The 71,884-nt window shown below is 41.5% G+C and overlaps 2 protein-coding genes and 1 long non-coding RNA gene across 5 annotated transcripts; 1 reads left to right on the top strand and 2 right to left on the bottom strand.

The window, feature by feature from the left end:
- Positions 1-13,077: 13,077 nt before the first annotated feature.
- PSAT1 (phosphoserine aminotransferase 1) lies at positions 13,078-40,390 on the bottom strand. The gene is made up of 9 exons (XM_083403511.1): positions 40,234-40,390; positions 37,470-37,530; positions 36,739-36,808; positions 35,509-35,714; positions 26,271-26,443; positions 25,306-25,475; positions 19,773-19,901; positions 17,913-18,050; positions 13,078-15,289 (listed from the first exon to the last, which is right to left on the bottom strand). The coding sequence occupies exons 1-9, from the start codon at positions 40,291-40,293 to the stop codon at positions 15,184-15,186; spliced, it is 1,113 nt and encodes a 370-aa protein (XP_083259637.1). The 5' UTR covers positions 40,294-40,390; the 3' UTR covers positions 13,078-15,183.
- A 2,848-nt stretch (positions 40,391-43,238) lies between these two features.
- On the bottom strand, positions 43,239-63,933 carry CEP78 (centrosomal protein 78). 2 transcript variants are annotated; one of them, XM_083403429.1, is made up of 16 exons: positions 63,717-63,933; positions 62,543-62,825; positions 61,837-62,015; positions 61,680-61,752; positions 60,448-60,551; positions 59,425-59,599; positions 58,312-58,425; positions 56,712-56,776; positions 55,184-55,289; positions 52,806-52,941; positions 51,943-51,988; positions 51,515-51,655; positions 48,717-48,794; positions 48,121-48,287; positions 46,003-46,156; positions 43,239-44,217 (listed from the first exon to the last, which is right to left on the bottom strand). In XM_083403429.1, the coding sequence occupies exons 2-16, from the start codon at positions 62,793-62,795 to the stop codon at positions 43,720-43,722; spliced, it is 2,289 nt and encodes a 762-aa protein (XP_083259555.1). In that variant the 5' UTR covers positions 62,796-62,825; positions 63,717-63,933; the 3' UTR covers positions 43,239-43,719. The 2 variants fall into 2 exon arrangements, with proteins under 2 accessions (XP_083259555.1, XP_083259556.1); XM_083403430.1 differs by having other exon boundaries at positions 63,609-63,932.
- A 1,864-nt stretch (positions 63,934-65,797) lies between these two features.
- Positions 65,798-69,262, top strand: LOC310659770. 2 transcript variants are annotated; one of them, XR_014502985.1, is made up of 2 exons: positions 65,798-66,327; positions 68,819-69,262. It is a non-coding gene; the product is annotated as an uncharacterized lncRNA (long non-coding RNA). The 2 variants fall into 2 exon arrangements; XR_014502986.1 differs by having other exon boundaries at positions 65,798-66,698.
- The last annotated feature ends 2,622 nt before the right edge of the window (positions 69,263-71,884 follow it).

The following is a 71,884-nucleotide window of genomic DNA, read 5'->3' as shown; positions in this document are numbered from 1 at the left end:
ATATTTGATCAGTAGTAAAAGAAAGGCATGTTCAGGTGAACATGCATACTATTTTTTAAAAAAGGATTAATTTCATCATACCTACATTAGGAAAGCATATGCAAAATTTCCCCAAGATTTCTAATACTTTTCTGGCTAAAATTACAGCAATTACATTGCAGGCTTCAGAGCACAGCAATTACTTCCCTCATTACCTAAGGCTTTGTCTCCCTCATGCGTTTGTAGTTTGAATAGCGGATGGAAAAATCAAGTCTTTGGAAAAGAGCATCAAATGGTTACAGAAAGCACTAGGAACTTAAAAAAAACCAAAAAACCCCCACCATGCACAAAGTGTTTAAAATCCCATAAAAATTAGAGCTAAAATCTGATGGTATCAGAACAACTCTGAGCCCAGGCTCCACAAAATCTATGCAAAAGATCTATGGCTGCCTGCCTAAGAGATTCAAAATTGATTTTTCCTGTTCCCCTCCTCAGTAAACAATTACATTAAATATTACTATCTTAACTTGAAATATTATATTTTGCAATAGTTTATTTAGCCAAGATCTCTTAAATGTTGCATTTTACAGTCATCCATATAGCTGAATTTGCATGATCTCATCAAGCAATGACATAACGGCACCCATGATTAATCCTATCAATATTACTAAAAGTAACTTAAAATATTCGCCTATAAAACTCTAATATTATTAGTTATTAAAATGTGTCATATCTGGTACACTGTAATGAAATGATTCACAAGTTTTATGTGCCTGTGCATCGCAATTATACTAATCAAAGCAAATGAGCTTCCAATCTGCCAGAATACTATTTATTTATAAACTCTGTAATTGTATACTAATTACATTCAGAATTAATTAATGATCAACAGTCATTTGGCATACTAAATAGTGGTGGTTGTGACTGCAGTGCATTCTGTATGGAAAGCTGTTCAAAGGTGGCAGGTGGCCCAACCACAAGAATAGGGATGGAATTCAGGTGGGACCCAGGTACCTAGTTGTTACTATCTGGGAGCCTCACTATTTAATTCTTTTACTTATATTAGGTAAATAGAAAGCCATAGAAATATTTAGAATATCAACTTCAATTTTTTATTTTAATAAAAAGATTTTGATTTTATCTATATACATACACACAATTAAACAGACTACAGCAGGCCATGGAACATCTTGTAACTTTTTAGGTGCATGTCTTAGCCTGAATGTATTCCATGACATAATGTTCCTGTTCACATGTAACAAGTGGCTTAGTGCAAATGAGCAATCAAATATGCAGTCTCCCAGAGAGGAGGTTGCGCCTGCTTCTTTTTTACTGCTATGCTGCACTGAGCTAAATTGTAGTTTGGCTTAGTGTGTCATCCAAGCCTGGGTTTATGATTTAGCTCTCCCAAAAAAAGCACAATCTTGAGTTTGGATGACCCACTACCTCAAACATGGGTTATCCTAGCACAGCAGCAAAACAAACAGGAGCAAAGGGGCCACGACTTCTTCTCCGGGAACCTGCATGTTTGCTCATTCGCCACTGTTTGGCTTAATGTAACATGTAAACAAGAAAATGTGTTGGTTGCCTTATATCATTTGTGGGGGGGGGGTACCCACTTCTAGGCTTAGAGTCCCACAATCCCTATGGTAAGGCCATTTGCTGAGCAACTTGCAAGCTCATCCAGACTGCAGATAAGCTGGTTTGGAAGATGCTTGTGCCCTTTCCTGAAGACCATCCCCTACAGAATGCTGGGCTGCCCCAACTATCTTTCTCAAAAGTGGTAAACAGCAGCAACATGTTGCAGACACCTGACTCCCACCACCCTCACCATGCCACAAATGCACACAGAAACGTCCTAATCATTTTTAATATACATTTTATTTCTCAGGTTTTTTTTTTATTTTAAAGTATTTTGTAACCGTTCACCCCCCCCCCATACAAGTTCCATGTGCAGCAGGGATAGTGCACCTGTGGCAGTGCAGATATGGTTGGACTCCAGTTCTCAGCATCCCTGATCAATGGCAATGTGAATGGGGCTCAGGGGAGTTGGAGTCTTAACAGCATTTGGAGAGCCACAGATTCCCCCCTCCCCCTCCCAGTCTCGTACATGCATATTCATATTCTTGCCACCATTAGTCATTTGTATTGTGCAAAGGCTCAAATGCTACTCTACGGGGGGGGGGGGAGAAAAGAAAAGTGAAATATACTCAGAGTCGAGTAGTAATTTCATGCTTTTTTATTTCAGCTCATAGGAACAGTGATTGAATTTCGCCCCGCCCCCGAACCTCTGGCTTCATATACGGTACATTATTTACACAATGAGTACCATCTGATTGGTTGATTATGTTTCCCTCCTGGAGCCTGATTGGGTTGCTGCGGCAGGCCAATCAGTTGTTGCATCCTAGTATCCTACCGGCCTAATAGGCTGATTAACTTCCTCCTGGGGTCTGATCGGGCTGCTCCTACAGGCCAATCAGGTTGTTGCGTTCTAGGATCCGACCTGCCTATTGTTCTAGGATCCAAGCTTAGTATATAACAAAAAGAAAAAGGCCCAAGGATCTACAATTACATGGAACAATCCTTGCAATATATATAGATAACACATAATAATACATAAAGGAGCATGCAGTTTTTTCAGGCAGACATCCTGGGACTGTTTTTCAAGCCCAATATGAGCCATTACTTCAACCAGTCTGTGACTGTAGCAGGAAGCTCCAAAGAGGCTGCTGCTAATAACTGTTTTCGTAATTGTTTGGCCTGGCAAGCTGAGAATTGAACCACACTGTTGCTAAACTCAGTTGATGAACAATCTAATCTATTTTTTAAAAAATATTTTTTATTAAAATATTTTCTTTGGTTACAAAAGTATGTGCAACATCTCTTTTTCCTGGTCATAGTATCATTAATGTATAAGGTTGGGGGAGAAGAGAAGGGGGAGAGGGGGTGGTGGAACAATCTAATATTGATGGCAACCTGGAAAGAGAGAGACGCAGTACAGAAAATCCTTTTCCTAAACACGGATCTTATGTCTTGTTGACATATGTGACCTAGGAGAAATCAGTCTATTATCAAACACCTGGGAGTACATTCCCAAACTATTCTAAAGATGTCTGTCTTTGTATGGCTTGCCCTAAAATCAATAGACTGGTGTCTGAACTCATTTATAACAGAGCGCTGTGTGGCAGCTGGGTGACACTAAAAACATACCCAGCTCTTCCTGTTACATTGTCACTATTTCCCCCCAATCATAAACTAAGGATGGAGAAGGCTAAGCAGAGCCTATGCCCTTTGTGAAACCCTAAACTATGGGATTGGTGAAGCCTTTTAAGTGTTATGATAACAAATAATCCTGAGTGACCCTGACCCAAATCTTAAATATTAGACCCTATTCTTCACGTAGAGAGGACATTGTTAGGACATTTATCTTTTGCTGCCACACAGTGAAACACAGCAGGAAAGTAGACACCCGTAATAGAGTTCTCTTGAAAATTGGAGCTTCGGTATCCACTATTGATCCAGAAGTTGGATGAGAAGATTCATATCAGTTTCTCAGATGTATCAGCAGGAGGGCTTCCCCAGATTCCTAAAGGAGCAAAGGATGTTAGAACCCAGCCTTGCTTTGATCATTATCTCTTGCAAAACTTCAAGAATGATTGGCCTACAAATCTAGCAAAGCAAACAAGCTCTGCAAGGAGGGTGGTTCTTGACAGGCCTTCCTGCAGACAGAATTCGACAATGTTTCAAAGAGCTTTTGCAAGGCTCAGGCTTTGACAGATTGTTATAGCTGAGTAGCAGCCATGAAGAATCATTTTTTTTAAAAAAAATAAACTACAGTCAGCGCAGAATTTTGCATAGCTGCAGTAACACATGCCATGGTTACATGGTAACCAAGACTAGAGTGCTGCAATGCACTCTATATGGGACTACGTATGAGCTGCTTTTGAAATCTTCAGTTGGTCAAGAATTCAGCAGCCAGGATGCCTTCTGGACCATAGCGATCTGAGCATATTATGCCCATTTTGGAGCATCAGCCCTAGTTACCAATACTCTTCCAGGCACAATTCAAAGTGTTGGCTATTATTTATAATACGCTGAATGGGTTTGGTCCAGAGTACCTAAAATACTGCCCCGGTTCTAAAATTTGATGGAGTGACCTTTCAGTGTGCCACAACATGGATAATTGCTAGGATAGATGGGGTGTTGGACACGACGTTTTCTGTCACTGCACCCTAATTGTGAAGCTCATTCTACCACAGGAGGTTCATGTGATTTTGGCTGCATCCATGCTATAGAGCAGGCATGTCCAAAGTCCGTTTTGGGGGCTGTTGTACTTTATTTCCTGGGGTAAAAACCTAAGAAACCCAACTCAACAACTCCAACCCTAAAAGAAGCTCAACAAATTTGGGGTAAAATAATAAAAAAGCTCAACAACTTCAATCCTAAAAAAGGTTAACAACTTTGGCCGGCCCTTTGGTCGGCCCTCACAGCCCTTCACTTCATCAAATCTGGCCCTCTTTCAAAAAAGTTTGGACACCACTGCTATAGAGATAAAGCACCTCCCCCACACAAGAATCATGGGAGCTGTCGTTTGTTAAGGGTGCTAGAAAATGGAGCTCTGTGGTGGGTATACTACAGTTTCTGGAATTATTTTGGGGAACTTTAAATGTATGGTATGTATACCTGCAAACACAGAGCTGGACTATGAGATGCAGATCTGAGGGCCCTTCCTTCAGCAGCAGTTGCTGCTATGTCTTTTCCTTCATTTCCTTTTAACTTTTTACTGAGTGGGCACACAGAGTGACGCTCCAGACAGTGAGGCCTTTCATCTTCATTCTCCAGTTTGCTGTGCCTCTCATCTGTACATTTGGACCCAACAACATGGGCTCAGAAGCATTCTGGGAAGTGAAGATGGCAGGCATGGCTACCTGCAGCAGCAGATCCACTTTGTACTAAATTTCTAAAATGAAGGCATCAAGGCAGCTGCCGTCACTGCCACATGGAAAGCAGGGCTGGGTGGTGGGAAGGAGACTGGCCAGGCTGCAGGATAGAAAGAAGTGAGTCCCTTTTTCTTTTCTCAAAACTTTTTAAAGGTTTGTCTCCTCTAAAGCAAAAGAAAGAAAAATAGTGTCAGCCCCACCAAGGCCTTCCATGCACTGAAGATGCACCTCTTTGCTGTCTACGAGATACAGTTTGGGGCCAACTCTGTTCCCTTGACTGTAATTTGTTTTCACTGCTTTTAATATTGTATTTTTAAATGGTTGTAACCTTCCCTGAACATTATGGTGAAGGGCGGATAAAAAAATATAAAATATAGTAATAACAATAATTGCTAACTAGTACAGGAAGATGCAGCTAGTCTGCTAATACCTGGCAGTAGGTTCTGTTCTGTGCGTTGTTGATAAATAAACCTCCATATTGCACAGCTGTCTGATTAGAAACTGCATCCTGATGACTTCCCCTCATGAGGGCACCTTTATGGTTTATCATACAGAGTAATTGCAGCTTTCTGGGGAAGGGATTTTCTTTGGGAAATGGTGTTGTTGTATATAGTGTAAAAGAAAAAGTGTGTGTCTCCCTGCATCACTCCATGTCTTTGACATAATGTTCAGCACATCTTAGGGTTGTAAAAGTGCAATGCATATCCCGAAAGCTGCTGAGAAATAGCAGAAGTAATAGCACTTAAAGTGGATAGTTAGCATTCTGTCAAAATCTGAGCACAATCCCAGTGGTTTCAGGAAATTGCTGCTGTCATTCATTATTTGTGACTGCTTAACAAAGCAGTTTACACTACCTGAGTTAAATAGAAGATTTTCTAGCATTTTTTCCCTGGGATACAGTAAGGTTACCAGACATCCCTGTTTCCCGGGGACAGTCCCCCGATTTACAAATCAGTCCCCTGACAAAATCCATCTATTTAGTAGGAAGTTGAAAAGTGTCTCTGGATTCATTGGAAAAAAATCTGGTAACCTTAGTATACAGTCAACATTTTCCAGTCTCAGTGCCTATGTCTTAACAGCATTAAGTAAGTGGAGTGTTTCCTGGTATAGAAATGAAGTGATGGGGAAGCTTCGTCACACAAACTGTCTTCCAGGTTGCAGCAAAGGTCAGTCCCCTAAAATTTCCTCAGTATGAGTAAAATATACTCAGAGTCACGTAATGATTTCATGCTCTTTATTGCAGCTCGTAAAACAGTGAATGAATTTCCCCCAAAACTTCTGCCTTTATATACATTATTTACACAATGGGTCCCGTCTGATTGGCTGATTTTGCTTCCCTCCTGGAGCCTGATTGGGTTGCTCCCGCAGGCCAATCAGATGCTGCATTCTAGGATCCTACCTGCCCAACAGGCCGATTGACTTCTTCCTGGGGCCTGACTGGGCTGCTCCCGCAGGCCAATCAGGTTGTTGCATTCTAGGATCCTAACTGCCTTTTGTTCTAGGATCCAAGCTTAGTACATAACAATGAGCCAATGTTTAGGACATAAATACAGTGGTGCCTCGCAAGATGAAATTAATTCGTTCCGCGAGTCTCTTCATCTAGCGGTTTTTTCGTCTTTTTTTTTTTTTTTTGAAATAATTTTTATTAACAGGCCAATCACATCACATTGTTGAAATCACATTAGTTCCAGATTATACAGCCAAATTTTAAATTTTGGGGGGGGTACCCATACATCAAGCTCCGCACGAGTCCAAAATTCCAGATGACTCCAGACATCACTTATTTGCTGCTTTTATTAGACAGTTCCATCCAGTTCGATTCGGATAGACCTTTATTACTTTCCTTCTCTTCTTGTTGTTATCATTTATTCCTTTCTTTGCAATCTCTGATGATTTTCACAAACAGATTGAAAATTTGGCGTCTCTGTGTGGGTTTTATGCTCTTCCAAACTCATATTATTCAGGAACAACCTCTGTTAAATACTTCCATACACAAAGTTAATCTTCGGTCTGTCCATTATTTTTCCTCAGGCTAGCCCAATAAATCAAATAAATTAGGGGGCTCTGTCAGGTCAAACTTGCATTCCAACATTCCTTCTCTTTCGCACAATCCTGATTCTCCTCCCCCTGTTTTCTTCTCCGGCCAGCCTGTCTTGGCGAGACGCCATTTTTTTTTAACTGCGTCATAGAAATTTTCCTCCTTCTCACCATTCGATCTTCTCTTATTATATTATATTTTCCCCCACACAGTTCTTAAAGTTCTGTTTATGATTATTAAAACGCGACGATCTTATTTCTTTCTGGGGTGGAGGGTTATTATTATCACATCATGCAAGGAAAAAAAGAGTTTTTTCCTCCACCCCCCCTTCGTTCCAGCCATACATTCTCCTAGTGGTGGTTCATCAAAAGATTTACTTATCCATCCGTCGCTCCCGGTCACAGAGATCCATTAATCAGCAGTCTTATCGTCGAGCTTCACTTGATATATGTGCTTCAGCCTTCCTTCCAATCCTATTATTTCCAATTATAATTCCAAGCTGAAGCAACCAGCACGCGCTGATTGGAATCGGCGTCGGGAAGATCTGACTCCACCGAGGGCTTGTGCCAAGTGTTCGGCACCCCCATCTCTTGGATCAGGGGGTGCATTATGAACACCGCTGGCAAGGCAGTCCTCCTCACTATCTTGAGGGGGTCGGGAAAGCTGCCTACTTCCCATAGCAGCCCCTTAATACCTCGTATGGGTCAGAGAGATGTTATTGTCAGCCATCTTCCAACGCACCACCTAGTGCCCCCCCCACCTAGTGGCCCCCCCTAGCGGTTTTTTCGTCTTGCGAAGCAACCCTATTAGCGGATTAGCGGATTAGCGCTATTAGCGGTTTAGCAGCTATTAGCGGCTATTAAAGGCTTAGCGGATTAGCGGATTAGCTGCTAAAAGGCTATTAGCGGTTAAGCGGCTTAGAAAAAGGGGGTGGGGAGCGGAAAAAAATCTCAAGACTCGCAAGACATTTTCGAAGCAAGGGAAATTCGTCCCGCGAAGCAGGTTTTCCGTCTTGCGAGGCATTCGTCTTGCGGGGCACCACTGTAGCTGGAAATCTCTGTAGCCCTCTTCTCCTGCTCCAGACCAGGCATTCGGTCAACGCGCGAATGGAGTGGGACTGTAACCAGAGTTCCTACTACCACCCTCCTCATTTTGGTAGGAACTGCATGTATGTAGGTCTGCCCTTCTTAACCTGGTGCCTTTCAGAATATCCAAGCAAGCAATGGGCTCTGTGGTTCAGAGTAGGCCAAGGTCTAGTTAGAGAACAAACCAGTTCCTTCTTGTTAACACATGTAATATGATTAGTGAATGGATTCAGACTTGGAGCTCTGTAGTTGTAGTCTTACAGGTGCATGATCAACTTTGGCCAAAGTAAGGTTTACAGAAGTTAGATCAATAACAGCCAGTGCTTTTTTTCTTGGGGGACGCATACCCCTAAACACTTTGTGAATCTAAGTTTGGCCCCATTGAGGGGCAGTATTTCAATAGGAGTAGGAGAAGGAGAGTACCCCTAAACATTTTTTAGAGGGAAAAAGCACAGGTAACAGCAGAGAACTGGTTTATCACACTTTCTATGAGACTACCACCTTCCAGAAGCCCAGCAAAATTCAGGCTTGTTTTTGTTTTTTTTTAAATCATTTCTCTGTTATTTAGATACACACAGCAGGCATATTGTTTTATAACTTCCCATCTTAATTATTATTATTTTTTATGTGACTTTGCAGTTTGCTGCCATGACTGGAATGGCTGTATGTTTTGCATGCAAAGAAATCTATTAAGAAAGCACAGTGTTTATTTTCTGCATCTGGTTTAAGGTGGACCTCCTGTATTCTCTCTGCAGTGAGAGCTCCAGAAACTTGAGTTGAGATACATTAGTTTATGCATGTGTCCACTTATCTCCCTAGCAAACATCAATGAAGCAGTAGCTGTTGTCCCACCTTTCTCTTCAGCCAGATTCATGGTGTTACCAGCAAACTAAGTTGCAGCAACATCTTGCATTTCGTACAGCTACCTTTTCCTATCCCAATTCTTTGGCTTAGAGATACATAGGAAGGACCTCTTTGCCATAGTGTTGGATTGGAATTGCAGAGTGCTGCAAAGACCTGACTGCCATAAATACTTGCAGAGCTTCTCTTGAGTTCAAATAGAAGTATTAAATGTGTGTGGAACAGGAAGAGTGTGTGGCTTTGAGGTTTTGGGGTTGTTGTTGTTTTTTAAAAAAATTAAAATCCCTGACTTGGAGGATCGGCCTCTAGAAGAGTGCTTGGGGTAAAAGTGAGGAGGTAACCTGAAGATTACTTGGAGGTAAAGGGGAGGTAGGAACCTCGAAGGTTTTGAATCTCTCTTCTGTGTGTTTGTTCTACTATTAAAGGCCCACAGATATTGCAGGCATACAGTATGTTTGAGACTGAGCTGAGAGTGAAATTTTTCTTACTTTATTTTGTAAGCAATGTCACTTTCCAGTTTTAAAAAATGACAACATAACATTGCTGGGAGTTTCTGTACACACCATATGTTTAAAGCACAACTTCACTCCCACCCCCAAAAACAGCTCATGAGAATTGTAGTTTCTTAAGGTTATTGGGAATTACAGCTCTGAAGTGAACTACAGGTTCCAGGATTCTGGGTGGGGTGTGTGTGTGTACATATATGAGATGCACAGAGTCAAAGTTTTGTCAAAGTGGAGCATCCAAGGCCCCAGAGACTTGGTGCTGTGTGAAATGTGGTAGTTTATGGGATGTTTCAGCTTCCCAGAGTCTCTTTGCACTTATACGACAGGCCACCATAAAGATATGGCCGGCAGGACCAATGACCAGATCCTTACTGGGTGAGTTTGTATCACATGTGTCTGCCACCACCATCATGCCCAGTTTGGTGATTTAACTAATCTAGAACTTGCCTTGCTTGTGCCTTAAGCAAACCATTATTTCCATGAAATAGACCGTGATCTTCTGCTTCATGAGTGTATTGCATCATTTACGGATTGTTAACGTCCATTATGAAGCAGGTTACTGTTTAACTATAGTTTATTTAATGCATAATGAATTCTCTATCAAACTGCTCTAGTATCTAAAGTCTATACCTGGCAATTTTGCCTTCAGGCAGTAAGGACTCCCAAGAGGAAACACTATGTTTTAGTTGCCTGTTGCTCCAGAACGTATTTACACCAACATACAGTATAAGTAGGGATAACTGGTGTGAGTGGGGGGTTGTTGAGTTGCAGCTGCCTGTGGCTGACTGCCAACTAGAGCTGTCAGGTATGTGGTGGACTTTGCCCTCTACCACCCCCTTCCATTATGCCTAATCTCTACCCACTCAAACAAATATTTGCATATTGTTTTTAAGCATATACAGCTATGGATATCCTAAGCTTTGAAAAGAAAGGGAGACAACTCAACCCAAGAGCTCTGATTTAGCTAAATTATGGCTCTAATCATTTTACTGGCAATTCCTGCTACAATAGTTCCACACACTTAAATCCCCTACACATAATTTCCTCAGCCCAAATGTTTGCAGATTAATGCATGGCCTAAAATACCCCTTACCTCTCTCTATCTTTCTGGTCCTTCAAGACCCATTTTCCCCTGGGATTTCAGTTGCTGCATAAGCTTTTGTTTTTGCTACCAATACACACTTAATTCTTTAGCTGCTTAAAAACCTAATAAATCTTCATGTACTAAACAGCTTTTCTCTCTGTCTCCTTCCATCTCTTTGATCTAGCCATCCAGGAGTAATCCATGGGTAATTATAACTTCTGAGCTTCTTTTAGCCTAAAAAGAGCCAATTTATCACAAACTGTCATGAATCCTGATTTAAAATTATCAAGAGCCCAATTACCAATAGAAATAAGGGATACTTCTTTCCAATTAAAGTGATTGATTTCACATAAAAACCAAGTAACATTTCACTTTTTAATTATGCATTCTTATCAAATGTGAAGAGGTTCTCCCACATTTTATTTTACATTCCAAGAGTGTACTATAACGAACATTAATCATATGCTGATATAATGCCAAGCCTAATAATTTGACACCTTAATTTGACAGAAACTAATCTATCAAAATATCCTATCACTTTTAATGGTTAATCCTAGTTACTTCTAGCATCTAGTAATTTGGAGAAGCAAAATAAGAAAACTGATTTCCTATATTCACAGCACAATGCAATGCATAGCTGCTCAGAAGCAAGATCCACTGTGTTCAGTGGAACTGACTCCATAATAACTGGTTAGAATCACAACCTGATTCACCTATCATATTAAATCCATCCTACAGAGTCATGCTGTTTTGTCTCTCTAGACAGCTTTATTTTTAAGACACTTCAATTTCATATACTTTTATGGAAAAAAATATGAAAACCCAGTTTCAGATAAACTGATACCATCTTTAATACTACCCATGATGAAATGAAAATATCAAATTACGTATCTTCAATCCCAGCAGACCAGAGAACTTCAACTCCATGCCAAAGCCGTTGCCATGCATTCCTGCACTGTTTTACAAGGGCATTGTGGGAAACAAATCACTTTTCAAATCACTGACTTGATGGTAATTCTTTGGTGGGCAGAAGGCCTGCCTGGGTATTATGTTCTTTCACCCATACTTCTTTTCACATGGAGAAAAGTTTTATTTGGACTGTCTTCTTATTGTCATTGTTGAATCCTGGGATGAGCATTGAGGGAAAGGGGGGTCATGTTTAGTTATATCTTATGTAGGCTTCCAACATACTACCCCTGGGATGGTGCAGGTGAGAAGTTGCTGTGGTCTAAACCACTGAGCCTCTTGGGCTTGCCAATCAGAAGGTCGGCAGTTCAAACCCCCATGACGGAGTGAGCTCCTGTTGCTCAGTCCCAGCTCCTGCCAACACAGCCATTCGAAAGCACGTCAAAGGGCAAGTAAATAGGTACTGCTCCGGCGGGAAGGTAAACAGCATTTCCATGGCGCTGCTCTGGTTTTGGTGTTCTGTTGCGCCAGAAGCGGTTTAGTCGTGCTGGCCACATGGCCTGGAAAAACTGTCTGCGGACAAACGCTGGCTCCCTCGACCTGTAAAGCGAGATGAATGCCTCAACCCCCGAGTCGTCTGCGACTGAACTTAACTGTCAGGGGTCCTTTACCTTTGCACTGACCAACACAGCATTCTCTTAAACTTCCATATAATGACCTAGTTTTCATGTCATAACCATTGACTCCCAGAGAGGTGTTCACATCTGCTTTGCTCTTCCATTAGCCTTTTAGATCAATGTTGAATGGCAACTAAGCCAAGGTTTGGCTTCCTGTCCAAACTTAGGATGATGATTAAGGCTTCTCCTCCTCAACCACAACATGTAACCATAGGACAAATCTTGGCAACAGCGTAAGGAGGAGATACCTTAAATACATTCCTTAGTTCAGACACACCAAGCCAAAGCTTGGTTTTGCTGCAATGCTGCATCTACTTAAAAGCCCAAGGAGAAGCAAGGAGGCTCATTGGGGTCAGCATGTCCATGCACTTGTGCAAAGCCATGGCTTGTTTAGCATGACATGCCAATGCAGCCACTGGCGAAAGCAAGAGAACTGGGATCTTGTAATAAAAGTGAATATATACATACAAAATTCTCACAACCTGTCTATTCAGCTCACTTTAATCACAGGCCATCCATCCAGTGGTGGTCATCAATACTAGTATTTAAAAGGGCAGCTGGATATTGCAGGAGAAAAAGTAGTATGGACCTTCAGACTAGATGCAATAACTACGTATAGGACTGTTTAATTGTTTGTATATGAAAGCAGATTACATGTTGGGACTTTGGAGCTTAATTGAGAATATAATGCTAATGGAGTAACCAACATGGTGCCCTCTAGCTTCCATTGTTCCTAACCAATGGTCATGTTGGGTGATGGGAGCTGGAGTCCAGCAACATCTGATGGGAACCACTTTGGCGAAGCCTGAACCAAGCAATATGCAGACTATGTGCAAATATGAGAGTTTACTAGTCCACCGCTGAACTGAGGTAGCAGATTTACATAAAATGCTTTTGAACAGATTGAAAACTTCACTTTAAAAAAAAGTGTCTCAAAAATAGCTTCGCATCCCATTTTGAGTTTTCAAAGTTAAAACAAACAACATCAAATTCACCAGTGATACTTTAAAAGACTTTTATTATTTTTCAATTTAGTATACACAAAGAAAAACTTGGTTATTTTAAACAAAGCAGGAGGACACTTTCTTCTATTTTGACCCACATACTTTTAAGTAAAAACCCCAGGAAAAGGGTTGTTCTTAATATTATGATGATGATTTTATTAAAGTGTACATGAAATTGTACAAGAAATTGATAACTGTCTCCGTGGCTCTAAGAAATCCAATCTTGAGTAACGAACTGATCAGGTGGCCAAATTCTATCAACAATGTTATTTCATTAAAACAAACAAACAGCTAAAGGAACTTTAAAAAAAATAAATGCCATGATCTAATGAATGTAGTCTTTGAGAAATAAACAGTTTGGGTTAAAATTTATTTTTAAGGGAAACATTATTGGGCAGATGGGTAAGTTATACCAGAGAGTGAACATGAAATAGAATGCAAGGGGACAATAAACTGAACCTTCCCTTTCACAAGTTAAGAGTGTTGGCCATTTCATACACGACAGTTGTGTCCTACATGGACACAATCTCTGTACAGGTCATTAAAAAAAAACACAACAGAATTATGTATGATGAGCAACAGGGGGGGGGTCATGGCTCAGTGGAAGAGCACCTGCTTGGCGTGCAGAAGGTCCCAGGTTCCAACCCCAGCGTGTCCCTGTAGGGCTGAGACTGCCTGAGACTCCAGAGAGCGGTTGCCAGAAAGTGCAGACAATGCTGAGCTGGAGGGAGCAATGGTCTGACTCGGGAAAGGAAGCTTCCTCGGTTCCTGAACAGGCAAGGCCTCCCTTCTGCTGCGAGTGCATCTTCCAAGAAGGCACAAAAGGTGTGACATGGCCCCTGAACAAAAACGTTCATTGGGAGGAATTGTGTGGGATCTTGTGAACATGAAGGCAATGTTGGTTTCAAAACAGGCAGGAGGGCACAGGGAAAGAAAGTGATTTTGGTTTCTGTGCTGTAAAATGGAAGGGTGCCAATGTGAAAAATGTCTTTTAAGTCAGAAGTAGTTCAGTATTTTAAAGGCAGAGGATGGAACTGCACGATAGTATAGTTAAGTGTGCATTTAACAATTCCATGGTCAAAGTCAGCAGAACTTAACAGGCTTCCTGCTTCAAAAACTAAGGCCTGATGTTAACAAAGGATGACTGCGAGTAATTCCCTTAGGCACTAGTGAGGTGTACTTGGAATTATTAAACATATAAAATCTGTTCCCATTGAATATTATCTAAATACAGTGGTACCTCATGTTGCGTAACCTCCAGGTTACGGAATCTTTGGGTTATGGCCACGGCAAACGCAGAAGCGCTCTGTGGCACCGCACGTGTGCGCAGAAGCGGTCCTCTGGTTATGAAATTTTCAGGATGCGGCCAGGCCTCCGGAACTGATCCCGTTCGTAACCAGAGGTACCACTGTAGTTAACTTTGCTTACCATACTAAGCACATGGCACTCTTAAGGAGGAGACTAACCTCAGGAAAATGTAACAAACAGGCACCAGGGGAAATATTTTACGTAAGATGGGATTGTTTGTCAGATCCCTTACACTGAGAACAACAATGTCAGGGAGTTGCCATGTATGCAGTACTAATCTCCACAACCCCTCTAACCCACCACCCCTCTATTGTTGTCCCTGCCAAGGTTGCTCAACCACTGCTACTGTGTCATTTAGCAGATCAAGATGATAAGGTGACAGCAAGACCTGCAAGGCTTTTAGCAGGGGCAATTAGAATAAGATCTATTATTTGATTGCAACCCCCCAAAATGTATTTTCTATGTTTTTACCTCTATCCTCAGTACATTTTATTTTATTTCAGGCTGCTGAATTATCTCCCTACCTACCCACTTAAAAAAACCACAAATGAACTGCATACCTCTAGGGACTGTGATAAAACACTGGGGTCAATTGTCCTGCAGGGACAAGCAGGCCTGGATCTTCTACAGTCAAAACCGCTTTGAATATTGGGCAGATGCAAGAGACACTGGGGTTTTTATTGGTTTCCAAAATTTGACTGTGGTATTGGATGTTTTAGTATATAAAATATTTCCACCAGCTTCCAATTCATTACACTTTTATTTCCAAGAGGGGCAACACTAATTAATTCGAGTTCATGACCGATGCCTCTCCATGAAGCTCTTCATGAATGTTGCTAACTTCTGAACGTCTTCTCTTGTCACAGCATTATACAAGGAAGCACGGATTCCTCCCACAGATCTGAAAGAATAAGGGGAAATGCAGGGAAACAGTACATTTGGAGCGTCCTCCAGTTTCACCAGTGCACTATATTCTTTTTGTAGTCCAGAACATTCATTTATATCAAGGGGAAAGTAGCCTCTTTCAGCCCAAAGGCTGCACTCCTTTCTGGGCAAGCCTTTTTGGGGAAAAAATGCCAGAGGTGAGCAAGGCCAGAGGCAAAAGTGGGGGGAGCCTCCAGGGTACATTCTACCTCTGAACAGCAGGCTGGTTTCTACACACACCCCACTCTGTCCTCCACTACGCAAGCAAGAGGTCTTATCAGAGTACAAGGGAACATTCTGGCAAGGCAAAAGCACTCAATGAAGTTGTGAATCAGGGACAGTGGCGAGCATGACCTGGTGTGGCAGCTAAAGACCGAATGTGGAGTGGTAAGTCCTGAGCGGCAGATAGAGAGACCTGGATGTTGGGGTGAATGATTGAGAGCCATTCATTTCCAGAAACAGAAAGAAGACTCAAGAAGCAGTTTTCTCAGATTGTTTAGTCTACCAAAGCAGATACTGACTGTGGGAACTTATTTCTGGACATGTGCAGTTCCTACAGGAGACCCAGAGAGCTGGTTTTAACCTGTCTTGCTTTTTCTTCTCTTACCGGCAACATGCAGAGCACAGAGACTCTTGTTTGGACTTTAAGTGTACCTTTGTTCTATTGAGATGAAGTAAATGCTGCATATTGCAACCTGCTCAAGTAAATGTCTTACTTCACTGATTTTTTTTATTGCATCCATGAGTATTTTATTGCCTCTTATGTGCAACCAACCCTCAATGTGCTTCCAGGGAAGGAGCTGTGTGGTTTTCTCTGCTGCTTTAAAGACTGGCACATGCGGAAGTGAGGGGACGCAGGTGGCACTGTGGTCTAAACCACTGAGCCTCTTGGGCTCTGTCCCACCTTCTGCCAACATAGCAGTTCGAAAGCATACCAGTGCAAGTAGATAAATAGGTACTGCTGCGGCGGGAAAGTAAATGGCATTTCTGTGCGCTCTGGCACATATCGCGGTCCTCTGTGCGCCAGTAGCAGTTTAGTCCTGTTGGCCACATGACCTGGAAAGCTGTCTGCGGACAAACGCCAGCTCCCTCAGCCTTAAAAGTGAGATGAGCACCGCACCCCATAGTCACCTTTGACTGGACTTAACCATCCAGGGCTCCTTTACCTTTTACAAGAGGAAGTGTTGCTAGACCACTGGATTTATGAGCCAGAGATCATAAAACCTTTAATACTTGAAGGTCACATTTGGTCTCCAGGTCTAGAGGTTGCCCACCCTCAATTTATACCAACCTGGTGCTTCCAGATGCTGCTGGACCATAATTCCCACCATTTTTGTCCACTAGCCACATTGGCAGCTGGCTGATGGGAGCTGGAGTCCAATAACATTTGGACGGGGAAGGCTGGTGTGTGCTAACAAGAGGCATGCACATCTTGTTGAGAATAATGGATCGTTTCTAAAGACAGCAATGCTTTAGCTAGCAATGCTTTAGATGCATACAAACTGAAGTCTCCTCCTACTGTTCTTCCAAGAGTGCATGAACAGAAGAACTGTGAGTTTGAGATTGCATGAGGGGAGCAATAATTAGGCCAGAGTGACAGATTTATTTTGAAGCATCACCACACCAGATGCCAAGAGGAAAGTGGGAGGAAGACCAGCACCAGTACAAGACAGGGGTGGGGAGATACAACTCCAACAGTGAACTAAAAGGAATGATCAAGATACTGTATTTTCTCAGGACTGTGAAAGAATAGAACTTCATTTATGTAATAATTAGGGCTGAGCTGGAAGGAAGCTAAATTTTCAGAAACATTTATATCAGCATTTGAGCTTTTCTGCAAAACAAAATCGAAGGGTCTAAGGAATGTAATAGCTTGCTGGATCAGGCCCATGGCCCATCAAGTCCAGCGTACACAATGGTCAACCAGATGCTTGAGGGAAATCAGGAAGCAGAATGTGATAGCCAAATCCAGGTGACCACATAGCACAGTATTACGTGATTCCTGGCTGGTAGGCATCACTCAAAGGCCAAGAAGCCAAGGGCCCTAACTCAGAGGTAAAGCACATGTTTTGCATGCAGCAGGTTGCAGGTTCAATTCCCTGTGTCTCCAGATGGGACTTGGGAAGTCTTCCATCTGAAACCCTGGACTAGATTGGTAGATGACCAATGGCCAAAATATGGTGCTTAAGTAGTAGCAGATTGGGGAAATGGTGACTGTACTTATCACCTTAGTCAAATATTTACTATAAATATCATACACAAATAAGGCATTTCTGCCCATGGACTCTTAATTCATTGACAATTTGGGCATCCAGACTCTAAACTGAAACTTAAATAAAAATTGGTTTGGTTATCACACAGCTTTTCAGTTTTAAAAAACTGAAACATATCTATAAAACTGTGCAGTCACACATATAAGGGATTTTTCAGACAACACTGAAGCACAGCTAAGCTTCAGCACTAATACAACCTGTATTATTTTTTTCACAGTTCTGAGAAATGACAATGCCTCTCATTTTTGTGTGTTCAATTCCTACTGCTCCTTCCGTCACATTGTAACTCAACCTCAATCAAAGCTTCTCCACAGACTTCTCTCTTACCTATGCCCTTTCAGGGACAGCATGTTGTTTTCTATAGCTTGATCAAGGAATTTCTTTTCCAGGGCCTCATCGCCCTTAATGCTGCCAATCCGGAAAGGAACATTCATTCTGCTCCTGCTCTTCTTCTCCACAGGACACCTGAAAATTTCACAGACATATGATTACAGCCATATTTTGGCTTGTTATCAAATGAGCACATATTAACGAACTAAATTGTAGGTGGTATTCCACTAAGTTTTACTCAGAACAGACCTAATGGAATTAATGGGCCTAACATAGCTGTGTTCATTCATTTTTGGACGTCTACTCTGAGTAAAACTTAATTGACTACCATCCTATGTTTCGAAGTGACATAATCTTTGGTCAGCCACAGGAATCAGTTCTACTTGCAAACTCTAAAGGGCTACCTGAAAGATAATTACACGGAAATTACATGGGGAAGTGTCAGATGACCTCATCCCTTTATGTTGAAAGAATGCATGGAGGCGTTTGCAAAGGCTAGCCATGCCCCATCGTGGGCAAGAGCCATGCCCCTGCTCCTTCACACTTGGCAGGTGTTCATTTGGCATGTGAGAAGACTATGTGTCCCCACGTGTGAAGATCTTCAACACACCTGCCAACGATGCTTGAATCATGTGTGAGTATGTTTGTGTCTGAACAACTTTTAAATAAGCACCAAGGGGAAATAATACACGAAGCTGGCAGGTTGCCTTTCAAAATTAAACTGCTTTGCTGTTTTCTACAAACAAGTCGTATATAAAATTTTATGAAATAAACATTTTTTTAGCACAAGAAATGTACTTTTCCACTACAGGCTCCTCTAGCTGGGGAAAGCCAATGAAGCTTTTGTTTTTCCCAGATGTACAAAAAGGCAGCAGCACCGCACAGGGGAGAGAGTGGCAAGAGGCAAGGCTGAAGGACTCTTTTGCTTGACTGGAAGGAGAACGTGCTGCAAATCATTTTATATTACACTTGTCTTCCACCTAATTCTCATCAAATCCAGAAGAAATTCAACAAAAGATTTGCAGCTACAATTACCAAGAAGCCACATGCAACCCTGCAATTGGCTCAACTGATGCAGCACAATCTCAACCACAAGAACTCTGAAGCCCATGTGATATTATTATTATTATTTAGTTTATATATCACTGAATGCCCAAATAGGCTTCTAAGCCATCTACATGCATAAAAACCAATTGCCACAATTTGATAACAAAGCACTGCTATCTATTCACACTTGAAAAGGAGAATGGGTATTAAATAATTTAGGCCACTTCTGGTTGTGGTTGAAAGGAGTCAACAAGCAGACACAGTACATTTAAAAAACAATTTCACTGTTTCACACCAGCATACAGCAGAGACACGCAATGCAAACAAACTGTAGCAAGTTTGCATGATGAAATCAGATTCTTGGCACACTGAAAAGCTGTTCACATTTTGCTCTGTCCAGTAAGGCACTTCGTTGCTTAGGTGGCATTTCACAGATAAACAGCCTCCAGTCAAAAAGCATGGCACAAAATACAGCAGTAGATACATACTGATAAGATGCATACAGCTCAATTGCATCATCATAATGGCCACAATTTTTGTTGTGAATTCCTAAACAGCTGGCCGGCTACAGGCAAAAAAATGTATTAGCTGCCATGGGGGAAAATAAGTTTCTCCTGGCTATAATCTCACTTAAATGGAACAAACAAGCTAGAAGTTATGAAATGGGTAGGATGAAGGTAAACACATTACAGATAAAATAAAAAAAAATCCTTCCAGTAGCACCTTAGAGACCAACTAAGTTTGTTATTGGTATGAGCTTTCGTGTGCATGCACACTTCAGTAACAATGGTAAAAGTCAGGACAACTTACACATAGAATCCACTGGATCCATCAATAATATCATAAATCATCTGTGACTTCATTTGGCTAAGCTTATCCATAGCTGCAGCTCCGCCATTGTTTCTTACCCAATCCAGGACCAAGCCTGTGATATAGATACTGGAATCAAAAGAGAGGAGGCACCAATTATTTGCAATGCTATGTTCATGTCTCAATAACAAAAACAGCAAGTTTTGCTTACATGGTATAGAAGAGAAGTAAAACCAACAAGAGAGCGTGTTGGGGGACAGGGAAGAGGCAGAGTCATCTGTCCCCAATGCATAAACTCACAAATGCACCCAGTACCTAATCTAAATTGGTATGCCCCATGAAGACCAGGCGTGTGTCATGCCAAGGTGTTGGCAGGCATCCGGTTTCAAATGGCGCAAGCAAGCAAGCCAAATCACATGCAAAAAGGCAAAGCATCATTTTACGGCAAGTGAAACCTGTCAGCCAAAGCAAGAGAACTTCCTATATAATACTTTGTATTATAGTTAGAATCTAGCTGCTGGGTAACAGTGCTCTGGGAACACAATACCGTAGAGACAATTGGAGGATGTAGATATAATGCTGGGGCAAAATTGAAAATTCCCATTGTTTCTTCATCTGTATAGGCCCTGCCATGACTGCTGAAATTATGGTCTAACCAACAAGAGATCCAGTTGTGAAATACTGGTCAAATTAAAGGATCTTGGCTCAAGTGGCAGAGAAGCCATTCAAACTTGCGAAAGATATTGCTGGCATTGGCATCCTGTTGATGTGACAGCATTAACATTTTCATCAAACCTATTTCCTATTTAAAATAACTTAAACCTTTACACCTTGAGCTGTTCTTTTTTGCAACAGCCAGTAAGAACAATACTGTCCTGCTGCTTTCATGCAGCCATTGACAAACTTTTCCAAAAACAGCTACTGAATGAAAATCAGAATGCAAAGCATTGTCCGTGATTTTAGCTACAAAGAGAGAATTCTGCTTGATCACAGGTATTTCCCATGGATGTCACTTTGCATACTAAACTGCTTGTAAAAAGCTAATAGCCATAATCCTAGACATACTTACTATAACTACTATTAATATTAAGCATTCAAATAGTGCTCAAGACTGTTAAAAGTACATTACAGTGTTGTTTGTAAGGATTGCCACTTTGAATGCAAGGAAGATGAATAGCATCATCTCCATATTACAGGTGGGGAGCTGAGGGATAATGTTGACCCAAGACTACCTTGTGAATTCAAGGCAGAGATTCCCAACTCAGATTCTCAGCTAACTAGGAAGTTGCTCCTATTGAACCAAGCTGGATTATTGCTAAATCAACAATGTCTATTGTAAGCAAATAGCCTGAGCCAACTGTATCTCACAGTGCTCACCCAAGTCATCTGATCTTCTACTGTCCCCATGTGCAGAAAAGCATCATTCACCCTACTCAGTTGGCATGCAGGAGTGTCCTTCTAAGCAGCCTGCCTTCTCCAGGGACCTTCTGGTTGGTCACTACTTTGGAAGCAGGATCGTGGGCCTTTTATTTGTAAAGCTGCATTATGCCAGTGCCTGGATTTGGTCCCAGAATCACACAAATCTGTATTGTCACTCAGATACATGCCCCATTTCCAGGACATTACACAAAAGCCATGAGCATTAAGGAAGCAGAGAACGCCCAGAAATCAGTGTTCCAATGTGGAGCGTGAATTGTGTTGAAGCTGGTATGGGGGCTCTAATTCACCTTCCAGACAAAAGGACAGACTTTGATGCCACAACACAAGTCTTTGGCAGGCAATAAGCCTAAAATATAAAACATTCCTGCTCCTTAGCTATTTTGTTCCATTTCCACATCACTCTTTCTCTCTATATTTGCACACCTGTTGCAAAAGTGCCCCACACTCAGAGAAATCCTGTATGAAATATGGATTTCACATAAGCCTTTATGATCCACAAAAAAGACACTCACTAAATAAGTGGGGGCAGGGGGCGTAATAGACTGACCCACTTTAAAAGCCACATAGCAAGCTTCCATGCCACCCCCAAAGCAGGTTTAGTCATAGATTTGAATATCAGGGAAATCCTTGTAGCTAGGAAATGCGATTTCTCCCCAGGGGGGGGGAAAGCACTGTTAATCTTCATGCAGCAGATTAACGTCAGGAAGCCAGGACTCCTTTTGGCAAGAGGTTAAAACGATCCGTATTGGAATAATTTAATTCAGTGCTTCACTACAGCAGCTCATGGACATTCAGGTCAGGTCCCCAGCCAACTAACGGCTGCACAGAGAAGAAAGGGAAACAGTCAGAATTACCGAAAAAAGGAAAGAGAGTTTGGTCAATCTCTTGCAAGTCACATGTTGTTTTCAAGAAGCAAACACGAGGCAGAAACATCCAGCCAACTTGCAGGTTACAAATTTTACAGCACTGTAAATATGGAATGTTATAAAAAATGGGTAACTAGTTTACAAATATATAAGAAAAAATGAAGTTTAAAAGTTTGCAATTGTCTGCCCTGAGTTTTATGTCCCTACTACAGTATACAATTATTATGCAAGCTACTGATAATTTAGCAGTTATGGCTTCAAGGAGAATTCAGTTTTTCTTAATTGAAATTATTTTCCATGCATGTAAACCTTTCACTCCATACTCAGGTTACTAGAATAATGTAATGGGGAGGGACTTAAACTAGGCACCAAAAATGACCAATAGATGCAAAACTCACCACTGGTCAAATAGGGTACTTTATCAATAATGATGCGTTCTTCCCTTCCACCACACCCCATTTTGTCTTCGCAGAGAAGCTTTTCTTGGTTTTTCTATTTAGCCAGACAGAAACAACCCATCGTGTTATATGGCATAGCCATATTTCCAAATTTTAAAATCCTTGCAATGTCTGGGTTGGGCTTGTCAGGGAGAAGGAAATGGTGCTTTTCTGATGGGGTTGTAAACCCCCCTGAAACTGTTTAGTTAAAGGGCAATATAAAATTATTTGAAATAAAGAAAGTTAAAATACTCCATATATTCCAGAACACTGCCAGCACTCACTATCGAATAAGTCACTTTTGGCATGTGTGAATAAAATTTGTATGAAACTTCTAGTGATGGAAAAGGGTTTGAGGAGGGGGTGGTAGACACATGTTGCACAATTAAATACTAAGAGATCTGTTTGAACTCCTGCATCTGATATGGTTTTTCTCCAACTTGCAAGGTAACTTTCATAACATTTTTCCATCGGTACATCCTATGAAGTTGAAACAGACCTTTAGAAATGGGGATTTAAATGCCTGAAAAAAAATGAAATGCATGGAGGTTGAAGGACTGACTTGGAGAGGCAGTGCCCCACTCGGACTGAGTAAAGCAGGATGGATGATTAGTATGTTGGAGGGTGGCACTGCGGGAAAGTTTGGTAAGATGGATTTCCGCAACCCCAAAGAGACTGTGGAGTACGCTTTGGAATATCTCTTGGTCTATAAATTGAAATATGGAGTTTGGGCAAGCGTGCTGAAGAGGATTAAAGGAGACGTCGGGAAAGAAGTTCTTTGGGACTCAATTTCAGGCTGGGAAAGAAACTTGCAGGCAGATGATTTAAGAGCCTCGGACATAAGGGAACCGGGTTGAGTGAATCAATCACTGACAGGAAAGACTGATAAAATTCGTAAAAAGGACTGGCAGAATCCGAAACCAGGGGGAAGAGATGGTGGGAAAAATTGGGAACTTTTAAAAATAGTATTTAGTATAATATTGTATGATTAAGAACTTTTGGGGGATGGTGGAATGATTCTATCTGGCTTTAGTGGAAATAAGATAAAGACTTGAGATATTAGGATTTAAGGGTATATAATATTAGGATTTAAGGGTATAAGATCTAAGGTTTTTTCTTTTCTTTTTTCTTCATTTAGTGAATTGGAGTTTGGCCAAATTATTTTTTTTTTTAGAAGCTTACTTACCTTGTGATATTAATGGAAGAATAAGGTTTAAATGGATTAAGGTAAATAAGTGAATAAGCAGTGAAAGATGGAAAGAATTTGCTGATCTGATTAATAACTGGAATACAAAAAGGGGGGTGGGAGGAGGCCAAGGAAATAAGTTATTGAAAGAGGAAATTTGAAAAATGGAAATCTTTTCTTTTTGAATGTTCTTGTTTTTTGTTCTTTTTTTGTGTTGGTGTGGTGGAGGGAATGTGTTTTTTATGTATTTTTGCTTTTTCCCCTTTTTCCTCTTTCTATTTTGTTGTATTTGGTTTTTTTGTTCTTGCAACTTTGTCTTTGTATTTGTGGAAAACCTAATAAATATTATTTTTTTTAAAAAAGAAAAAAAATGAAATGCCTGTTTTACACTCCTAACCCATTACAGAAAGATGCTGTAGGAATTGCTTGCATAACTAAAATTTTCCATTCACATAATTCATGTGCTCACACAGTAGATCTGAAGAGTATTTGGTTCAGTAGTCACACTTACATTCACTCACCTCTTGAGTAACTATTAACTCCTAATTACCCTACTAACAAAAGCACAGCTTCACTGCTGTCAGCAATTCAGAAACACACAGAGTAACCCTTTATTCAGTTTTGCCTTGTTTGCATCCAGAACTGCTAATTAAATTCCATTTAGTAACCATGATGCCTAGATGACAATTAAAATGGAAAAGGCATGGTTGTTGGTTGGGATTTTGGTCTGGGGAAATTATCACCTGAGCCAGTTCAGCTTGAAACAGTCAAGTCAAGAGATGCAGGTAGGCAGTGGAAGGGACTGAAACTATGGGCAGAGAATTTCTCGGCTCAATTCAGACCATGATCAGAAGCAGACCTGGCACTGCCATGACCATCTCTGCAGTTTTCGCACAGTGCCACAATGTGACACTACATCAAGGGCACAACAAAGAATTAGCCAGTACTGGTATGTAAGCCTATCTGCCAGCAGAATAGGAAGTCCAAAGAAAGCATTATGTCAAGGGTATCTTCAAGTCTGTAGTCAGTCCTGCTGAGGACCAATTCAGGAAAAGCAGGAACTCTGCTAAAATTTATACCACCCTGACATTTTATTTCACTGGGAAAATTTGGTTATGTCACTGAGACATAACCAACTAATATTTATTTTCTGGAGTAGCTTTTTTCCGGAATAGCTTGGGGCGGAACCTTATCCCCCTTATCCAGTGGGTTCAGACAACCACCTGTCCAATAGTCTGACATCACAATGACATTAGATGACCTGTTTTTGCATAGCACTGTACACCAAATCAGCAGCAATCAGCTGATCACTGGGGTTTGCAAAATGCCATGCATGGCGCTATGCAATCATCGGCTGACTGTCAGAGTTTGTAAAGCACTGTGCACCATTTGCAGATGTCTGCAAACTTCCACTTGGCCCAGTCATGTCTTTATCTAGTATAGGGCAGGTGGGCACGGCTTTGCCAAAATGGCCTTGGGGGCCAAATGGAGAGGCCTGGTGAGCCTAATTTAGCCCGCAGACTGGACGTTCCTAACCTCTCCTCTGCATAGTAAACTTCCGAGTAATTAGCAAAATGAAGGATATTGTACTGTGGCAAAATTACCTGAAGCACGGAGGAGTGTTGTATAGTGAGCTGTTCTCCACTTGCACTTTGTAGTCCAAGACTGTCGGGCACTCTTTGAGTGCAAAGCCAATCAAATCCTCACGTACTATAACCACCGTAACTCCAGCACAGCCTGCATTCTTCTGGGCACCAGCAAAGATTACACCAAACTTGACATTGGAAGTGGGGAGGAGAAAAGAAAGGGGAAATGGATATTAAATCCATGTACTCATTTGTACATTGCAGTCGTACCTTGGCTCCCAAAGAATTGAAACCTGGGAGTGACTGTTCCGGTTTTTTAACATTCTTTTGGAAGCCAAACGTCTGACGGGGCTTCCGCAGTTTCCGATTAACTGCAGGAAGCTAATTCTGTTTGACTTCCGAGGTATGGCTGTATAAGCAGAACACATACAAATTAAGGAAAAGATCACTTCTGTGAAACATTAGCAAGCTAAATCACTTAACAGTGCATATACAGTGGTGTCTCGCAAGACGAAATTAATTCGTTCTGCGAGTTTTTTCGTCTTGTGAATTTTTTCGTCTTGCGAAGCACCACTGTGTATTGACGGTTTCCCATAGGAATGCATTGACAGCTTTAAAAAAAAGGCGCAAGACGTTTTCGTCTTGCAAAGCAAGCCCATAGGGAAATTCGTCTTGCGAAGCAACTCAGAAAACGAAAAACTCTTTTGTTCTGCGAATTTTTCGTCTTGTGAGGCATTCATCTTGTGAGGTACCACTGTACTGAAAGTGAAATACATTCAGGAGGTCCTTCTCAGGTGATAACTTGCAATGTGATCCTAAATATGTTTTACTCAGAGCAGACCTATTGAAATTAATGGATCTAATTTAGTCATGCTCATTGAACAAGTGAGTAAAAGCATTACACGAATCAGCTTGAGCAAACCAAGGTTTGAGATATTAGGTTACTCTGTGCAAACGAACAAACTGCCCTTTTGGAACTTTACCTTAGACACATCCACCGGCCTGGAGAGGAAATTGGATGACATATCACACACTAAAACTGCCTTTCCAACATCAGGGACAAAGTCAAACTCCACTCCATGAACCGTCTCATTTGCACAATAGTAGACATAAGAGGCATCGGGGTTAAGGTTCCAAGTGCTTGGATCAGGAATTTCTGAAGCAGGTAAGACAACAGAGAGAGAAACAATGGAAATATTTCCCAGTCAGCAGATTCAGAAGTCTGATGAGATACAACTTTCCCTTAAATATTGAACTTTGAAAGCAACTCTGGTTCAACAAATTTCTATTGCTTTGCTAGCAAAGTTAATTCATTATTGGAATGGCTACAAAAGAGAAATGGGCAATTTCAAAAAAACACCCACCACACTTTCTCATCATGGAAGTAGTAGAGTGTGTTAAATAAACAGGATACCAGGTCCTTTCAAGATGCTAAAAACAGACCACCATTCAAAATCATTTCAACATTCAAGCCAGAATGTAATCTTTTGTAGCATAATAAGGTTGTTAGGTGAGGCACCTGTGGCCCTTCGGACGCTGCCAGACTATGATTTCCATCATCCCTGACCATTGCTATGCTGGCTGAGGCTAATAGGAGTTGGGATCCAGCAAATCTAGTAAGCCATAAGTTGTCCACCCTGATCTACATGATGCATGCTAATCCTCATTGATGCCAATGTATTTTGTGAACTTAACAGGCTACTCACACACCCAAATGCCAACACAGCATTTGCAAATGGCTGTGTAGAAGTTGCTGCTACAGACATTTTCCCCATGGTGACATGCATAAGCTACACATGCATCAAGAACTACATTTCCCATCAGCCCCAGACAGCACAACAAATGGTTCTGAATGGTAAGAATTGTAGTTCAACAACAGCTGGAAGGCCACAGGTTAACCAGTCGTGCTTTAGATTCAGGCTTCCCCAACCAGGCACTAGGGCTGGGCGATATCTGGTTTTCAACCTCCCTGCAGTGGTGGAGGGTGTGCCACACTTCCCCACAGCAGCAGAGGGCCTTGCCAGGCCTCCCCATGGTGGGAGAGGGTTCGCCGTACCTCTCCACAGTGGCAGAGGGTGCGATACACTCCCCCGCAGCAGAAGGTCCCATACTACCTCCCCATGGTGGCAGAGGGTGTGCCGCACTTCGCTGCAGCAGCAGAGGACCTTGACAAGGCTCCCTGTGGCAGTGGAGGGCCTTAATATTTAAGGAAGTAGTAAATTTAATAAAAATATTAAATAAACTTCCATATAATATATTTAACATATTTTCAACTAATTTAAGAGTTTTGTGTTTGTTTTTTTAAAAAAAGGTAAAGGATCCCTGACAGTTAAGTCCAGTTGCGAACGACTCTGGGGTTGCGGCGCTCATCTCGCTTTACTGGCCAAGGGAGCCGACGTTTGTCTGCAGGCAGTTTTTCTGGGTCATGTGGCCAGCATGACTAAGCAGCTTCTGGCAAAACCGGAGCAGCGCACACCGTTTACCTTCCCGCAGGAGTGGTACCTATTTATCTACAGTGGACAGATAAAGAGATGCAATGTGAGAGGAAAAAAGATGGCGCCGAGGTAAGACGCTCTTATCGGAGCTCAAAGAAATCTTTTAACTAAATGCCTTTGTTGCTGGCTCCTCTCCTTCTTTTGGATTTTATTTCCTTTCACTACTTTGTTGTGCTTTTGAACATCTTATCTTATCCTCCTCGGTGCCGGGACTTAATGAAGTTTTAACGAAGGCTCTCAGACATTCCCTCCCGGGCTTTAAGGCACTCCCACCCAGTTTCTCATTGACTCCGCGTGATAAACTTATTCCAAGGTTTTTTTAAGGACTTTTAAGGATTTTCCAAGGATTTTAAAGGACTTTTAATGGGCTTTTAACCCTAAAAACTACAAACTCATAAAACCACAAATTTCTCCCACCACCTTTAATTTCGTGGACCCCCAAACATCTCAGTTGTTTTAACAAACTGAGAAGAAGGGGGGGGGGGTACTGCAAAGGAGTGCTCTAATTGGACCCAGTTTTAAACTCCTCGCAGCAGCCCACCTAGGACTGAATGAAAATTGAATGAGATTGCGACCTGAGAACTTTAACACTTCATCACTCTATTTAGAAGTCTGATCTCATTGATTTAAGAAGAATCTGCAATGAGAAGAGCCAAAAGACTCAGGTGTCTTGATACAGAAACTGACGCAGAGCCCTCTGGTTTCAAACAGAGTAATCTAGATAATTATCTGCTACCTCAAAAACAGCACATATCTCCTCCCAAAACCTTCCTCAACTCTTTACATGGAAAGACAGTTGAAGAGATATCCCTAGGAATAAACGAGGATAAGGCTACTACTCCCATAACCGAGGCACAAGTACTAATTGATAGAAAGGTGGAGCTGCTGGAGGAATGCTGCCTACTGACTGCTCAAACAATTCAAAAAATCTTTGAACAATTACAAAACATCTTCAAGAAGCTGGATAACCCAGATGAAAGGAGGCAACTCATTCCCCTTTTGCCATCCTTAACAAGCCCTGGAGATAAACAGAATAAACACAAATTTATACCTCTAAACCAGCCAAAAATCAGAGGAAGCCCCCCTCACTCAGTCAACCTGATACTGAGGCCATGTGAGATTGTTCTCCACATCTTTCCATACAGAGGGCCCCTACCTTACTGGGAGTCATCCTTTTGGGCCAGACATCATCTAAATCTGCTCCTAGGCCTTGAGGGGGGAAGGACTGACTTAAAAGCAGTCAAGAGGCTCACTAACGATGGATATTCCAAAAAAGTACTACTAAGATTTGGTAGTCATAGAATTCCAACCAAAATCTTAAGGGAAAAGGCTCATCTAGCCCAGAAAGGAATTATTCCACGTCGACACTTTGAAGATATATCACTCAGACCATTGATAGCATCCAAAAGACAGAACAAGATGAACAAGGCCATTCCACCAGAAGCCGATATCTGCCCTACTCCCGTGGAAGAACCCAGTAGATGGGAGAAACCGCAGCCAGCTATCCGGGAAATCACGCAAGAAAAATCCAAGCTCCCAAACCATGCGATTGTAGCATCAAATAACAGCCTCGCCCTTGACACAACAGACTGGACAGTCCCAGAAGAAGAAGATCTGCTGAGTAACTTTACCAACCTACCAGATAAAGAACAAATAAACATACTCAGTAAACTGACGAAACTACAGGCCAGATTGACCGAAATTCACCAACAAGGTCAACAAAATGCAGTAGAAACAATACACAATCAAACTCCACACTTACCAGCCCTCTCCCCAAAATGCATAGTTAAAAAGAGAGCTACTAATGGAACTTTCAGATGCATAGATGCAGAGCTTCAAATCCAGCCTCCTTTAAAATACGAAATGACAAGGAAAAACTCCAGCAATGAGACTACAAATTCCTGGCTGAGATATCAAATACTAGCTCCAAACGAAATAGGTACCCCTTATTTAAGTACTACAAAGGATTCTAATATTGCCGAACAAAAGATGACCTCCAACAGACCTGACACACTGAGCTCAACATCAAATGAGACTAAAGAAATGGAAGTAGAGACTGAAAACAGTCCTACTGTCCATAATAGTCCACCAACCACAGAAATTTCTCAGGAACAAGGAACAGCTAAGGAAGAAAATCAAGAAAGGGAGGAAATTTTAATTTCCCGCACTCCAAAAAAGAATCTAAAAGATCCACCATTATGTCCCCCACCGAAAGCAACGACAAATGGCTGTATTGGCACAAGACAAAATCCCTCGCTAGACTCAATAACAGAACTAGAATGACTAAATGCCATCAACCAGCCACCAACTCAAAAACGGATCCTACGTTTGCTGTCCTGGAATATTGCAGGGTGGGGAAACAAAGATGGAGACCCAGACCTAATGAACTTCTTTAAAGATTTTGAATTAATACTTCTACAAGAAACATGGTCAACTAGAGATATTAAAATCAATGGATTCTCCTCCTATACGAAACCCGCATTGAAAACAAACATGAAGGGCCGGCCGAAAGCAGGGTTCTGTTGTATGATCAAAGATAACTTAGGGTTTGAAATCAAGCAGCTAGAAAAATGCTTACCACTTGCACAAGCTCTACTTTTAACCCAAAAAGACGATACTCTGCTACTTGTAAATGTCTATATCCCCCCATCCAAAAACAACAGCAACAGTGATAATTGGTCACAACTAACCTTTTATATAGAAAATTTGACCGACAAATACCCAAATGCCTCATTGATAATAGCAGGTGATTTTAATGCCAGAGTGGGAACCAACAATGAACAACTATGTAGCAAACTAAACTGGAACACTGATAATGATATCGCACATGCCCTGAAAATAGGACGATTCTCCAGAGATAGGGTTGTAAACAACGAAGGCTTATGCCTACTTGAATTATGTAACAACTTTAATTTGCAGATTGTGAACGGTACAACAAAAGGCGATAGAAGCGGGGAGTTTACATACTTCTCCCCCCGAGGATGCAGTGTCATCGACTATATTCTTGTCCCTTATAATATTATAAATTCGATCATAGACCTCAAAATTGGAACGCGTACTGAAAGCGACCATCAGCCATTATTGTTGTCTATTAACTTAAAGGATGAAACCAAAATAACCAAGCACAATATCATAGAACCCTCTCAATACAAACAAATGACCCAATTAAAATGGTCCCAGGAAATGAGCGCAGCAGTGGGGCAAAAACTTACAGCCAACCTGAGAAAGCAAGTATTATCCAACTTAAAGACCGCTAATTCCTACAGCGATATTCCGAAAATTTATAATGAAATCTTCCAAATGTTCGTAGAACTCGGTACTCCACCTAAAGCTTGGGTACTTAAACATAGCGCTAGCCCTTGGTTTGATGATGAATGTTTCCAGCTAAAAAGAAAACTGCGCCAAACATTTAAAAATAATCGCACTAAACTAGAGCCCTCTTATCTTGATGAAAAAAGAAAATATCATTACATTCTGGCCGAAAAGAAACAGAAATATGCAACCCAAAAATGGCTACAATTACTCGACTCAATTCAGAGTAAAAACAACAAAGCGCTCTGGAACCTAGTGTACGGAGGATTGAAAGCCGAAAATCAACTAACTCTACCACCAATTGCAGAATCCAAATGGTCCCAATATTTTACATCTGTATTTAACAATCTACACAGTGAACTTAAAGGAAATGAAACCACTAAAAATAAAATCAATAAACTCCAGGAGTGGCCAAGGGTAGAAGAAGAGGAAATTAGAGAGATAGTTAAAAATTTCAAATCGGGGAAATCTCCTGGGCCAGACGGTCTACCAATAGAATTATTTAAGACCTATATAGATTGGTGGGCAGAACCCTTAGCTCACTTGTTTACTCTCATAGATAAATATGGGATCATACCTGAGATATGGTTAAGATCAATAATTATCCCAATCTTTAAAAATGGCGACCCAAAAGAACCAGGGAATTATAGACCGATAAGCCTATTATCAGTGATAGGGAAAATCTACGCTAAGCACCTTTTATCTAAACTCCTCACCTGGATGAAAAATCTAAATTTACCAGGGAAAGAACAAATAGGTTTCTCCAAAGGTTGCTCTACATTAGACCACTGCCTTATACTTATGCATTTGGTTGAAAAATACAGATCTCAAAGGCAATCTAAGATATATGCTGCTTTTGTAGATTTTCGTGGTGCATTCGACTCAATTGACCGCCCAAAGCTGTGGAGGAAACTTGCAGAATTAAAAATTGACCAGCGCTTATTGATTCTAATACAAAATTTATACTCTTCCAATATCTGTCAAGTCAAACTTAACACCAAAGGTCACCTTTCATCAGACATCCCAAACTCGAAAGGGGTAAAACAAGGGTGTATTCTTGCCCCCTTTCTATTTAATTTATTTTTATCAGACTTGCCAGATCACCTTCAAAAAATAGAATCACATGCCCCTAAACTTAATCAGAAACCAGTTCCTCTGTTATTATACGCAGACGATGCTGTTCTACTATCATTAACGAGCTTGGGTCTGAAACGTCTTATATCTTCTCTGATTCTTTACTGCGAATGTAACAAACTCTCTATAAATTACGAGAAGACAAAAATTTTGGTCTTCTCGAATGGTTGGAAATTAGAGAAATGGAAAATAAGAGGGCAAGAAATCCAACAAGTGAAAATCTATAGGTATCTGGGAATCTTATTCCAGAGCAATTTAGGGTGGGCAAATCATCGCACAAATGCCATAAAACAGGCAAAGTGCACCTCATCAGCAGTTGCCCGTTTTTATTATCAGAAAGGCAATCAATTTATTCCTGCGGCCAATCAGATATTCCAAGCAAAAGTGCAATCCCAGATATTCTATGGAATCCCGCTATGGGTCCAAGCATATAATAGTGATTTAAAAAAGATTCACTCCAGCTTTTTGAGACGTATTCTTGGACTCCCAGCTGCGATTAAATATGAAACAATGTGTGCAGAAATAGGCATACACACAATGGAATATTGGGCCTGGTCCACCTCAATAAAGTACTGGTTACGCTGCCATTTTCGCTGCCCTCCATCAAGTCTGCTCGCAGATTTGCTCAAAGACTCCTACAAATCAAGATGGTATCAGTACCTCGAAAAAAAGATTGAATCTTTAGGCATCGAGCTGGAGCCCCTGTACAATTCTAATGAGCAATACATTTTCCATAATATCCTAACTAGACTAAAGGATGTCGAGAGGCAAAATATTATGGCAGCTGTAAACAAAATTTGCTCTCCCATATTCTATGGTTTAAATATCTTAGCTGGCAGAGCCAATTACGTCACTAAATTAATAATCCCAGCCCAACGTAGGGCTTTTATGCTGGCCCGTTTGAATGTTTTTCCCTCAGCATTTGTCAGGGGAAGATATCAAAACATTCCCAGAAACAAGAGATTCTGCAGATGTTCTATGAATGTCCCGGACACCGTAGAGCATATTCTCTTTCATTGCCCATTGTACCGTACGCTCCGTCAACGCGTGCTGTCCCCTCTTTTGGGTGGTCTGGAACCCCAGCAAGGTGAATGTGTGGGATTCTGCCTATCCGACGTTGACCAAAGGGTAACGGCGGGGGTAGCCGAGTTTTTGGTAGCAGTTCTCCAAGGAGCAGGCTAACAAGGAAAACCACTGACTCTATATGCATATATATATATATGTATGTAGCCAACTGCTGCCTTTTTATATATATTTCAAGGCTTTTATATCTTATTTTCTCTTTTATGGTTTTATTTGTATAATGCCTAATAAAGGTTTGATAAGTAAGCTTTAGATTCAGGCTTCCCCAACCAGGCACTAGGGCTGGGCGATATCTGGTTTTCAACCTCCCTGCAGTGGTGGAGGGTATGCCACACTTCCCCACAGCAGCAGAGGGCCTTGCCAGGCCTCCCCATGGTGGGAGAGGGTTCGCCGTACCTCTCCACAGTGGCAGAGGGTGCGATACACTCCCCCGCAGCAGAAGGTCCCATACTACCTCCCCATGGTGGCAGAGGGTGTGCCGCACTTCGCTGCAGCAGCAGAGGACCTTGACAAGGCTCCCTGTGGCAGTGGAGGGCCTTAATATTTAAGGAAGTAGTAAATTTAATAAAAATATTAAATAAACTTCCATATAATATATTTAACATATTTTCAACTAATTTAAGAGTTTTGTGTTTGTTTTTTTAAAAAAAGGTAAAGGATCCCTGACAGTTAAGTCCAGTTGCGAACGACTCTGGGGTTGCGGCGCTCATCTCGCTTTACTGGCCAAGGGAGCCGACGTTTGTCTGCAGGCAGTTTTTCTGGGTCATGTGGCCAGCATGACTAAGCAGCTTCTGGCAAAACCGGAGCAGCGCACACCGTTTACCTTCCCGCAGGAGTGGTACCTATTTATCTACAGTGGACACGCGGGTTGCAAACGTGATCCGTGCAGGAGGCACGTTTGTAACCCGCAGCGCCATGTCTGCGCATGCGTGGGTTGTGATTCGGCACTTCTGCACATACACGACTGCCGAAACCCAGAAGTAACCTGCTCTGGTACGTCCAGGTTTCGGCGGGCCTGTAACCCAAAAAAACACAACCTGAAGCGTCTGTACAGTCTGTATGACTGTACTTGCACTTTGACATGCTTTGGAACTGCTAGGTTGGCAGGAGCTGGGACCAAGCAACAGGCGCTCACCCCGTTGTGGGGATTCGAACCACCAACCTTCTGATCAGCAAGCCCTAGGCTCACCTGCATCCCTAATTTAAGAGTATTTTAAGTGATTTACTAGTCAAGTTGCATCTGCTTCCCCACTCAGAGGTCTAAGTGGAATCTGTGCATGCAGAAGCGCCACTGAGTTCAACTAAACTTACTTTTGCTTTCCTGGGAGTAAGCCTCACTGAATTCAGTAGGGATTGCTTGCAAGTAGACACGCATTTACTTACATTGCTTACCAAAAAAAACCCTCCCCATCATTCTCACAAGCAAAATGAGCGCCACACCCCATAGTCACCTATGACTGGACGTAACAGTCTCTTTCCTTTACCTAACGTTTGCACAGTCTCATAAGCTGTTCTGAAAGCGGGGACAGAACGCTAATTTATGCACTGCACAGCAGACACACAATATCATCATGCATTTGGTTGAGCGGGTAGAACAAGATGTGTTTCATAGATACAGAAAGTTGCCCTATTCTTTTTTACCATGGGTACTTCCAGGCCAGCACTCTTGTCAAATTGCATTTCTGCTTTGATCCTCACTCTACTGATTTTCCCATGCTCCTAAACTTTTGTTTTCTTTTTTCTCCCACGCACAATTTTACCCATACATGGTCCAATAACTTTGATGTAATGTGCCCACAGAAAGGGGGGGGGGGAAGGCCAAGATGGGAGTGTAACAGCCAGATTTAGCCTCTCCTAAAAGCAATGTGCAGAAGCGGTTAGTTTTGCATGAAGGGGTTCACAGGTACCAACAGTGCAAATTTGGCAGTTTTTGAAAAGACCATTAAGAAAGATGGTCAAGGTCAAGGGCTAGGAAGCAGCAGCAAAAGCTTCTTATCCAGGCCAAATCATAAGAATAGCTGCATTTCGGTAATGAGATAACCAGTTTTCATACTTTGGGACCCATTTCTCTTTAGGATTGTAGTAAATATTACACTCGCAGTTTGTTTTTATAAATAACAGAGACAGTAAGCAGGCAAGAAAATGCACATACAACAGTTTAGCTTCCACAAACGTTGAAGTTTGCAAGTTTACTTACTTGTGTAACTAGAGAGTTTAGGATGAACAAGGTTCACTTTGGCATATTTCTCTGCCTCCTTGGCTGCTTTTGCTGACCAAGCTCCTGTAACCACATAATCAGCACACCTGGCTTCTTTTAGCCCAATAAGATTTAGTGGGACACCACTGAATTGTCCAGATCCACCTCCTTGGAGAAAAATCACTTTGTAGTTGTCTGGTATATTTCTGTGCAAAGAAGTATCAGGAAAATGAAACAATACTATCAGTTCAGGAATAAAAAGATTTGACAGTTGTTGTTCTCCAAATTAGATCCCCGGTGAAAATATCAGTTATAGATCAATGAAACTTTTTTGTTAAAATGATGTTTTACATTACTTGTAAACAGTTACTATCCAGTATTTCAACAGATACACACAATATTTCAATTATAACCCTCTGTCAGACTAATAAGCATTAGATATAACAGTCTACATATTTCAGCTTCCAAAGAAAATAAGAAAAATGCTTCTAAGTTGTTAAGTTCCAGAAGCTCTATAAATGCTGCTACTGGACCAGTCAGATTAATATAACACAAAGAAGAAAGCCTTGTGCTGTGGTTGGATGACTGATGACAATGCAAAATTACAGATAATCAACTAGGCGTGTGCTTGGTGCTGCTGAACAAATTTTAGCAGTGAGGAATCTTACAATGCTGTTCCAGAATGAACTGCGGAAGTCAAAATTTATAGCCAGTCCAGATACATGCAAAAAAGTACCTAATCTCTTTGCACATTTCTTGTTTGGAGTCTGTGAAGCATCGCTTGAAGCCTGCTCCCAGATATTCTAGGCAGAATTCTAGGCTGCCCTGTGGATCTCGGACACTTCACATGCTCCAGTCTTCAAGCATAGACAGCTGTTGGCAAAACACCACAAAAGAAGGCCTACTCTTGACTTCTTCAGAGCAAGCTTGAGCAAATATTCCATATCTGCATCTAACCCATGGTACTGGGCTACAGCTGCAAGTATTACATGTATTTTGCACTTGCCAATACAATATTAGAAGCAGTAACCGAACCTGCTGGAAACCTTTTAAGAACAAATCATTCTAAGAACAGGAGCACGAAGTGTTTGGTCTTGTGTCCATATCAATAAAACAGACACTTTGATGAACTTTCTGTAAAGAAATTACACATGGAGTGGGAACTGTACTACAGTTACTATGTCTTCAGATTAAAGGCTTTTTAGAATGTGAATAAAAATGCTCACTTACAAGAGTTCACGCAAGGACTTTTCAGCTGCTTTGACAATTTTTGAAAAATCAGATGATCTGTGGCTCATTTCTGCAACAAAATAAATATATCAGAAATGACAAACCGTAGCACTAAAATAAATTTGGCTTTATAAAATTGCCATCTTTTAATTCACATTTATTCAATGGAGGTAGAAGGTCAGTGGGTACAGGAACTGTGTGCAGATGTCCACTTCCTCCACTGCAATGAATGGAGAACTCTTTTCAGGCAGCACAGCTACATACATCAGAGCTCCTACACCCTTGAGGAAACTGCTAGACCAGGGTGACAGCTTCTGTTTCAGTACCATAGGGGGCAGAAACTGCAAAGGTAGCTGGATTCTCAGTTCACTTCACTGTAAAGTGAAATAGCAAGAGCTGGTGTTGCAGAGCCGTAGCTGGAGTGTTGCAGGTGGCTCAGGAAGACCAAAGTTCAAAGTCCTGCTCAGCTACAAAGTTCATTGGGTGACTATGATCCAACTGCAGTTTCTCAAGAGAAAATGAACACCCCTGGCCCCTTCGGACATCTACTTTCCAGAGCTCATTGGTGCAAGGGTGGGATAAAAGTTGGAGAGATATTTCAGAAAGGATAATTCTCAAACTGGGAATGCCTACATTTAAATGTGTAGCTCTTCCTTGTTGTGTTCATTATAAAATACAATTAAAAGCTCCAAATGCTAAAAAGACATCAAGAATAAGTAAGAGTGCCTTACCAAGAACACTAATGCCAAGGCCATTATAATTCACCAACTCTTTCTGGGCTTCTAACAATACCTACAAAAGAAATCAATTCGATATCATTGTGGACATTTCAATGTCAAATCTCACAAATCCTAGTTACTATATAGAATCATTTGTAAGTGTATGTGTTATCCAAGCATGGGCAGACATAATTATACCAGGTTGTTTTCTATCACCTAATCCTTTTTTGTTTCTTTTTCCTTTTGCTATTGTAGAACTGGAGATACCAAAGACACATCCAGAGACTTTCTGCACACTAGGCATGCACCTTCTACTTTTGAGCTATGCTTTCTGAGCTTGTATATTTCTAATAAAAATGAATTCTTATACTTTAAAAAAGACAGATTCAACAGGATCGGATTATGTGTAGTGTCGTCCATGGTTATTTCAATATGGCTAAAGTTTTAGCAGCCAATCACAGATTTTTTCAGTGTTTCAGGTACACTGTCCTACACTGGGAATGAGTTATTAACAAAAACACCTTGCATCCGGAGTCATTCTCTCTTTGCGAGAGACTGCTGGAATAAATGACCTAATTTATCATTTTCATGCACAGTATTTTGGACAGATCAGATCTGGCATTACTAACACTGGGCACCATTTTCCCCCAGTAAACCACTGAAAAATAAAGGCATTTTTCAATAGCCATTGTTTAAGTACAACTTCTATGGAATATCAAAGTTCCTTTCTAGCTGATTAATCAGATTCAGCACAACAATAAGACACTAATGCACAATCCTTTGATTAGAAAAGGCATCAAACTCATGTTATTAGGGATGGGCAATCTGGTTCTCTAACTGCTGTTGGACTACAGCTTCCATCTTCCATGGCCATGTGGGCTGGGGCTTATGAGGTTTGGAGTCACCCAACATCTGGAGGACCACAAGGTTCACATCCCTATCAGAATATTATGTACGAAGATTAATTCAAATGAAAATGTTTGCTGCAGACTTCTAAAGCAGTCTTTTAGAAAGTAGCAACAACTTCACAGCTTCCCACGGGTGTAGCGAGGATTTATGTTTTTGGGGGGAGGGAGAACCTCAGTTAAATATTTTTATTGATTTACTTGATTAGGACAGGGCAGAGTGCTCGCTTGGGCAGCACATATACTAAAAAAAGATTAGGACAGGGCAGCTGCCTCCCCCCCCCCCCCCCCCGGCTATGTCCATGCAGCTTCCCAGGTCCAAAAGAGAACAATGCACAAGAGTGCTTTAAACTAACTAAAGCGCTTAGGAATGCAATTCTTATGTAAAGCTGGAAAAATAATTTATATCTGAAGGAGCCAAACCTCTCCCAGATGTGATAGGATCAAGACAGATGCTGATGCAACTTTCTGAGCAGATGAGTTTACAGTCAGCTTATTACTATCATATGTTGTATAAAATCTATTTCTCCAGTCGCCTGACATTAAACTAGGATATCTGCAAATGTTTTTCTGTCCTACATGTTCACAAAGCATTTATTCAGCAGTGGTAAACAAAGGGTTCTTTTAATTCCAGCCCCACACACAAACAAAAGGGGTAAGCATTTTTCTTCCATGAGCTCTGATATTAGTAGCTTTTTCAACTGGAAAAAAACCAAGCAAACTACATTCCTTTTCACAGCTGTTGGAGAAAGGAAGGGGGGAATTTAGGTAGTTTTTCCACAGCTGCTGGGACACACCTCCACAGAATGTGTACTGTTCTTAAAACCCCTGAAATGGCGCTTGTGTTACAGCTCAACAAAACGTTATCCTGTAATAAAAGCCATGCAAAGCATTTGTTTAGGAGCGATAGGAAGTTAAAATGGGTAACCAATAATAGATATGGGAGCATAGGTTCGACATTTTAAAACAGACATATGTCCTTTTAAAGAGAGTGGGAGTCAGAGACAAAACGCGCTTTGCAGTCTTCCAATAAAAGGCTTTGGGAGTTAAAAAGAGGAGGAGGAATTGCCAGATGTTTGGGGACAGCCTCGAAAAATACATTTCCCCCCCTTTACTACTGTACCTGAAAAAGCAAGGCGTTAGCTCTTTAGTTCACTGCCAGCATAGAAGATGCCAGCACAGCAAGAAGATAAACGAAGATAGGAAGAGGCGAGCTAGTGCGAACTTGCCAGCTAATTAGCGTACTTGACAAGAATCCAGTACAGCCCTTTTTAAAAGCCCCAGCCCTTCTCACCCTCTGCTCCACTTTAACCACGAATGCAAAATCCCTCCTTTGTTACAACTTGCTAACACGCGTCTCGAGGCAGCTCTCCGACGGGAGAATGCGGTAATGTCCTCTGCACTTAAAGCAAACACTTGCAAATTGCCCCTTGGAGATATCGCTTCCACGGTGTAATAGCTGTTGATCTTTTCACGGAACAGCGTAGAGAGGACGGGGACACAAGCGCGCACCTTTTGCAACATCTCTCAGCACTGCGGAATGCCGATTCAGGGAATCTCTTCCCTGATCAACGATCCGCAGCTCCTGCTGCGAACTAGATCACCCCCGTCCCGAGCGCACCAAAAAGCGCGCACCCGCAACGCGTTATCGGAAGGGCAGCCTTAAGTTGAGCGGGGCTGACTTCCAACTTACAGCGCAAGCCTACTCGGAAGCAAGCCTGGCCAGCTCCCATGGTTACGTGAATACAGGACTGCAGCCACGGCGACACGGGCTTCCGAAGGCACATGCATAGGATCGGGCTGCGCAGTGCAAATTCTCCCCCCCCCCCCCGCATCTTGCCTGCAGGATGGAGCCCCCGCGGAGCACGTACCGGCAGCGGCAGCTTGGCGGGTCCCGCGCCGAAGTTGGCCACGTGCTTCTGGGCGTCCATGGTCCAGGCGATGCTTCCTCCGCGTCCCTCCTCCGGCTTTGTGGGGCTGCAGCCCGGCGGCCTCTCCGGATATGCCGAAGCCCAGCGACCTTGAGCGCGCCTGCTTTCCGATTGGCTCCATTGTGCCGAGGTATGGTAATTGCCACGCTCCGATTGGCCAGCGGCTTGGGTCTGGCCAAGCCATTGGCCGGATGGGCGCAGGAGAGGGGCGATGCAAGGCAGCAGGCAGATTGCAACATTCCAGGGGCTCCGGCAGCTGGAGCGGCTGATCGCGGTTCGTCCGGGCAGCGGCAACCTTGGATCCGCGACGCCGCCGCCGCCGCCGCCACTCCCCCTTGGCAGCGGAGCCGAAGAGCCGCGGGCGCCTGTTCCCTTTCAGAGGACGACGAACTCTGCGCTGGGCACCTTGCCCGCCCCCGCCTGCACCGACGGAGCCATTCTGGTCTCTGCAAAGAGTTTCAAAAAGAGTCAAAAAGGGATGGGGGAAGGCAGGGCGCCCTGCGGCTCTAGGGAAAGAAGAAAGAAAGGGAGCTGAAGTCTAGATTTATTTGAAACCAGACCACCCCGCCCTGAAAAGGATCGGGCTACAAACACATGTTGGAATGCGCTGGCTCCTTCCTAATGGACAGTGGAATAGACTGTTTGAATTTTCGAGTGGTCACTGGGGTGCATTTAAAACAGGAATGTGGCACCTAGGGCCCTCGAGACAGATTTTCCTAAACTACTGTAACTATTTATTTATTTTGTAAAATGTATATACCGCTGATTGTAAAGGAGGGGAGAAACCTCAAAGTGGTGGCTGGACCTGGCAGGAGTCGCATTCCACCAGCATTTGGAAGAACAGAATTTCCTAACCAGCCAGAGAAGTATTGTTAAGGGTTTCCAATACCAGTATGGATTATTCATAGTTAACTAGCCTTTGTCTTGAGGCTATACCAGGACTTGACAAGAGAGTGTTAATAGTAGTGTGTTGCTGTCATGGAACTAAGCAGTTAGTCAATTGCATCTTCATCTTGAGAATGTTCTGATGAAAAGGCACTTATTTGAGGAAAAGATAGCAGACCTTGCTCCACCGCAGAGGAGGTGGTCATGCAGGTGACTTGTGTAAGAGAAGGTGCAGTTTTGAGAAAAGCATAGTTTTGCAGTGCAGTGAGCTAAGGCACTATTTACACTGTGCCTCTACCTGCGCTCAACTTTTATATTTTATTATAAGCCCCCCTTGATAATCATCCAAAGGAAACCAAATCCAAAAAATACTGTCGCCCTGGAACTTCTCAATGCTCAACATACAATACAATTGTCCTTTGAAGTAGCTGCTGCAATGGCAACTCTAGCAGCCAACTGTGTCACAATAGATTCCATTCAGTGATCCAGTCTGGTACAGTGGTTAGAATATTGGACTCAGACTAAGCATATCTGTGTCCAAATTCTTGCTCAACCATGAAGATCAGTGAGTGACCTTAGGCCAGCCTCTGTCTCTGCCTAATGTACTGGAGAGGGAAGTGGGAGGGCCTGTAAGTACTCCAGGTTGAAATGAGTGGGATGCTGTAAGCACTTTCTACTGAAATTGGGCTCAAAACTCTACCAGAATGGAGAGTACTAAAATGGGCTTTGAGAGGTGGTTTGAATGAATTTTTAAAATGTCTTAATATTTATCCTTCCTTGAATTCCAAAGGTCCCATATTCAATTCTACGTTCAAGTAGGGATGTGAAAGAGCTGGAGAGAAAAATGGAGTAATGTCCCAACACAGAATAAGTTGGCTTCCTAGGTTCACCCTATGTTAGCAAACCAATTTATCAAGCATTGATTGCACTAGAAAGAGGGTAGGAATTAGGGATGCAATTTACTTTTTCAGTGTAATATTGGGAAACTGGAAAGAAACTCCTTTATTAATTCAGGTTAAGGTTCAATTTATCAAAAAGACAAATGATGAAATCCTACCCCCCTCCCCCACCCCAAAAGCAATGTGGTGTGGAGGTGAAGCAACTGATGTTGAGTAGATGTGAATTGTGCACACAGCACATTCCACAGATTATGAAATGGACAAACTGACGTCATATGAAAGGGCAAATACTCTCATAAGTTTAAGCAGGAAGCTAACAAGTTCACAATATTATTGCATGAGACCAAGAAACCAATGCCTTCAGTAGCTTGCCGTAGAACTGTAAACAACTGTGAAATTGTCCAACCAGCCAACCTAATACTTATATCATCAAAAGTGAACAGAAGTTGTAAAATGACAAATTGAAATTATGGACACTGATAAGCTATGGAACAAATAGAGGTCAGAGTATTGATGTAAAGCTTTTGCCATGTCAAACACAAAAGCACTCAAAAGTAGAACATTAACCACCATGCATGGGGTTCTTTTAAAAGCCACAAAGCAACTACAGCAAAAAGACATTTTAATTTCTATGCTTCTTAAAACAAGTTGAAACCATTTTTTGTAATAAAATATTAACACTCAAAACTAAGTGTTAATCAAACTGCTTTGTTTGATAAGAGTTAACAGTATCGTAAATCTAGTTTTAAGAATGATGAAAGTCTACTGCTGTTTTGGCTTAGTAAAAGTAGTTGTTCCATGGAAAACAATTAGCTTTGTTTATAGTCAATTCAGGTTTAATAATTAAAATAAAATTAGTTTTAAACTGGTATGAGAGCAAACTGTTCACTGTAGGCTGAAATCTGGTATACCTTTCATGCCTATTGCTATAACTTAGGCCTGGTTCACACATGCATATCATATAGGCTTTTATCCAGCATAGCACTAGGTCTTTCATTCCATCAGTACAAGGATTTCTGCCTGTGCAATGGAATGTTCCTCCCTCTCTTCCCCTTCACACACCCTAAATCAGTTTGGATGCAGTTTGAACAAGATTCAGTCATCAAATATCTTTTTATATTTTATAATATCCACACTTAGTTAAAATGAAAAGCAGAAAGCTTTGAAATACTTTTTTTAATCAATAAAGCTCCTTTAAAGACAAGTTCTACTTGCGTAAAAAAGGGAGAGGGAAATACTAAAAAAAGCCACAGCCACTTAAATTTTTGTATTTGATTCCTAATATTGGTATTCTGTATGTGAATAGTTTATACAAAATCAGGCATTAAAACTTGTTAACAAAATATTTTTAAGACAAACTAAAAAATCATTTTATTCACATAGCATTTTGTTATTTAAAACCTGACTCATGTTAGAATTATGCACAAGAATTATCGGAATCACATGGGATCCTTTATAAAACAATATAAAAAGTAAAACACACAATCCTTTTGGATACTGCCAGCAAGTATTCTTGCTAAGATTTACACTGCAAGAAGTTAGGCATGACATAGATGCACAAAGTGCTGGATAAAGTTTTTGAAGCATGCATTTATCTCCAAGACCCGTGAAGTGTACTCCCCAATAGGAATGTTTTGGTTTTTTAAATACCTCCCATAGAATGGATGCTTTCTTGTATTTCAGAATCAGAACCTACTGTATCATTTCTAGAAATATCTGTTTGATGTACATTTTGATCTCCAGCATCAAAGCCTGCAGTATAGGGAAGTCTTTTTGAGGAAACTTTACCATTTTCACTAGAAAGATTGCTGAATTTGCTACTATACATATTTACACTGGGATCAGAGACTGAATGCCAACTTGCAACTCGTTGCCTTGCAGACGACCCTCTTGCTTCCAGTTCCACAGGTTGGCTGCTCTTCTCAGAAGATGCTGCCTGGCTGATTTTTGATGCATTTTCTTCCATTCTCCAACTTTCAACTTCACCTTCAAAGTCTTGCCATAAACTTTTCTTGGGCTGCCCAATGCCCTGAAGTTCTTGTCCTTCTGTTATAGCAGCTAGGACATTATTTGCAATTTGAAATGGAGCTAAATCAGTCTGGAAGGCGATGGGATCAGGAATAACAGCTGAACCAGCATTCTAGGGAGGGAAAGAAAAGAAAATCAAAATGAACATCAACTGAATATCTGCAGCAATTTTCTAACTAGACTGCTATCTTTACAGTCAGAGGGAGAATTGCTTTTCTCCCGCCCCAATATAAAACATCATCAATGTGCTCAGAGTTGGCTACCACTTTCTCTGCACTGGGAAAAAGGGAGATAGCTGGAAAGTATGAAATAAGCAAGTCTCACCAAACTCATTATCATATTAGCAATTCATTCTAATACGTCTTTTTATGGTCTATTCCCATCTGTAAGCATTTTGACAGCATATGCTGTCATAAGTCACAAAGATGATTGCTCCATAATGTTCAACACTTGAGCAGTATGCAACAAGGCAACAAGAAGAATCCACTAACAGCATACAAATCAATATGGCTTACTTGACCAAACAATCCCTCCCCCCTCACAAATGCAAACAAACCTCACTGCAGCCAAACACAGACAACAAACCACGTTTTCCCCCCCAATCCCTCTCAACACCAAGGAAATGTAATAAGCAATAGATAGTGAACTTACCCAGTTAAATGCTGACGAAAAAACCCACATGCACGCTATATAAAAGAACATAAGATTCACCACCCCATCACCCCTTCCCTCCTTCTTCCCCAACCTTATACTGTATACAACACTAATGTCTCATATCAAACGTAGCTGATTTGTAGAAAAGACATCACAATCCAAAAAAGACAATGGATGTAAACAAGAAAACCTTTAATAAAAATTATTTTTTTAATAAAAAAAAACCTTGAGCATTATGCATAAAAGAATGATACTTGACTGTTTGGTATGTCTGGCCAAATAATTTAAGACTGACTGAGAGGATCTTCTTCTTACCACCATAATCCAGGTATTGCCAGGATGATGAGGACATGTATTAATATTATTATTTCATACCCACTGTTCACCATAGGAACCAAGATGCAGCAATTCAATATTCAATATTAAGAACAGCGTAAAACAAGAATTGAGTGGGTCCTCAAAATACATATCAAAGGCCAGGGTAAAGAAATCAATATAGAAGATCTCCTCAGCTATAGAAATCTCTCCACATACCAATGATCAAGTATCATTAAGAAACACTCTGATGTCTTAATAGTTAGTTCACTTGGCTTTTTAGGCACAATCCTAGAAAACTTGAATTTTCACCATTAACAGAGCAATCCAAAGCCTTACTCAGTCTGCCCCAGGCATAAAGAAGAAGAAGAATTTGGACTTGATATCCCGCCTTTCACTCCCCTTTTTTCTCCATACATTTTTTTTCTCCATACAAATGTTGGAGCAGCAGTGCTGGAGAGATCAGCCCTACAGAGCTGCCTTCAGCCACAACCAAGAGGCCTGTAGGGGCAGACTTACTCTCCACCAATTAAAAACTCTGAAGTTTTGGCTTCTGGGACACTTCTAAGGAACCATAAATTGCACTCTTAACTGAATTTGGTAACAGCTTATATTTCATTTGCACAGGGAGGTGGTTTATTTTCTAAAAATGCTGTCTAAAATCCTTGGACTTCAATTTGTAAGCCTTACAACCAAGGGTTTCATTTGGGTATCTCCAATAAAAAGGCAGCTATTCCAAGAATCTGAATGGAGAGTAAAACAGTGCTTGGACCACAGTTTCCTGGAAGTGAAGACACACAAGAGCATAAGAAGAAGAGAGAAGTCATGAAAACAAATTTGTAGGTAAAGCAAAAGGGGGAGGATTTGAACAACAACACACCAGATGAATTTTGAGCAGGCAGTATTCTTCACTTGTCACCATACTTACTTTGAAATTCTCCATGTGTTCCTGTCTTTCTTCTTCAAATGACTTCTCCCTTTCTGTTACTGCTGGTTTAGCTACAGTAGAAGTCATCTGAGGATGGGCAAATAAGCCAAAATCCGATTGATCTATACCAGCCATTGCTGCAAGCTGTCCAAGTCTGCATGATAAAATACATATTAAAATTTATATACCATTTGATTGTAAGAAAACATTTAAGCAGTTTATAAAAATGTAAAATAAAACATTATAATTGTTAGTAAAATCATACGCTAATACAGCTGCTCACAGCATAAGTATAGAAAAGAAACTATTTTTAGATCATTTTTATACACTTTTGCTCTCCAAGAATGAGTAGGTCAGGCGTTGGGGGCAATGGGAATTTGGAGAGAGTGTCATGGGTGGCACACAAAATGGCTGCTGTTGGGTGGCATTCTTCCGTACTAGGAAAAATATATGATGTGGCCACTCCACACACAGTCCAAGAACTGTTGTTGCTAGCTTAGAGGTTGCTCCTTTTCACCACATGTGCAGCATCAACTAGCTGGCTGACTGCCGTAGAATCATAGAGTTAGAAGAGACCACAAGGGCCATCGAGTCCAACCCCCTGCCAAGCAGGAAACACCATCAGAGCACTCCTGACATATGGTTGTCAAGCCTCTGCTTAAAGACCTCCAAAGAAGGAGACTCCACCACACTCCTTGGCAGCAAATTCCACTGTCGAACAGCTTTTACTGTCAAGAAGTTCTTCCTAATGTTTAGGTGTAATCTTCTTTCTTGTAGTTTGGATCCATTGCTCCGTGTCCGCTTCTCTGGAGCAGCAGAAAACAACCTTTCTCCCTCCTCTATGTGACATCCTTTTATATATTAGGGAGGGCAGGCTCAATCAGGGACGGGGGAAGCAATGTGTGAGAGAGAGCATGTGTGGAGTGGCAACATCATTTTTTCCCCCTAGTATAGGGGAATGCTCTTTGTTGGAGCATCTGTGGGTGTGTACAGACACACATGCATGCAGAGAAAATCAGTATTGTGTGATATGTAGAATAAGGACCAGCATAATGTAGTTGACTTCCCGCGGTCTGGTGGGAGTGGGGAGGACAGCAATGAATTTACACATAATTTTGTGGTATGCCACACTAGCAGTAGTTGCATTAAAAAGAAATGGGGAGGGGAGGAAAATAAAGTCAGGAGGAAGAAAAGAAGCTGTACATGTGCATAGCAAAGAAAGGCAGCTAAATGAAGTCAGTTCCTCTGCACTTTCTTCAGCACTGAAAAGTTAAAGGAAGAGGGGACATCCTTTCTTGGGCATTTAAGCAAAGAGAAGAAGTTGAATGGTTTTCTGTTCATAACAGTGTAGTTTGCAAAAGACTTAGCACCTGACCTTTCATGCTCCTTTATTCTTCCACACACCAAGCTCTTTAAAAGGGTGAGGGAGAGACACTCTTTACACAAACACACTGACCACACAGTGTTCAAATGCCTTGTAAAGGCCCACTAGGGGGATGGTCAGACTGACCATGAAGCAATCAGGGACATCATCCTCATTGCTTCTCTTTGCCATCCAACTCACACTGAAAGAAAATGCCCCCCAGGACACGGAAAACCCTGTTGCTGCCTTCACAAGCTAGGAAGCATCTGGAGAAACCATCTTTGTAGCTTTTCCCTCCTCACTCCATGCTGAAATGAAATGCCCTTCTGGGCATTCAAAGTAATGGACACCACCCTACTTTTCCTTTCCATGCCACCTTTATCTCACAATGCATAAGCCAGTAACATTCCAGTTTTCCCCATAGCATGTTCGGGATTCCCTCCAAAGAGAATGCCCCCCCCTTTGTAGTAGAAGGAGTAGAAGGGGGTGGGGCCTTCCAACTCTAGGAAGTGTTCTATATAGAAGGTCATGGGCCTCATCTTCAGTAAAGTTAATATAGGCCAGGTGACCTGAAGAACAGAAATAAAGGCCTTCAGAAGTGCCATGGTGCCTGCTGATACTGGGTTGGCGACCCCAGGATTAGGCAAACTTTTGAGCAGTGAGGATCTCAGAAGATGAACCATTGATGGTTTTGAACTATAACAAACTATTAGAATGGATAATTCCAAGGGTAACTCAAAAGAACACACTCTTACCCTGCGTCTTTTAGAAGATCTAAAAAAGCATGAAACTTTTGGAAAGAACTCTCAATGCTGCCCAAAACTCCTTCATCTTCAAGAATTGTGCTGGCTACTGACTGTGCATGGAGGACCTCTGACAAAGAGCAGTTCAGATTCCGTAAGCGGGTGTTTTCTAGTTCCAGCTAGAAGAAATCATGAAACATAATTTAATTAATGCTAAATTAAATACCTGGCAACTTGGGGAAACACACCTGCTGCTTCCATATTTCGTGTGTGGCCCTTAGTGCAGAATAGGTTGCTGTTATTTTCCCATAACCACCACTCCAACAATATTATATACACTCATTTAAACAAAAGCTATATTATCAGATAAGAGTTTAAAAGCCCTGAACAGAAAAGAAATTATATCACACTGTGTTGATGTCCTTATGGCTTTAAAGCTGACAAATTGTGTATGCTCTATTGAACTCAGTTTGAAAAGCCTCTAAAACCTAAAATCCTGGAAAATTCAATTTTCTACTTATGTGAGAAAAAAAGCTAAAACACTATTTAAAGCAGGACAAGTTAGTGTCTCTTTTTAAAAAAGCGCTAAGAAAGAAAATGAGTGCTACCTCCATTATCCGTTCTTCAGCAGTTGCCCTCTCTCTTCGTTCTTCTTTTAATCTTAATTGACATTTTTCATAATCCATCTGTCAGAAGGAAGATCATGGTTTCTTAAGGGTACTATAGCTGAAAATTAGATTCTTTGGGATTTATGCTTTAGAATTTTGGAATTTCCAAAATTTTCTGGGTTACCTCTGCTCTCAAAATCAGGGGTTTTAACCTCAAAAGACAAAACCATATTAAAATATGTTACTGCTGTATCTGTATACATCCCATACATAGGTAAAGTTGAGATACATGGATCAAGCAGATCAGTTGCATTACCCTCACTCTGATCAAAATTATTATTATATGGATGTAAATAAAGTTAAACTAAGCATCATTAAGCTTTTAACTACAGTAGTTAACTTTTAATTACAATCTATGGGAATATTTTACCCTTAGACTACTATACTAGATAACATTGTCAGAATTCTAGGAGTCTTTGCGTCAGAGGCAGAGCAAGGAATGAAACACACCATGTCCTACACAGAATCTCTCAGAAGGAGAGGCCATAGTTACCGTATTTTTCGCCCCATAGGGCGCACCTAGTTTTGGGGGGGGGGAATAAAGGGGGGGAAATTATTTCCCCCCCAGGCGCAGGGGAAGCCTGAGCTTCCCCCGACCCCAGCCCCCAGAACAGCCTGCTATCCGCAAGCCTAGGGAGCCCGGCGGGAAGTCGCGCCAGTCTCCCCAGGGTTGCGCAGAGCTGCGCGAAGCCCGGGCACGCTCTTCGCACCGGTTTCCCAAGGGTTGCGCAGAGCTTCCTGAAGCCTGGAGAGCGAGAGGGGTCGGTGCACACCGACTCCTCTCGTTCTCCAGGCTTCAGCGAAAGCCTGCATTCGCCCCATAGGACGCACACACATTTCCCCTTCATTTTTGGAGGGGGAAAAGTGCGGTCCTAAATGGCGAAAAATACGGTAAGTGGTAGAAAGCATGTAAAGGTTCCCAGGTTCAATCTGCAGCACACATTTATAGAAAGCACCCATCTGGTTATTTAGTGCAGCACCAATATTGGCTGGGGGAGCCACAGCTTTTCTACATCTCTGATCTGAATACGTACCAATTTGAGGTGTTTGTAACTCATTTTGGGCATTCAATACATATTGGGGGTGCTACTGGTATACCCCTCCCTTCTGCTCAGCAGCCTCCCTACCTGAGCTGATTGAGCTACTCTCAGAGACAGTGTTGAAGACTTCCAGGGCTTCTGGTGTATCTCACCATTCATGCCAGGGCTGCCTTGTGAGGCAGGTCAGGACTTCACAGCTGTCATGACAACCATGGGTATGTCATTGGTTCAACACAGAAACCTGGAATACTTGAGATTTGGTTTGCTCAACAGGACAGAAAGATAAGTGTTCTAAAAGTGAGGAAATTGATATTGATTCCCTTGTCGCAATCAGGTCACTTTTTGGTTGAACTTCAGGCTATCAGTGACTTTACCTGTCTGTGGAGTGAAACAGTCCAAGACTAATTGATTACTGAGGGCTCGGGGGGATTTTCTAGCTGGTATGGTTGGCACTCCTGCTGAAGTTCTACTCTCAGGTAGGTGACACAATCACTCCCAAGCACCCTCTTCCACTCAGCTGAACCTGTGTGGCTCCTTGCTATACACCTGAACTGAGGTTAATGAAGATAGCTGCAGTGAAGGTGGAGAAAAACATGCTGAGTCTGACCCATCAGGCCTCCTCTGTCATGATGCAAGCGAGGAATGGGTCCTTCTCCTCCACCACTGCATCCATCTTGTAGTGTCCAGTAGAGTTTTTCTGGGTGCTGTGGGGCCTTTTGAAATCTGGCTTTCAGGAGATACAGTAGACCCCTCAGTAGCATGCTGTGACACATTTGCAAGGCATTCTGAGGATCACGTAGATGGCATCTATCATGACTTGGTTGCCACAATTAATGCCATATCATTTGTGGAGGTGCCTGGAACACTGTTAGTGCTACTTGAATATGTAGACCAAGGTACCTGATCAATTCTGGCTTATTATAAATGTAGCAGGGAGGGGATGTTCATCTGAGTCTAGGAGATCACAGGATGGCACAATTCCAGCTTCTTTAAAAGATGGTATGATTTGACCAGCTCCTAGTTTACACAAGTATGACATTAACCGCAATGGGCAAGTAGTTAATATTCCTTTCCAGGGCAAGGTAATGAAAAGGGTGCTTAGTTACTCTTGGACAAATACGCAGATCCATTTCAGTTTCAGGTCTCCTTTGAAGACACAAACTGCCTTGGCTGCTCTATAGGGTGGCCTTTGTCAAGAGAAAGATAGTATGATTAACTAGTATTAGCAGGAGGGTTAAATATAGTTTCTGTAAACAAATGTAAGACGGGTGGGGGCATGGATCTCATAGAAATATATTATAAATTACATATTGTCTAACCCAAAAAAACTTAATTATGGGCAGACAAGGTGCTATTAATTTTTTGCCACTGTTGCCCTTAGTAAATAAGACAAGTTTCCGCCCCCCCCCCCAAAGTTGCTTATCTAGTTGCTTTTGTTACTACAACTCCCAAAGCAAAGTGAGGTACCAACTGCACATCTGGTTTCCTTGCCTGCATTCATCTGGATCACAGCCTATATTTGCAATTCATTTCTGTATTTATAAAAAAATTAAAGACCTGTACATCTAGCAGCCTTCTAGAAGAATTAAGTTATATGGGGTCATTTGCGGACTATTTCTATGTGCCTAGTCCCACACACAAAGGCTAATCACTGAATTTCATTTGTCTTTCATAAAATCTAAAAGACAGAAACTGTACCTGTAACTGATGGTACTGTTTTAACTTTATTTCTGGTGACTTTGTGGCATCAGTTTCACATATAACATCCTCTGCAGCACCCTCTGTCTCCGTTTCAGATGAAGACACACTTTCCACAGTTACTTTCACTGGAATGCCAGCCTGCATGCACATACAGTAGGCACAGTATACAATTAGATTTAATTATGTTAATGATCTCATTTTACAACTGGATTATATAACATTAGTGATCATCTGATAGATATCTTTTATTTTGCCTCTTCTACAAGTCCAGGTCACACTGTACTTGTTACTGAATTTAAGTCATAAACTTCCCTAAGGAAGAATCTTTACAATCGGACATTGTCAAAAATAAGCTGTCCTTCCCAAAGCCAGTGATAATACTCTCTTGTTTGTTTCCCAGAAATGAGGAGAAATTATAATGTTACCTGGATTTGCAATGGAATTTCATGAGTACTCTTCCCAGATGCAGCCCTAAACACAAATTAAATGTTTTAAGAAGTGGGGAGGGGGAGTCTGATGTTTGCAGCATGACTTCACAGATTTAAGCAAAGCTTATTTCAGCCTGAGATCAAGTCCGCATATCAGTATTCCCAACCAAAGCCTTCACTTTCCCTCCACCCAAAATACTGTTAATGTACAACAGCAAGCTGCTGACAGTAAGTAATTCATAGTAGACTGTGAATGGGGTCAGTGGAATCTCTCTCCCTAATTCACTTGCGTTCCATGTTTATTTGCAGAATCAGACATTCCTATTTAGATGAGTTCAACCACCACAGCAAACACTATGCACGTCTTTCTCCAATCTCTCTCGAACTGATACAAATATACTAGCTGTCTTCACAAGAAGACAGCTAGTATATTGGGAGCATCACTTGATTTTCACCTACAGTTTCTACATGGGCACAAGCCCTATATGGCATACATGTACAACAACTAGCCACAAGGTGGATTCATGTGTCATCAAAGTAGTCATTACAATATCAAGAGTGATTTCTATCCCAGACACAAGCCAAGCTTTTCAAAAGAGAGTGGTGCTTGTAGGGGTCCCTAAAGAAGTTGCTAAGCTGCAGGGCATTCAGATGTTGAGCTACTGAGTACAACACAAATGCTGGTGTCACTTATTTCTTTAAAAACTATTTATAGCACTGTACATTTACATATCTATAACACAATTTGAACTCAGTGAAAATATATATGCCAGGGCTACCTAAGAATATACTAGCCTCTTCCACGTTACCTTAATCCACAAAGCATATGGCATTTTTTCACTGCCTTCAATAAATATTACCTGTGCTGTTTTGCACGTTCAGCAGTACGCCAAGGCAGGAAGCCACGTGCTCCTGGAGGCAAGGGCTTTGGAACATAGCTGTCTTGATCACACAGCATTGTCTTACTAGGACTTAAGGGCTTTTTTGATGCAAATCCTGTATCATAGCAAGCAAGAGAAAGAAGAACGATTGATCCAGATAACACGGGGGAGGGGGGATACAGAATTTTTAAAAAATAGGAGACAAGAAGTAGATGAAATGGGTTTCTGCTGTCAGTCCAACATCAATCATCTAAGATTTTACTGAGAAATTGTTTTTATTCCATAAGTCCCAGGTTATATTCCACAGTTAGAAAGTCCTTGGGAAAATGCTGATTAAAAGTCAACAAATAATTCTTCTACCACCACATAGGTTCATAAAACTTTATAGGACTTACTAGTAACTTGCTTTCACAGGGAATCCTTATGTGATTCCCTATTGTTGCACATTAGTCCTCATTAGACCTGTGAAAGTGTACAGTTTTAAAAATTAAAAGAAAAATTAAAAAGTTATGACAGAGGAACTTAGGTTAGGTAGAGCAAGCTATATAGCAAGCCCATCAAGGCCACCATCTCTCAGAATAACCAATCTCACAGGGTTGTTGTAAATGTTGTAAGAAATAGGAAGAATCATGGGTGCTGCCTTGAGATCGTTGCAGGAAAAGCAATATAAATGGAAATGATTCAAGGCTTTAAATATATATATTGTTGTGATTTATATTTCAGTCACTAGAGCATGCTGTTGATGAAATTCCAGATTTTATATATAAACATTGTTTTAACATAATTTTTCTTTTTATAGTCAGATGCTAGATTCAGGCTAAGTCTCACCATGTTGAACAAGACTCATGAGTAAATGTACTTAATATTCCATTGCACAGTCCAATCATATCCATTTTCTTCCATGGGGAAGAAAAGTGCCCCGCTTGGTGGAGATACCATCCATGGCAAATGGCAATCTTGTAGCACAATCCTATGCATGTTCATTCCCAGGTAACTACACAGAACTGCAGCCTTGGTGTCCAGAAAGTTCATAGATATTAGCTTGCATGCTTACCTCTGTGTCTCCAGATTACTGAAGCAGAAGTAGGAAAATAGCCAGATACATAAATTAATCAAGATAATACATTTTAGATACCTTTCAATTTAAGTAGTCATAAAAATGCCTTGGCTGGCTTGCTCAGAAGTTGTTATAAGTTTAAGGTTTTTCCATGCCAACTAGGAAGCTCATATTTGAAGCATATATAACAAACTCCAATTACTAGAAAAGCCTTAAAACAAACCTTTTTGTTTAATGAAACATCACTCAGGACATTAAATTTACTGCATGAGGTCAGCACAGACCTCACTTAAAATAAGAATGTTGGGCTTCAGGTGATTCATTTTCCCTCCACATATTTCAAGCCTGGATTGTGAATGGATTTAAAATGGAACACAGTATGCAAGCTGTATTAAGGAAGCGATGTGGGTTGTGTGCATGGATAGATAGATACCTAAGGACATGAACACTGGTAAAGTATGAACACAGCAAATTGAAGCCTGAAATTTCTGACTACATTTAATCCTAAACATAGGGCATGTCTCAGAACTCTGTATACTATCTATCCTAGTTAAGTATACTAGCAGCCATCCATTTTTCCATTCACTAGCCCTGCCTTAGCAAGTGGTCCATGACTCTTTGTTAATGGTGACAATGAGCTACTGCCTTAAGCTTTAGCTTGGAAGCAGTGGGGAATTGTCTCTTGAAGTTTCACTGAGGTTGAGAGGATTGTATGTAAAGAAGGGGAAGATCCCAGTCCCCCTTCCCTGGCTAGCTTCAAGGTAGAGAGAAATGTTGGGTGGTTTGGCAGCAAGAGGCAGAAGCACTTGGAATGGCTAGGCTAGTATGTTTTAAATAGTTCTACTTTGAAAATGAGAAGCACTTCAAAAATGAAAAATGGAATCAATGATTTTGTTTGCTGGTTGTTGGTTTGTTTTTGAAGCTTTCATTCTTCAAGCCAAAATAATTTTCAGCCTTGCCAACTGGCTGGAATCAATTGAATAAATTGATGTATGACTAGCTCAGCCAGGAGATAACCATGGTTTAGTAACCTAGATACACCCCAATTTAAATTCCTGGAAGTACTCTTATTCCAAGATCCTGATTGTTCTGCATTTTTTGTTCACTAGTAACTAAAAATGTGTTGGAATATCTTTTTTAGTTTATTAGGCAGTTTCTTAAGTTTCTTTCTTATCATTTGTTTTACTATTTCATTTTTTTAGTCTTGCTTCTAAACAAATATATATACAAGCTGTATCAACTCATTGACATATCAATTATTTTTTATTTTATATCAACTTGCACAAAGCAATATACTTACCAATACGAATAGTAGCTTTTCCTTTTCTGCCATTTCCTAAGACAACTGTTCTTTTTTTAGGTTTATTTTTAAGGTCTTTTGAGGGTGGAGATGGAAGCCACTTATACTGAAGGAAAAGAAAAAGAGTGTATAATTTGATTTAGTAGTAACCATGTCAAGATGAACATCCTTACTTAAATTGATACCAGATATTGGGGAATAAAGGAGAAACATAAGAATTTTAAATGTATTTAAAAATTAATCTATCATTTGCATACTTCCTGGGCTCATTGAGCACGCCATTCCCAGGCCTATGAGGTGGTAGTGATGGCAACTGCAAAGAAATCTTTCTTCTCTGCCACAACATCAAAAGAATTGCATGCAGCTGAGCTTTTTCAGGAGGTTCACCAGACTGAGTCACCAGAAACTGCTTGCTCTAATGGTTTTGCCTGATGCATCATTGATAAACTAACTCAAATTCAGTCTGGCTTGGATGCTGTAGTTCCTATGTAGTCTACAGCCACCCATTGCTGTTGCTTGGATTGACATAAGATCATTCTTAATGATGTTGACAGGGTGCTTGGGATTTTGAAAACCACCACATTAAAATAGCAACATCACATGCCTTGGCTAGCACAGATCTATCATGGAGAGCTTAGCAAATTTCTGAACAAGACTGGTAATATTTCTTTAAAGGCCAGAATTTCAAATTGGCAGTGGTCCAATCATTCTTTTAAAAATCAACACCAAATAAAGAAGTTTAGCCAGTTTTCAACCAGCACCAAATCTCTCTCTTTGGTGGAATGATGATGGTATTTGTGCATGAAGAATTCCTCAAGGTATTGTTGAATGATATACCTCTCAACCTTTTTCAGTCCAGTATCAGCAAGAGACCAGCAGCCCTGGTAGGGCTTTCCAGAAGGTCAACAAAGACAGCACCTCCCTACTGATCTTACTGGGCCTCTCAGCAGTTTTTGACTGTGTAGATTGCACCATTCTTTACACGGTTTAGAACATCTGGTGGTGGTGATTCTCCAGTAGTTCTTCTGCTTTGTCTAATTCAACACTTCCAGTCACTTATCTTCATTGGAATTCGTGTTTGCATTTCTACAGAGTTTTATATATTATTTACTATGTATCTATGAAACCACTGAGTGAGGTCATTCAGTGCTTTGGGACCAGGTGTCATCAATATTGTCCCAGTTTCCAAGCAGTGTCTGCAAACTGGATGAATTCAAGCAAAAGACGAGGCAATGTAAATAGGAAATTCTCAGGAACAGGAGAAAAATTATTTGCTTGAGATAAAAGGAAGTGTCTCCCTGTCTGACCAAACTAAAAACCGGCTCTGAGCACATTGAAGAAGCAACCTAATGCTAGTCTGAATTTTAAAAACATGCTCTGCCTTTTTATAACTCAATAGTGTTTTTTTTCCAAGAGTTCCATTGTCCAAAATGTAATGAGCAGAGAAATGACTGGCACAATTATTTGGTATTTTGTGGATTATTTCATTATACTAGTAACTACAAACAAACTCTGTTACAGAATATACCTCCATGCTACTTCCATTTGCATTCATCAGAACTTTTTCAATTATTGTCTTCATTAAAGCATGATCTACAAAAAAAGATTAACAAAAACATTTTCATTATATGCTATTTTTTTCAGCACCCACTATAATCCATTCAGCCTCTCCTCTGCCCTCATTTCTACTACTAGAGTGGCTAAAAGAACTACCTATATATAAAGTCTCCATGGCTCAGCCCCATATCTATCAAAGAGCCAAGTCAAAGGACCTAAATATATCCCCAGAGTTATCTAAATGCTAGTGCAGAAAGAGGGACCAGGAATTTACTGTCTCAATGATTGTCTAACCAGAGCTTCGAGGTTTTGAGTTATTAAGTTATGATTACACTAAGGTTATTAAGTGGAAAAAGGGGGAGACCATTAAATGGCTATTTTTTTCTTTTACATCACAAGAGATACAGGCATGTGCTTCCGTATGGTGAATCTGTCGAACAGTAGTGTCTTGCAGTAAATAAAAAAGAACCACACAGACTCAAAGATCCACAGTAAAAGAAAAACTTTTACTGTGGCAAAACCTCTGTTCCATGAAATGTACAAGCAGAGTAAAAGAGGACAAAGAGAGAGAGCAAAGAGATAAGGCAGCTTGCTGAGCCCAGGAATTTATCTCTCCTGGCTCCACGTAACTCTGAGTTAGTCAAAACATTATGAACTTTCCAGAGTCTTCCAGCACTTTCTAGTTTCTGCCCTCAAAGGCCTTATTCATGACAGAATCTACTGCTGGCGAACCATGGATATATAACCAACCCACACAGTAGGTTTGAGTCACTCTTACAAGCTCAGTGATCATGAGTACTGGCCCTTGGTGTTAGAAGGCAGATGCCTGAAGCCTTTTAAGCTTACTGTACTGAAGACTGGTTAGATCTGGGAGCTTTAGGCTGATGCAGTTTTGACCTGCAGTCCTAAGAACACGGAAGCCAGTGTGGTAACTTCTAGATGCTGTTAGACTACAATTCCTATCTTGTCTGACCATGACATGACAAGTGGGGCTGATGGCACATCTGGATGTCACCACACTGGATACTGCTGCCCTAGAGTGCGTATGTTGCCATCACAGGTACCAGTCAATGTACTTTAGTCACTTTCTTCTACACAACCAAAAGGTTTCCATTTTCTCCCAATGCACCTCAGTTAGTCACTTCCTTACACATGTCTCTTCGCTAGTACATGGCAGCCAGCAACAGAGATGTATAAACAAAGAACATGAGCACCTGCCTATTAGTATTCATGTTGGGGAGAGAGACGGTATTAAAGAGTACTTTATGGCTCAATTTTGTGGGAAGGGGTCATCAATGGAGGCAACAGAGAGTGCTCTCTAGCATTTGTCCAATTCAAAATATGACCCTGCCAAAAGGCAGAATCCTAGACAGACTCCTACAACACCTGCACATTTGTAAATCTGGTTTTGCCCCACAAGAAGCAGCTCTCTCTATAAAGAGTGCCCTGAATATCCTCATTCTCAAGGCAGTGAGGAACATTTATGTCACATTGTTTTTAAGTGCATTATACTTTTCAAATTCTAATATACATTTTTATACTCCTGGATGGTGCAACCAAAAGAAACATACCTATTAATGGATTTTTCCTGATGTCTAGAACCACAATTGTTTTGTTGGTCTCAAATATATCCAAAAGTGATCTAGCTCCCTCATTGGTAATTCCACACTGCTGCAAATCAAGTGCTAGAATATTAAAGAAGAATATTATTAATTGGCATGATCTAGAAGTATTTAAACACAGCAGACACAGCAGAATGTTTAGACAGACCCTGCTCTAACTTCAACCTGAAGTTGCCAAATTCTAGAAGAAAAAGAAGTATTATGTTATTTCAACAAATTCTGTGTGATTTAACACACACTTTGCCCACTAAATTATTTGCCCATCACCCAGTCAGTTTCATGTTAACTGGTCTCATACATAATCAAGTACATACACTGTTATTTGCATTACTGTCCACACATAGCAAGATTCATCTGGTCATGCCTACTTCCCAGATTTTTCCATGTATAAGACTAGGTTTTTCCCCTAAAAATAATGTAAAAAATTAGGGGGCGTCCTATACACGGATACATCTCCCCCCATTTTCTTAAATCAGAGTCACCCAAAATAGATGGAAAAATACGGTAGTTGAGATTATTCAGTGTTACTTCTGAGGAGCAAGTGCTCCTGATAGTGGAGCAACTGCCCTTATTCCTCATGCTGCTGAAGGCCCTCCCCAAACCTAGTCCCTAACTGATAAAGCTCATGGAAATAAAGTTGAGGGAGGAGTGGAAAGCTAAGAAAGGGACAAAAGAAAGTAATCATGTTGGGCCAAATTATTTAAATGCAGAGCCTACATTTGGCTTAACAGAAGGCTTAACAGAAATTCTTTAAAATAGTTTGTACTTAAGAATGGTTCTAAACCTTATTTATAGGACCATATTAGAGCTACTGTGGGAGGCAGTGGAAGACAAGAGTGCCTGGCGTGCTCTGGTCCATGGGGTCACGAAGAGTCGGACACGACTAAACAACAACAACATTAGAGCTACAAGTTAGCTCACAGAAAAGGGCAGGGAACTTGACATTCCTCTCCCCATAGTAAGAAACAGACCTTGTAAAATATGCAGTAATTTACTCCATGTAAAGGTGTTGTATCCTACACAAGCAAGCTGTTTACAACTATATCTTTAATTAGCACCTACCTTTTAACCATAGGTCTTCTCCAAGGCACTCAGCTAAAACAGTAGCACCTCGGTCACCAATAAGTGAGTTGCAGTTGAGAGTAATGCGCCTTAAGCCAGCCATGCAGTCCAAATCAGGTCTCCTATAGCGCAGGCTCTCAGCCCAAGCTTCACTGTGTCTTTTCAGTGCCTGGTGCTTTCAAAGACAAAACCACCAAAATTCAAATAGTTGCTGAAAATGCCAGCTAGAATACAAAAACTGAATGACCATTATATTGTTGAAGGTATAATGAGAGCTAAAGCTAAAGTTAAAGTAATATTAAAACACACTTGAGAATAAGTTACATTTCAAACTCATTCTTTACTATGTGAAGACAACCAGAATGCTGCATGCCTGTCAAAACTGAATGGCTTGTCTTACTGCAAACTTCAGGAAAACTGGATGCTATGTTAGAAATTAGTATACTAGGGCTTCAGAAGTAGTCCTTAGGGACAGGCAATTTTCATCACAAACAGAAACATATGCTTAAAGATCATGGATTTGTATTATAGAAGACTCAGGGTGCAATTCTAAATATCCTAAACTAGGGAGTAAGGCTTGCACTCCAAACCTCACTAAGCACCACTGAATTCAATACAACTTACCTTTCTGTAGACATGGCTAGAATGGTTAGAATGGCATTGTAAATCCCTTAAAACTGAGTGGAATTTACTTCCAAGTAAAAATCCTGATGATTATGCACATCCACAAACATCCCTTTAAAAGCTGACATAATTTGAAGTCAACTTTTCAATTAAAAAACAAAAGCCTTTCACATGTGAAAAATGTTTTTAACATGCCACAGAGCATAAAATTAGGTTAAACGGGACATTTCAAACTTTAAAAAGTCATCCTATAGATGAGTTGATACATGGACTTAGCAGACGAGACAGCAGATAGTGCCAAGGCTGTCTGCTTAATATGCAGGTATAGTTAGCATTTGGTTCACATATAAATTAGACAGGAATAGCAACATTTACATCAAATTTCAAAAGTGGTTTTACCTTCAAAATGTTGGCCATGTGTTGGGTTCCTCGCCAAGTCAAACTGCACCCTGTAAAATCTATAGTTTTGATGCAAGCTGAATTCTTCACACTCTGACAAATCACTAGAAATAAAGAGAGATTTCACTACTTAAGTATAGAAGGTTGCTCTCTTGTACAGCTTCAAGCTCCTTTTAATCACCAGCACATTCTCATTTCATTGATCAGCAGTGTTGTGATGCCATGTGCTTGCAACAAGGGTGGCAACTCTAGAGTGGCAACTGCTGTACTAAGCAGTCTACTTTCCCAAAGCTTTTGTAAAAGAAAGAAAAAATCTAAGTACTTCCCTTAATTTCAGCGTCATTTGTGTATTCATACATCCTATCACATAGTAAATTGTGGAAAAACACTATTGTACAAGTGTTTTGGTTAATGTAGTTCCAAGTTGTGTTTGTGTGTGTTTGCACGCCATGTAATACAAGCCAACAAGTCACCAGTTCCTCATGCAGTATGTCATTTTTCTCTCCTCTGATTGAAGCTCTTGTCAGTCTCACTGCTGAACAACACTACCTAGTATCAGTGGTATATTTCCAGAGAATACAAATTTGAACAGTTATGGCATGTTGGGACCTCCTTGCCTGGCCCACAACCTCGCATCCTTGCCCCTCCCACAGCAATGCAGTTAGCCTCAATAGAAACTTTCAGGGCAATAGGAAGGTTTCTTTTCAAGCCTATGTGTGTGCAGAGGTAGCCTATGTGTGTGCAGACTTTCCCCCACAATGTGTGAATGGCTAAGGGTTTGGGAGTGGGCAGCAAGGGCTACCCTGCACTCTCTCTCTTATGCAAAGGGAGAACGCCTGAGAAAGGCTGTACTTTTATTTGTATTTCAGGTGCAGTTGCTCCTCTTTACAACTCAGTGCACCTGAAGCAGCTACCTAAGTTGTCATACAGAAAAATAGATAGATCATGGCCACCAAGGCAGCCACGGATTTCCAATATACCATCAAATTAACTTATTCTATGAACTTCAGACAGATGAAAGCCAAGATGTAATCAGAATGCCATTATTTTATTTCAAATGTGGGAAATGTTTTTAACATACCAAAGAACATAAAACAAGGTTAAACAGGACATTTCAAATTAAAATGTATTAACTACAGCAGTATTATGAATGTGTGAAACAAGATGTATTTTTACAAATGACACTGTGTCACATATTAAGTCTCATTTTCTTCAGAAAATTCAGAACTTACTTTCCAAACCTCCATCACCAATTGGTGAGTCTGCTAAAGACAGTCTCTCTAGAGATGATGTGTTAGCCAACCCCTTCAAAATAAAGAATATTAGTAATTTTAAAATGGGCACAGAAGTATTTCCATGAAAATATTTATTGCAATTGAGCAGTCTTACTTTTGTCAGTAATATTAAGTCTTTTTCTCTCAAAAGCAGTCCCTGTAGTTCCAAATTTACTAGAGCACTTGATCTCATCAGACAACTTTTAATAGCTTTACATAGTTGAGCAGTAAAGTCTTTGGATCGAATTGCTGGAATTCTCCTTCTTACAATATATGTTCCCTGCTTTTCAACACCTAGAAAACAAAAAAAGCTAATAAAATCATCAGAACAAACACCACTTAAGCATTTACATAGGCCATTCATGATTGATTGATTGATTCTGCCTACCATCCCATTTTAGCTACATAAGCAGATGCAAATTCCTTTGTATTAATGTCACCATGGCCAAAGGTAACTTAAACATAATGCAAGTCACATGCATAACTCTCCCTCTTCTATTGGAACCTGAAGAAACAAATACTAAGGAGTATGAATGGGGGAGGAATGGACCGTTAAATGGGGGGGGAAAATGGACAGAAAGGGGGGGGGGGACGACAACCCAAAATACACAATTCTTATAATCCCAATATTTTTTTTTTAAAAAAAGGTAACTGCAGGGATGAGAAACTTGCAGTATTTCTGCTTTTGTTTGACTCTAACTCTCATCATCCGTGACCACTGACCATGCTGAATGGAGCTGATCAGAGTAGGATTTAGCACAAGAACACAACTTTGTGAGAGAAAGAGCGGTCATATGGTTAACAATTTAACTGGTCACTACCTGAGTCTCTGTGTCCCTGATGATGAAAGCTTCTTATGGCAATAGAAGTCAAAGTTTTGTTGTGCCTGATAGCATCCAAGAGAGGTACCCAATCAGGAGGTTTGATGCGATCTGCATTTATATCAAGAACACCAAGAAGCCTTCTAGCTTTTACAGATTGTAGAGGGACACAGCCCTGAACTGAACAAAGGTGCTCATAATGAGAGTAAAAATCCAAGCTGCACTGTCTTCTTACTTTGACTGAGTCAATCATTTTTAGTCATGTATTGGCCGGCAACAGAAACTAAGAAGAGAAAACAAAAGATATTGTGATATTATTTCAACAGCTACAAACAATGTTTGGCGTATGCTTTCCTGAATTCACCAGAACCCTGGCTCTGTCTAAAGACTTTTCCTTCAAGTGATGCTTTGAAGAAGGCACTGCACATCCGTGTACCCTTCCTGCAGAAGTGAACAACTTCACTAGGAGAGATACTGTGCTTATTTGAAGATGAAATATTTTGTGGATGCAAGAGATTAAAGCTGGGATGAAGCTCACAGGATTAAGGAGGGTTCAATGTTCAAATAAACGCAGTCCCCTGGTTCACCTCCTCCCTGCACTGAGAAGAGCATGGGAAAGACCAGACAAGCCTGAGGTCTTGCTCTCTAGATACAGTCCATGGGGAATATTGCCATGCCCTTTATTCCTGAACTACTGAATATTCAAACAGCTATACAGATAAGGATCAGGTGGATCAGGGCATAGACATCATGGCTAGTAGCCATGGGCGTGGGGGGGGGGCACCTGCCTCTCCAGTAAAATAATAGAAATACGTCGGTTCTGCCCCCCCCCCCCGCGCAAAGTAATTTCTGGCTACGCCCCTGCTAGTAGCTATTGACAGCTTCCTAGTCCAATAAAATACAGCTACTCCAGCTATCGGGGAGAAACCATCCTGAGGAAGAGCGCCATTGAACACCTTGACCCTCCCTGAGCCTCGCGGCGCCTCGTAAAACCGTCGTGGAGACGATCCAGCCAAGAAGCTCGACTCGCTTCCCTGTTTTGCTTGGATGAATAATACCGCCTCACTTAATGCCGGATTCATATTCCGACCAGCTTTTCTTGCCACCCTTCGCGGAGAGCGCGAGAAGCCGCCACAGTGTTGGCTGGCGACGGGGCCGCTTCCCTGCCTCTTACCTCGCGTTCACACCCGCCTTCTTCCCCCTCTCTCAGCTCCGCGTCTCCCCGCGCTTCCCGAAGGCACAAAATGGCCCTGCTCGCTCCCGGTAGCCGAGGAGCCCGCTTCGTGTTTGCGGGAGTCGCCCTGGAAACCAGCCGCTCTCGCTGAAACTTCGCGGGCCGCCGACCAAGTACAGGGAGCCGCGAGGGTCATTTCCATCGGCGTTCGAAACTTGACCCTCGCGGCTCCCCGTACTCAGTCGGCGGCCCGCGAGGCCGTCTGGTTTCCATGGCAACTGCGGCCGCGGGGCTGAAAAGCGACAACGAGCCAATAGGGACAGCGGGATGCAGCCCGAGAAGCTGCAAAAGACAAGAAGAGGAAAGGAGTCGCGCAGGCTCCGCTAGGCCGCCTTCTAATGCTTAAGACAAGACCCTCCCCGCCCCCGAAGTTGTCTGCCCTTCCCAGCAGAACACTGGAAAAAATGTATTGGGGGAGGGGTGGCACACTACTAATTTAAATACCATACCTGGACAGTCAGTATTTATTGGAAGATTTGTAGGACCACCACTAAACAGCAACAACAAACACGTAAACTTAGCCCATATGATATGACCCCCCCCTGTATATTTCTATCATGTTTTCATTAGGGTTGGGGGCACCTGGCATCAGAGAATTTGGATTTAAAGAATGAGAGTATAGCAATAACACGCGACATTCGCACACGAATTATGGGAGCTAGTGACGGAATCAAGGCAATTACGCAGGTACAGTGGTACCTCGGGTTACAGACGCTTCAGGTTACAGACACTTCAGGTTACAGACTCCGCTAACCCAGAAATAGTACCTCGGGTTAAGAACTTTGCTTCAGGATTAGAACAGAAATTGTGCAGTGGCAGCAGGAGGCCCCGTTAGCTAAAGTGGTGCTTCAGGTTAAGAACGGACCTCCGGAACAAATTAAGTACTTAACCCGAGGTACCACTGTAATATTAATGCCTTAAATATTTGCACTTCTGACCCTATTCGGGTTCACTGTACTGTATTTGCCTGCAAGCAATCGTGAAATGGGGAAGGGCCTCGCTGTAAAGCCCCAGCGCCTGGCCTGGCGTTTTTATTCCGTGTATCGCCTGCTGCCACGAATTTGATGGCCAAGTTCTGTAATGCAAGGAGCCTCCTTTACCCTTGGAGGCTCCCTGCAAAACCTAAAGCCCCGAATGTGCGGCGGGTGACCTCGGACCGCTCGCCTATAAGTAGCCTAATCTACCTTGCAGGACTGTCGTGAGTATAAAACTAGGAGTGGGAGAAGCACGGACACGAACACCTAGCGCTCAGAGGAAAGATGGGATGTATCAGCCTAAACGCAAATGCACGTCATTTGCGAAGCCACAACGCCCCAGTTTCTCTCTGTTCCTCTTTCGGTACCGTTTACGCAAATCATCTTGATCATCCCTGCACACGTGAATACTTCCCATCCATTGTACGCTTACACAGGATTTTCACTATGTATGTATGTATGTATGTATGTATGTATGTATGTATGTATGTATGTATGTACATACAAAGCTTGGCAACGAAGAGTGTGTTTCTGGTTTCCCAGCAGCTCCTTTGGCCCTTCAGTTGTTTTGGGACTACACTTCCCATCATCCCTGTTAGCTAGGGATGATGGGAATTGCAGTCCCAAAAACAACTGGAGGGCCAAGTTTGGCCATGCCTGCTTTTTAGGGAATGCAGGGCGCTCCTCCCACAACCCTCTTTGTAACACAGTTTTACTGTTTCCGCGCTCAGGCAGCCCTGCCTTGGATGCGCACCTCCCTCGAGTGTATATCTGAAGAGGTGGGGCTAATAAAAGTCCAGAAAATCAACTGCTTTGCTTCTCCTGCAAAATTCCCACCCAGCCAACGCCTAGAAGAAGAAAACATCAGCCGCGCTCTAAGGAGGAACTGACTGGACTGAATCTGGGAGGAGCAGGAAGAGCGCAAGAACCGCGCAGAGCCAGGAGGCGGCTTCGCTCCTGCCTGCCTCCCTCCAGCGCCTGCCGGAGCCTCGCCCCTTCCCTAGCTTCCCCCGCGCCGACACAGCAAGCCGCATGACCGGAAGCAGCTTCCCTATTGGCTGCCCCGCCAGCTGTGCTTGCTGCTGACGGCATGCCCCTTCTTGCAAGCAACTTTTCAAATACACAGTACTGTATAGTCACGATTGCTCATAGTACTGGACACCGACGACAGCAACTCTTTATTACGATCGTAGACCCGCATAAACTGGACAACGAGATCCCACCATAGCTGGCAACTTTCCCCTTTTCTTGCGAGGAATCCTATTCGGAATAAGGGAATTTCCCTTAAAAAAAAAGGGGGAAAGTTGACAGCTATGGATCCCACCGGTCACCATAAAATGTGGTGGGGTCTTTACAGTCACTGACTTGATCGCGCGTGCAAGCAAGCTGTCTCTCACGAACAATGCACCGGCCCTCACGTCCTTGTTGAACTACCCCTCCGTCCGAGGCCCAATCTTAAACTACGGGCTCTTTGAGGAACTGGGAGCTGCCTTGCAAACGGGTGGTGGTGCAGAGGAAGAAAGGTGATGTGGGTTTGCTATTCGTGAAGAATGGCTTTCGTGGTTTATGCCTCAAAGGTAAAAGATCAGAAAAGGTGTGAATTTGGAAAGCAGCAGAGGAGTATTTTTTAAAAGGGGATAACTTGTTTTTGGAGCAAACGTCTTGGGCTTTGCAGTGCTGAGTTTGAATGCAAGTAGTGCTAAAGAATTTGCTGATTAGACTGAAGTCTTAACCGTACCTGGAAATAAGCCCCATTGTATTCAATAAGAATACCCCATTGTATTGAGTGGACATGGTTAAGAAAGAACGTGCTGCACCTCCGTGGTGCCTGATGTGAGTTCTTCTGTTCAAGAAACTTGGCTTGTGGAGCTCTCCCTGGCTCTCCATAGTCAGAAGAATAGACATAAGGAGCTTTACGGACAGTTTTGTGATACTTTTCCTTTTTAAGGTAAGAAAGAGTGCCTGGCTCAGTATGACTCTTGCAGGATCCTTTGCTTGGCTTGGCAGGGATAGTATTTAAGCCTTTTGCAGCTCAGTGTGGCTGGGGAAATTTCTAGGAGAGTGGCTGGAAGCTTTCCAATAATACAGGGTGAGTCTTAAAAGAGGCCCTGGTGGAACATGTGTACTCTGTATCCACGGGGCCTCTTTTAACAGATTCACCCTTATAAGAAGTTATTACTTCCCAGTAGCTATTTTATGGAGATGGGAATTTAGTGGTGTGGATGTGGTCCCTACACGGAATTTGAGAAGATATCAGGCTTAAATGTTTGGATATTGGTAGGTCATGTGAGTTCAGTGGTTTTGAGAGTTTTTCTAAAAAGCTGGAACAAAGTATTTTGGGAGCAGCTCATGCTATTCCTAGATGGAAGGAGGTGGGAAGAAACTGGAATATGACTGCATGGTGGACAGATGGATGCAGTAGGGTAATTTGGGAGCGTAATGCAACTTCTGGGAAGGTTAGATGTACCTTGGTAGGGAGAAATTTATTGGAGAACAAATACTGTTAAGCTATAATTAAAAGGGTACTTAGGTGGGCTAAAAGAAATATGTGAAGGCAATGTTGTGGAAACATTTCAGTAGTTACACCAGTAGCATTGATATAAAGACAGATAAGGAAAATGAATGCTATCTGGAGGAATATTCCAGCTTTGCTTATTGAGAATCATACGTGCCCTTCTTAACTCTCATCTCATTTGTAAGCTACTTATGCAGCCACACCAGTTTCCTTAGATGCCTCCCACTTTTCCTTCTTGTTGTATTTGTCTGTGTTTGGGGCTTCAATATTTCTCCTTTTAGAAACAGTTATCCATCTTGGACTCCCTTCTCTGTATTTTTGACCATGGGATCTCATCCAGTAGCTTTTTCAGTTTTTTAAAATTGGCCTTCTTAAAGTCCAGAGCGCATGTCTGACTACACTCAACTTTCCCTTTCCTCTGTATCATGAAACCCAGAAAGAACTGATCACTTCCTGCCAAGTTTCCCAGTACTTCCACTTTGTTGATCAATTCCTCCCTGTTAGTGAGGACGAGGTCTAGGATAGATGATCCCCTTGTTTCTTCCACCTTCTGGGATATGAAATTGTCAGCAAGGCAGTGGAGAAATCTGTCAGACCTTACATTCTTGGCAGAGTTTGAGTTCCAGCAGATATCGGGGAAATTGAAGTCTCCTATATCTCTCCTTTTTAGTGTTTGGTGATCCGCTCTAGGAAGGCATCCTCCAAGCCTTTTGCCTGGCTTGGTGGTCTATAGCAGACCCCACAGTAAGGTCACTGTTGTTTCTCTCTTCTACAATTTTACCCATATACTCTCAGTCTGCTTTTCACGATCCAGGTCATGGATTTCTTCACAAATTTACACATCCTATACATATAATGCTGCTACTCCTCCCTTCCTGTTTGGTCTATTCCTTTTAAACAGGTTAAACCCCTCAATTCCTACATTCCAGTCATGGGTCTCATCCCACCAGGTTTCAGTAATGCTTTCCAGGACATATTTGCCACTCTGAATTATTCCAATTCATCTTGCTTGTTTCCCATATTCTGTGTGGATTTATGTAGAGAAAACTGAAACCATGAGTTCCGTCCAGCTGTTTCCTCCTTGTAGTTTCCTATGAGATGTCAGAAGCCAGTTAAAAAATGACATAAGCCAGTTACAAAAAACAATCCAGCTTTGCTTTTGTTTACAGCCTTTATGTTGTCTAAAAGTATGTGTAAAATAGTTTCCCTCAAAGTCCAGTGACCAACACAATAACAGTGCAATACTACACTTTTACTTGGGAGTATGGCCCACTGTGTTCAATGGCTCTTACTCCAGGGGGGATAGCAGTCCCAAACCCAGCTTGGCAACAGTGGATTGTAACACAGTGGTGTAGCCACAGTCATATCCACAGCCCCATTGCTCCCACTGGCTGTGACAGCTAAAGACCTGATGCTGGCGTAGCAATCAGGTCCACATCAGAGCCAACGCCATCATATGATGCCAGTGAGGCCAGCCCAAGATCCAGTCAATCCTAGACTGATTCAGCCCCTCTATGGCCCGGAAATGGCTCATTTTGGATTTTTTTTTGCAGGAATCGCAGTGGTGGATCTTTTGCCTACCTGCACTTCAGGCAGAATGAAGACCACTCCAGAAGAGTGACACCAGTGTCATGTTGTGGAGGCCAGCAGAGCTGGTGTGGTCTGGCTGGAGGAAGACTTCTGCTCCATACATGCCCCATAACCCCCTATTGTGGGGTTAGTTTGCAGGGTACATGTGCCTAGAATTGCACTGGTTGATTCCTCGGAAAAGCTGAAGTTCATTACATTAGATGGTTTAAAAACAGTGAGCAAAAGAGAACAGAACTTGATAAAGTAGTGCTGATAATGTAGTAGAAAGAGTTGTGTAGAGGAATATTCTGAAATATTATTGTAAACAGTTCATGTAAACTTTAACAGCAATGAATAAGAAATTGAAATAATGTATGTTTAAAATTATCCCCAGTTATTTACCTTTGTCAATAAAAGAAGCTAGTCCATTTGTCCTGTTTTCTTTCTTGAGAGATTACTACAGACTTGTAAAAAACTTGCTATTTTTTCCATTTCCATTTAAGCAGTGAAGATGATTTGGATCAACAATGGATAAAAAAGCACTCCCTCTTCCATATTGTTCAATAAAATTCAGAAATACGAGTTCATCTTGCGTAGGAGAAGATCAGATTCTGGATAATTGCAAACGTTAGATCTTGGTTGTTTTCAGGTAGGAAGGCATCTTGCTGTCAAGTTTCCTGTCAACTGAGGTGAACTGGAATTGTTCAGATATATTATAAATCTCGGCAGCATTGCTGTTGGCATGCAAATGATGAGAAAAGCTCTTTGTTTGCTTTTTATATCAACTGCTTTTATATTATACTTGTCATTGTTTGTGGAGGGGACAGATTGAAGGGTCAGAGTGAGAACACCTTATGATGGAAAAACAAAGAATGGCCAGAATGAAAATGTGTCAAACAATCAAAACAACTTTACTTAACTATTCCTATTAGTTTCTACAGAGCACGAAGAGGCACCATGCTTTTTGAATCAAATGGACAGCAATAGCTTTTTCCAAATTATTCACAAATGAACAACTCTAATTATACACACATCGTAATGAGTTTTTCCAACCCTAGCTGTTTGACTTCCCTGGTAACCGCTGCATTTTTAGAACACAAAAGCAGTGGATTTTCAATAATGATGCAGTATTTAACTATTTAGGCTGTCACAATACAAGAGTGGGGCATGGAAACAAGGTTGACAACGTTATACTGATTTTACCTTGTTTTTCTATTTATTGGTTTTTGTATACACTTAGAGAGTTTGTTGATTCAGCATTTTGTAAGCCATTCTAAATTAACAAAATCATTTTTTAAAATTAAAAAACACAGGAAGGGGCAAAAAACAAACCCAATTGTGTTGCAGTGTCAAAGTACCATGAAATGCATCTATTTCGGGACTCTGATGGTAGCCTTTCCTTCAGACAAGGATAATGAGCTACTGACACATAATACATTGCTTCTCTGGAGTTAGACCATTAGCTCTTTGAGCTCAGTATTGTTTACACAGGCTGGTAATGGCCCTCTAATGTTTCAGGCAATGCCAGGGATTGAACCTGAATGCAAAGCATGTGCTTTACTGAGCTCCAGTCCTTTACCTGTTACAGGACTGTTGACAGGTATGTGCCACCAAGATGGGAGTCTCTGGGGCTCTTGCACACAGTCCTCTGACGCAGGGGCCCTAGACTGTATACTTCAGATCAAGGGATGGCCCACCAGAGCCAAGAAGATGCCAGTCTAGCTAACAAGCAAGTATTGGAGGAAACAAGGCATTCTACCAAAAAAGGGTTAACGCTTGCCATGTTTAAGACTAGGCTTTTTAACCCAAAAAATACGTTTAAAATTGGGGCTGGTCTTATACACGGGTAGTGCTGAGGGGGTGTTTTCTTAATTTGGAGTCCCCAAAAATGGGGGGAATCTTATACATGGGGGTGTCTTATACACGGAAAAATACAGTATTTTGTTGCTGTCCAGAAACACTCCCAATGAGCCATGTGGGGCAGATTTCAAACTGACTGTTAGTAGAAATAAGACCTATAAGGGAGGAAGAATTCACTACCCTACAAAAACAGCTGGTGGATGTAACAGTTCTTCCAATGCCACAGGGCCTGATGCCCTTGGGGGTTTCCCAGAAGGCTCCTTCTTTTGTGCTCTGCCTAGAAGCGCAACTCAATAGTCTGGCTTTCCTCTAGGCTCTTTCACAGCACCTTTCCTTTTTAAGTCTGCTTTCAAAGAGAAATTTGTTTGCTATTTCATCCAGTGTTCTTCCAAAAGCCAGCTGGCGCTGAATGCTAAATGGCAAAGGAACAAAGGCACAACTTCCAAAAGTATTTGGAAATGTTCTGGGAGCTGCTGAAGCTGTTCTTTATAGCTTTTTATCCGGAGGCCTGTTGGCTGTTGCTAGATGGCCATGTCCTTCATGAAAAAGATTCTCACAAAGCCTGCAGATCTTTATTTTTAACGCCTACCCAAACAATTATTTAAGTCCATTAGCAGTAGCATTTGGCTTAACCTACAATTGCCCAGCCACATAGTTGTAATATACTCTTTATTGTTTATATAGTGTTGTAATTGGAATGTGGCAAGGATATGTACATAAAAGGCATATGATAACACCCCAAATCATTGTAAACAACCAAAGCAGCCTAAGATACTACAGTCCTCCTGCTTTTATAAAACAAAGACTGATAGCCAACTAAGTCACGTTCTGAGTAGACCCATTAAAATCAATGGACAAATTACTAGAGTCCATTGATTTCAAAAGGTCTACTCTGAGTATGACTAGCATTTGATATCACCCCAACACCCCAAAATAGTTTGCCTTATTTTAACTACATTGCTAGTTAATCTCAGGCTTTGTAAACAGGTCAGTAGGAAAAGACGGGGTCTCTCAATCTCACCTCCTTTTCTCTCAAACACACTTTAAAGCAAACAACTCGTAAAACGAGATACAGATCTGCAAGTAGCAAAAGTAACTGTTCTCTCAGTTAAAACAAGCTAGCCAAAAGGTTTCACAATGCTTCAGTAAAGAAAACAAGGATGATGTAACAACCTTTTCTACCCAGCTAG

This window comes from Podarcis tiliguerta, assembly GCF_965153285.1.
Source record: "Podarcis tiliguerta genome assembly, chromosome: 11".
Taxonomy (NCBI): Eukaryota; Metazoa; Chordata; class Lepidosauria; order Squamata; family Lacertidae; genus Podarcis; species Podarcis tiliguerta.
Note: the sequence above shows the minus strand (reverse complement) of the source record. Positions and strands in the feature narration are given on the sequence as shown.

What these genes read in the sequence shown, in the direction of transcription:
- CEP78 (XM_083403429.1), bottom strand. Translation starts at nt 62,795, where the DNA reads ATGATTGACTCAGTCAAAGTAAGAAGACAGTGCAGCTTGGATTTTTAC. An exon ending in CAGGAAAAATCCATTAATAG is followed by an intron (nt 56,777 to 58,311) that starts GTATGTTTCTTT and finishes CTTTTTTTGTAG; the next exon opens with ATCATGCTTTAATGAAGACA. An exon ending in CTGAAGAACGGATAATGGAG is followed by an intron (nt 48,288 to 48,716) that starts GTAGCACTCATT and finishes GATTTCTTCTAG; the next exon opens with CTGGAACTAGAAAACACCCG.
- PSAT1 (XM_083403511.1), bottom strand. Translation starts at nt 40,293, where the DNA reads ATGGACGCCCAGAAGCACGTGGCCAACTTCGGCGCGGGACCCGCCAAG. An exon ending in GGCCGGTGGATGTGTCTAAG is followed by an intron (nt 25,476 to 26,270) that starts GTAAAGTTCCAA and finishes TCCAATGTCAAG; the next exon opens with TTTGGTGTAATCTTTGCTGG. An exon ending in CTGTCCCTGAAAGGGCATAG is followed by an intron (nt 15,290 to 17,912) that starts GTAAGAGAGAAG and finishes TTATTCTTTCAG; the next exon opens with ATCTGTGGGAGGAATCCGTG.